The sequence below is a fragment of the Aythya marila genome, assembly GCF_965140915.1.
Source record: "Aythya marila genome assembly, chromosome: 1".
Classification (NCBI taxonomy): domain Eukaryota; kingdom Metazoa; phylum Chordata; class Aves; order Anseriformes; family Anatidae; genus Aythya; species Aythya marila.
The window spans coordinates 133,615,277-133,669,478 of record NC_139042.1 but is presented as its reverse complement, the minus strand read 5'-3'; the positions used below and the strand labels follow the sequence as shown (position 1 = coordinate 133,669,478).

Below are 54,202 nucleotides of genomic sequence, written 5' to 3'. Positions count from 1 at the left end.
AATATATATATATATAGTAGCTTTTGGTGAACTCTTCCTACCTGTTCCAACTACAGTTTTAATGCCTGTAGTTTAGTAGTGGACCAAGAACAAGTAAACTACAGTAAAGATACTGATTTCTACTAAATAACAGATAGAACTGTAAAGGCTCAAAGTTGTTACTGCTCTGAGCTGTTTGTATTGTTGTTTTCCTTGAGGTTGCTGAGGTTGTAGTAGGGACAGTTTGACAACTTCCATCTGGTCGTTCTTCACAATTTAATACATTAACCTGAAGTTAGCTATATTTTACTCCCTCAGAACTGCATTTGTTTATGCAATTGCCCCCTCCTCCCCAAATTTCCTGTTTATGTGTTGTTGTTTTTTTTTTTTTTTTTGAAGTTTATATTTATTGTAGACACCTTGTATTTGAAACTTTCAAAGAATGTTATACTTTAATATCACTTTAGAAGCATACACACAGCCAAACAACCATTAAAAGAAGCAAATAAAAATTCTTTTCTAACCTTCCTGGAACTAACAGAGGCCTAAGTGTATTGAACTGCTGGCTTTTCATCTATAACAGACGAAACAGCTAAAATTATCCTGATTTCTTTAATATAGAGTTTAACCGATGGGTAGACCTTTCATACTTTTCTGTCAGGTGCCAGCAGGCCTTAAATACCCTGAACAGCAGCGCCTGGGTGCTCACCCACAGGCGTTTGGCGGCTGTTGGCGGCGCCGCGCATGACATCACCGCGCGCGCTCCCTCTTCGCCGGGCGGGCGCGCGGGCGGAGGCGTGTTGGGGGTCCGAGGCTGATCCTCGCTTCACCCGCTGCAACCGGGCGCTCCCGCACCTCCCCCCTCCCCCCCCTCCGGTCTCTTCCCTCTCCGTCGGCTAGGCCGAGGATGGCGGAGAGTGAGGCCGAGACCCCCAGCACGCCGGGGGAGTTCGAGAGCAAGTACTTCGAATACAATGGGGTGCGGCTGCCGCCCTTCTGCCGGGGGAAGATGGAGGAGATCGCTAACTTCCCGGTGAGGGACAGCGACGTCTGGATCGTCACCTATCCTAAGTCAGGTAGGCGGGCGGCAGTCCCCCGGGGACGTGTGCCCGGGCACTCTGCGCTGCCGCCGGCACGGCCTTACGCCGCCGGGGTGTCTGCTGCCAGCTCCGGGATTCCTGTGCAGAAACGCCTAAAAGTGGCGCGGGGGGATGCGGTGCTGACCGCACGGAGACGGCAGTATGGTAGCTCGGCGAGGCGGCCAAGCAAACCAGCAGCAAACACAAAGGATTCTTGCGGAAGCCCTTTCTGGAGTGAGGTTCTTTCCAGGTAACAGGATGATCGCTTTCTAGAAAATTCAAAGTCCAGTGGAGATCACAGATATTAGCTCTGTAATTGCCCTTGTGAAATGTTTCAGTATCACAGCTTACTGACTAGCTCTTATTTCGCTGTATTAAGGGTTCTTTGCTCTTTCTCCTCAGTCTGCACAAATACATTTTCAAAAAAGCAGCATCTGTTGTGACGCCATTTCTCAAGGAGTTTTAAATATATATATATATATATATATATATATATTTTAACATTTAGTTAAAAATTATGCTATTAAAGACAACCTAGAGCTTGACAAATGCATGTATTAGGGAGGATAGGGCTAGTTTGTAAGCTGGCAAATGGCCCCGAGAATGCTAGGATTAGGACCAGGCAGCTGCATTCTTATTGTTCTTGTAAAGACTTATATAGCATACAGGAAGCACACAATTTAATTATTTCAGTTTTAAGGTTTTATTTTTGTGAATCTGGGCACCTCTGTTAGTACAGCACCCCAGCCTTGCACTGACAGATTGCTAAATATCCTCACCTAACCTTAGTTTCTAGCAGCCAGGCACAAAATAGCTGTTAATACGTCACCTGGGAATAGTTTAGTTTTGGTGGCTATACAGTTGGCCATGGAAAGCCAACTTGCATAATCATATGTAATTTGCTATTATTTTGTGAATATAGGTCTCTCATAGCCCCAGCTAAGGTCAGTGACAAGTAACTGCTCACTTAACAAAGCTAGTGGTGGTGCTTTACTATAGGAGGGTTTACTAACAGTGTGAAAGCTGACAAAAAGGGAGATGCAGAACTGGACCACCAAAGCTGGAGGTACAGGGTTGTGTGGAGGAACTGGAGGGGCAGCCTCACCTCACAATAAAATAGGTGCCGTAGTATTTTACTTGCTAGGACAGATTATATTTAGGATGGGTCTTGAGTCTGTTCTTGTCACGGCAATAGACTTTAAAACACAGTCATAATGTCTGCAAGCTCCAGGAGACAACAGACCACCTTTGGGTGGCCTGAGGTCTTCTGAAACCCTTGGAACTTGCTTTGTCCACTGATCCTACCTGGCTTATGGCTTGGTGCCTTATTTAGGGTTTCTGAATCAACTGTGAAAGGGTCTGCTAACTAGGGACAGGCCTTTCACTAGAAATTAGACAACCTGAATATGGTTTCCATTGATTTACCCAAGGTCACAGAGGAAGTCTACATCAAAGCCAGAAATTGAATCCAGAACCACATGCTCTTCTCCATTACCTTAACTACAGCTTCATCCTCCTGTCTCTCAGCAGCATTGACAGATTTTTCTGTTAACTGGAGCTGATCAGAATTCTCATAATGGAAAAAAGTAGTTTTACAAAACGTGTTTTGTGCACAAAATGTAGTTAACAGGGATGAAATACCTTGGCATTCTTGGGGAATCTTCAGATGTAAAACATGCTTGGGACCTAGTTTCCTAGTTTCTGTTAATAAACTACATTTGAACAAAATTTCAAGAGTATTTTCAACAACAGAAATTTAGGAAGAGAAAAATACACTAATTTCAGATAGGTCTAATGGAAAACTTTTATGAAAGGAAATCATGTTCATTGTTTCACCACCTTTCCATCTGTACAAATTGTGGAAGAAATATACAAACAAGCCCTTCTGCTAGATGTGAGAGGCAAGTGTTTCTAGCTCCTACTGAGACCTGTACCATATTTTAGTATCAGAAGGCTCCATCAGTAGCTTTTGACCATGTGTTGGTTTATCTGGCAAAGAAAATACACAAGTGGCTTACGGTCTGTGTTTCCGGGAGGTGGGGGTATCACAACTGCTTCAGTATTCCTAGTGACTGATGTAGAAGTATGTATGCCATTTTGAAGACATGCTCTGCACTAGGTGATGCTTCTTCTCTAAACATGAGATGGAGACATTGCTTGGAAATAGTTATGGATATTTACAAATTGGGAGCGATCCAGGAAAAGGCTGGTCCATTAATGGTTGAAAACTGAATGTACCAGTGGCCTTACTGGGAGTAAAGCCTAATGGAAGATGACTCTGCTTTAATGTGATTTCCACTGATAGATGCTTAAATAATGATACTCCTTACATCTTTAATCCTAACTCCTGCATCCAATCAATGGTAACAACTTTGGTAGCTGCTGGACTAGGATGAGTTTGTGCCTAAAACCCAGAGACTCATTTAAACAGATATGTAAATATGTCAGTGTGCATGTATGCTTTTATGTATGTATATTATTAGGACTAATTACAGAAACCCTTTTTGTCATGGTACATAATTTAAAATCAGGTGGGCTTCTGCTCTGTTGAAAAGATCAAGTCATTGATCAAGTCAAAGACCAAGATCATTTCATCTTTCATGCAAGTTTGTAGTGTAAAATGGGCAGGCTGAGCAGAATCACAGAATTGTCTAGGTTGGAAGAGACCTCAAGATCATCGAGTACAACCTCTGACTTAATACTAACAAGTCCTCCACTAAACCATATTGTTAAGGTCAACATCTAAACGTCTTTTAAAGACCTGCAGGGATGGTGACTCCACCATTTCCCTGGGCAGCCCATTCCAATGCCTCACAACCCTCTCAGTAAAGTTCTTCCTAATATCCAAACTTTAGCCTGTTCCCCCTCATCCTGTTGCTAGGCACGTGGGAGAACAGACCAACCCCCACCTCACTACAGCCTCCTTTAATGTACTTATAAAGAGCGATAAGGTCACCCCTGAGCCTCCTTTTCTCCAGGCTGAACAATCCCAGCTCCCTCAGCCGCTCCTTGTAGGACTTGTTCTCCAGACCCCTCACCAGCTTCTTGCCCTTCTCTGGACTCGCTTGAGCACCTCCATGTCCTTCTTGTAGCGAGGGGCCCAAAACTGAACACAGTACCCGAGGTGCAGCCTCACCAGAGCCAAGTACAGAGGGACAATCACTTCCCTAGCCCTACTGGCCACACTGTTTCTTATGCAAGCCAGGATGCTGTTGGCCTTCTTGGCCACCTGAGCACACTGCTGGCTCATTTTCAGCTGACTATCCACCATTACTCCTAGGTCCTTCTCCGCCTGGCAGCTTTCCAACCACTCATGTCCCAGCCTGTAGTGCTGCTTGGGGTTATTTTGCCCCAGGTGCAGGACCCGACACTTGGCCTTGTTGAACTTCATACAGTTGGCCTCAACCCATCGGTCCAGCCTATCCAGATCCTCCTGCAGAGCCTTCCTAACCTCGAGCAGATTGACACACGCACCTAACTTGGTGTCATCTGCAAACTTACTGAGGGTGCACTTGATCCCCTCATCCAGATCATCGATAAAGATATTAAAGAGGACTGAGCCCTGGGGAACGTCACTAGTGACTGGCCTCCAACTGGATTTGACTCCATTCACCATGACTCTTTGGGCCTGGCTACCCAGCCAGTTTTTAACCCAATGAAGCATACGCCAGTATGCTTAAGACCCCTCAATGAGCCCCACCAGCTCTTGGCCTAGGATGCGTTTTTCCCTTAGAGATAGGGACCCATCTGTGGCCATCAGGCTGGGTGCTGAGTAAAGCGCCCCATGGTCGAAATAACCAAAATTTCTGTGTTGGCACCAGCCTCTGAGCCATGTGTTTATCAGGTGGACTTTCCGTGTCCTCTCTGTACCCCTCCCTGCCACCATAGGGATTGACGAAAACACCACCTGTACTCCCGCTCCATCCACTAGCTGTCCCAGTCCCCTAAAGTCCCGTTTGATGATCTTCAGGCTTCTCTCTTCAATGTCATCACTGCTAGCCTGGACTATTAAAAGAGGATAATAGCCAGAGGGGCAAACCAGGTTGGGAAGCTTTCTGGCAATGCCCCTGACCCTGGCCCCAGGGAGGCAGCAGACTTCCCTATGGGTAGGGTCAGGCTGACAAATAGGTTCCTCTGTTCCCCTGAGAAGGGAGTTGCCCACAACAATAACCCTTCTGCCTTTCTTGGTGGAGGCAGTCCTGAGGTGTGGAGTCAACTTCCTCACCCTAGGCATCCTCCTGGGTAGACTTTGTACCTCTTCCTCAGCTACTGGTCTCTCAAGCTCCAGGGCCTCAAACCTGTTGTGTAAGGGCACCTGGGAAGGTAGGGCCAGTGTGGGGGGGTGCATCGCCTGCGATGTCGAGCAGGGACCTGTTTCCAGTCCTCCTCAACTCCTAGGTCCCCTCCCTCTGCCCAACAGCAACAGGGCAGGGGGTCAACCCCCATTTGGGGTGTCTCAGCCTGGCACCTGTCCTTCAGGCCATGCAGGGAGTTGCTCCACTCCTGCTCACACTCCCTGGTATCCCTCAACCTCTTGACCTCCTCCTTGAGTTCTGCCACGAGGCGAACCAGGTCGTCCACCTGCTCGCACCTCACGCACACAGTCTCTCTGCCCTCCGCAGGTGGTAGCAACAGGCTCAGGCACTTCCTGCACCGGGAGACCTGAACTGCTGCATTTTTGAGCGGGCAGTCAGTCTGGGTGTGTACAGACTTGAAGAGAGCGCTGTGCCTGGTGTACACCATTGCAGCTGAGCTAGTGGTAGACCACTGTTAGAGGAGGTGTTCGTATGGGCAGGGGGGAACGGTCTGCCCTTCCTGCGCGAAGTGCCGCGCTAGCTGCTGTGCCGCTCCCTTCTGACGTGCCACGCCCTGTTTGCCCGTCCTGGTCGCCGCACTGCCTAGGGGCAGCTTTTGAACAGCCGGGGAGGGGGCGCTGCTGGCTCCGCCTACGCCCCATTCTCGCCTCATTCACCTCCCTCGCGAGGGCTGCCGGGTCCTGGTGGCTCTCTCGAGCGGGCTCGGTGCCGGATAAATTAGCCCTGCCTGTCCGATCTCCCGCTCTACTGCAGAATGCTTCTGCCCCGGAGCCGTTCGCCTCGGCAAGCAGGGTGCAATGAGATTTATGGTAACTACAAGTGTATAGTAATACTATTCCATATAGCATTAAGTAATTGGAGCCCACACAACAGTTTGGTTCACAGGTAAGATGCAGTGTTAGGGAAGAAGCACGTTCTACCTCTGTAATAACTTTCCTGGAACCCTCTCATACTGTGGGGGTTTTGTACCCTAGTTGGAAATTGGAATTCTTTATGAACGTAATAAACTGCAGAATTAATGAACAAGCAAATTCTTCCATGCTATTTCCCCAGTCACCATGCCAAGAGTTAGACTATCTGTCTGCTAAGGTCAACGATTTCAGTGGAATTAATTCAGCACCTAAAGTATAGTACTGACTCCAGGTTCACTTACGTATTTTGCTGTGGCTTATGATGCTAACCCTTGGCTGTAGATCTTTCTGTTTGCTTTAATCATAACTGATGTGCAGTGGCAAGCTTTCTTAATACCCTCTTGTACCTGTTCTGCATCAGTGTGCATTTAATATTCCTGGGTCAAAGCCCACAAATTAATACCTTTTTGCAAAACTGTTAATTTGTTAAAGTGAGCTATTTACATTAATAGCAGAGCTGTCTCTCCAATTTCAATTATTTTGCCAAATAATGTTCTGGACTTCTGTGTGGGAAAATGTCAGTTGCTGGGCAAATATCAGCTTTAAGTCCAGTCAGTTTATGAGAACTCTTGCTCTCTGACCTGTTGTTCACTGTGAAATGGAGTGCTGGATATGGCCTTCAGCTGTCTGTAGGCCTGTCTTTTTATAGACAACATTTTGGATTTTTCTTGCAGCATCGGATTTCAGTAACTACCCAATAGCTTGTAGGGAATATGATGGCTGACTTTAGGCCTTAGGCTTAATGAAGTACCAACAGTAAATTTGCACATCAGTTCAAGGACAGTTTTCCTGTGTGTACATTCATTGAGTTCTCATCTTTCAAATTCTTTCTTAACACTTCAGTCTTGTATGAAATGAACTGGAGAAGGTTTGTTTGAGCTTGCCATTATTTTATTTGCATAAAAGATTCTGTACGTACAGAAAAAAGTCTTGCTTCCTGTTGTGCCTGCTGATAAAAGCGCATTGCATGCATCATGGGTTTTGTGCCTCCTCCTGTTGTGTATACCTCTCCCACTGCAAGCATGCCAGTCTCTTATCTTCTTCTATTTCCAGTGCTCCTGAATCTAACACCTCTTGCTGGGACAGTGGTATCCCTCCCATCCTCCCTCCCTGGCTGGAAGGAGCTTTGTTTATTGTTCTGTCCGTCCCCTTTCCCTGCCATGTCCTGGGGCTCTGTCTACATTCTTCCATTTCCCTTGTACTGTAATCTGTTATTCCTTGCATGTACCTCGTGTTTCTTCTTTTGTTGTAAGGAAAACAGTTCTTTGATCCTTAGACAGTTAGAGCAGTGGAAGAAGCTTCTGGGTTGTGAACCAGACATAGAAGTTTCAGTGTAATCCTCACTTTCCTTTGCTTGTCTGATTATCCTCTTAAAATCAACAGACTTCTGTTCATCAACATCTAGAATATTATTTGTATCAGACTCAGCACTCACGCAAAGGGAGTGCTTCAGGCAAAAGGAGGCTTGAGCCACTGGGGATTGAGATGCATGTGCTTTTCTTTGACTGTGAAATTTATTCAAGGACTTCTTATTTCTAGGCAGTTGTTTCTTCCCCTTCACCTTCTGATCAGTTTCAATTGTCTGTGGGACTGTATTATAAAATACAGGGGAAAAATGTCTGTAGTAAATATACTGTAAAAGTTATACCAAATGACTGTGGAAATTGTGCATTGTCTTCTCCAATCCCATCCTTCTTGTTGTCCTCAGATTATGTGATTTCTTGGCAGGGACGTTACACTTAACTAGCAAGGCTGGTTTCTGTTTCAGGCCTTTGAACGTTACTGTACTGCATAATAATACCCTTCAATATAAAGAGCATTATCGCTTGGCTAAGTTTACATAGCTGCACGTGAGCTGTGCTTGTAGGGGTGTCCTGCACTCTGTGGACATCTAGCTCACTAGCTAATGTATCTGCACTGACCTGACATAGCAATCAGTGAGTAGGTGGCAGGTCTGCACAAAGCTGCAGTGATTGTATTATGTCAGGGAATCAGCGTGTTTGTGTCCTCTTAGCATATCCCATTAGCATATCCCAGATGTGGCTTGGTAAGCTGTACTTTTTTGAGGTACCTGTGAGGTATGCGTTCCAGTTGCCCCTGCATGGTGTGGCAGACTGATAAGCATGGGCACAAGGAATCAGATTCTTCACACTGACCCAGACATACACAGGGCCAACACTGCTGACAGTCCTGATTTGTGCAGACAAAAACAAGACGAGAATCAGGCTGAAAGGATATGCCCAGTCTGTGGGAGTTTCTGGGCTGAGAGCTGTCAGACAGCGATGTGTCAGCTGCAGTGGGTAGCAGAGGTTTACCCTGGTTAATAGCAGGTTTAAGAAAGCCTTATGCTGTTGGAGTAGGGCTCCTCAGGGAACAAGGGCATCCACATGGATGTTTTGTGTGTTAAGTTGATTGATTTGGCTTAATTTCCAGTGTTCTCATAAGGAACTCTTGGGAAGAGTTTTGTTGTTACATTTTTTTGACAACAGTTTCTTATCTTGCAGAATAGCCATATTCTGCTATTCTGGATTTATAGTCCTATTCTCTATGCAGGATTTTGGTCACTTGAGTTTAATCAATTTGTTTTTAATTGGTTTATCTTTTAAGAGTGAATTCAAGTGTTACTGGCCCAGAGACATGCCTTGAGAAATCATGAGGTTGGCTTAAAAATTGAGAGATTTTTTACACAAAATACATTTGGGATTTTTTTTTTCCTTTGTCCTCTGTTTTGTGAGGCAATATTATGCATGCTTACAAGCTCTTCCCTGTGATTTACAACGATACCATACCTGTTAGTTTCATGAACAAGTTAATATTTTGGAAGTAAGAATGGTGGTACTTAACTTTTTCTCTTTTCCAATCCTGTCATTTTTTCAGTTTCTCCCTATCTTAAGTAATTTGTAAAACTCAGATATCCAACCTTTTTAATGTGGTATGAGTGTGCTTCAGTTCTACTTCAGCTAGTCAGAAAGAATGGACTTCTTGCACAAACAAAAAGGAGTCAGCAAACTGCACTGTGTGATGGAGAAGTGTTCTGTGAGCTGTCATAGGGACTGATATATAGGGTACATTTGAATTTGATTTCATGCTCTTGGTTTTTGGTGACTGAAGCCTTATTCTTTCCAACAATTAAAAGAGTAAATACACTGCTTCTTAAGTGCACTCCATTGAGGACCACCCAGGTACAGGAAAGCAAGACCTATAAACAATTATTTGTAGGGGTCAGGGCCATTGGGTTCCTGTGCTTTGAAAACCCTTTTGAAATGGGATTATCTTTTGTTTTATTTATGTATAGCTCAAAATATCATCTGGTATTGACTCAATCCTAACTATTACTAGGCAAAGAAATGATAAATAAAAATGTCAAATAACAAGGAATTGAAGACAATGAGATGTTTGCCACTGATGCGTTTGACTTGATTTCAGTGGGAGTAGAATTGAATATGTCCTTACATGCATAAAGCAGGAACTAAAGGTGGTGAGGAAAGATCTGTCATTAGGAAAACTTGTTTTTGTTATCTAGCTAGCAGTGTTTTTCTCATTTTTCTCTCATGAGTCATTTATCAAGACAGTGAAGAGGTCTTACTAGAGAAAGAACAAGTGGTTCAGAAGAGGAAGAATTCTCTAGTTACCTAATACCTGTTAGGTATTTCTGGGTCTCTAGCATAATTGCTTCCCTACTGTGAAGTAGTGCAAAACTCAAGTGACTTGCTTTGTGAAAGAAGACTCAGGGAAGAGGAAGAAAACTTGCATGCATCCAGCTGGAGCAGCAGATCCTGCACAAGATTGGGGCTCGTTGGGAGTTTATCATTCCTGCAATCGTGGTCCTACTGTTATAAGTTGCCCCCTTAATTAATTTTCAGAGAGCATTGCATTAATAATAGAAAGGAATTTATTGAGTAAGCAACAGCAAGCAAAACAGCGCTGGGCGGCCGGGGAGTCTCGGCTCCACCAACGGTGCGCACCTCACCCCCGCCAGGGTCCTTTTTTATATCTTGGTAATTCTGGGATTACGCAGCACATCCTGGTATATTCTGCGACTGCGCGCACTGTTGCTAGGGGGTCGTCTCTGTCCCTCTGGTGGTCGTGAAGATGAAGGCCGTAGTCTTCCTCCGCGTTGTGGCTCAACTTCTTTATTTGGTCATGTTGGCCCAGCGTGAGACAGGAAGGCAAGATGTTGATACACTAGTTTAACAACTTATCAGGAGATGGTTACATGAACTTTGCAGCAGTGTTTTTTTAACAAAAGAGGCTACTGAGATGCAGAAGGAGAGAAGGGGAGGGGGTTCTCTATTTTGTTACATTAAGCAAAAGAATTTTCATAGTGTCTAGCAAAGCATTATACAGCTGCTTACTTCAGCAGGGAGTTTTCACAACTCCCGTTCCTCAAACAGAACTCCTTGTTTTTATAATACAAAAGACAATGAACAAACATTTATTGTGTATTACACTACCATCATTGGTACCGGAGACAGAAGTGAAGAAGACATTAAATGTCTCTGCCTTGTCTATGTCCCTGTTTGTGAGGTGACCATTTTTATCAAGTAATAGACCAATGTTATCTCTGCTCCTCCTTTTACTGTTAACATATTTTAAAAAGCTCTTTTTATTGTCCTCCACGATACTGGCCAACTTCAACTCTGAGCTTTGGCTGTGTGAATTTTTTCTCTACAATGCAAGCAGCATCCCTGTAGTCCTCCCATGTCTCCTGACCTTGTTTCCAGTGGCCATACACTTTCTTTTTCTGCCTAAGCTCTAGAAAAAGATCCCTGCTAGGCCAAGCCAGTCTTGTGCCCCACCTACTTGACTTTGATATTTTGGAATTGTCTGTTCCTGTGCTCTCAAGGAGTTGTACTTAGAAAGTGACCATCATTGGTGGATCTCAATAGTTTCAAAAGCAGTTGCCTGTGGGATGTTACTAACTAGTTCCATGCAGAGCCTGAAGTCTGCTCTTCCCATGTCCAGGGTTCAAGTTTTCATGGCAGTTTTCTTCCTATCACCAAAGATTTTAAACTCAACTACTTCATGGTCACTACAGCCAAGACAGCCTCTTCACCCATGAGACCCTCTCTTTTTATAAGCAACAAATCAAGGAGGACACCTTTCCTGGTTGGCTCCCTTAGTACCTGTGCCAAGAAGTTATCATCAGGGTGTTTTAGGAATCTCCTGGATGTTTGTATCAGCTGTGCAGTATTCCCAGCTAATATCTGCCAAGTTAAAGTCACTCATAAGGACAAGGGTGGCTGATCTAGAGGTGTCATTAAAGAATAATTCATCAGTGTTGTCATCCTGGCAGGGTGGTCTGTAGTAGACTTCCACAGTGACATCTGCCTTACTTTTTTGTCCCTTAATTCTTACCCTGAGGCTCTCAACTATGTTGTCATCACCAATGGCAAGCTCTGTACAGCCCAGCCCTCCATTACATATAGTGCCAGCCCCCTGCCTCTTCTGCCCTGCCTGTCCTGTCTGAAGAGCCTGTAACTGTCTGTTGTAACACACCAGTCACATGACTTCCCACCAGGTTTGGGACAGAGCCAAGGCTTCTATCTGCGTGCATTTGTGTAGAATTATTTCAAATGTGCTTCACTGTACCCCACACTTTGTTTTGTTTAAGCTGTACTGTAGTTTATCACCAGAAGCCTGTTTTTGTCCATTTCCCCTTTCAAAACTAGTTTAAGCTCAGCCCTGCTGACTGTTGAGTAAACATCCTTTTCACCCTCTTAGCAGGGTGTGTCCTGTCAGGCACCAGCAGGCCTGGTGTTATGCAGACTATCACATGATCAAAAACTCCCCAAATTCTGATGGTGACACCAGCCGTGGATCTACATATTAGGTCTGCCTAATCCTTTTAATCTTGCTCTCTGGTACTGGAGGGATAGAAGAAAACACTAGCTGTGTGCCTGATCCTTTAACTAATTGCCTCAAGGCCCTAAGTCCCTTATGATTGTCCTTGGTCTTCTTTTTGCTACATGAAAAAACTTCTCGTTGCTGACATGAAAAAAACTATAATGGATAGTAATCAGAGGGCCATACCAGCCTAGCATTTTCCAGTAATGTCTCTTACGCAGGCCCTGGGGAGGCAGCAGACTTCCCTATGGGTCGGGTCCAGTTGGCATATGGGGCCGTCTGTTCCCCTCATAAGGGGGTTGTTGTCACCTATGACAACAACCTTTCTTTTTCTTGTGACAGAGGTGGTCATGATACTGGGGGTAGGCTGACTTGCCCTAGGTGATCCCTCTAACCTGGATTGACCTTCATCCACATCATCATTTGCCTGTCCTAATACCTTGTAGAGTAAAAGCACCTGGGAAGGTGAGGTAGCGGAGAGGGGTTCACCAGCCACCCAGAACAGAAACCTGCTTCCATTTCCCCATCTCATAAGTCCCCTTCTACTGCATGGTGGTCAGAGAGTAGGAGATCCTTAATTTCTTTTGCTGTCACTTCTGTCTCAGGGATGGTAAGAGAGTGATCCCACCAGCTGACCTCCTTCTCCGAATCCCTAATGCTCCTCAGCCTGCTCACCTTCTCCCCATATGTGAAATCAGTATTGACTGGGTTAGATAGATGATATGACCTCAAAGACTAAAGAATTAGAAAATTATGTAAATCAGCTAAACCCAACTCATTCTCATTTCATGTTAATGTTCATCTTTCATAGTGAAGATGTTAATGCAGTAAAGCAAAATGCTTGAACATTAGACTGAATTAGATTAAGCACATGTGATTCTTCATTCTTATTATGCAGTCTTTTATTAAACGACTTATTTCTTCTTTAAATTCCTACTAAACTGAACACCCTATATCGGAGAGAAGAAACTACTGCCTGCATTGTCCCATCAGTGCTGCTTCAGAAGTGATGCAAGTTTTTGTACGCTGGACATTTGGTATGATTTCTTTGCTACAGATACTCTGATCTTGGACAAGTTATTTAAGCATTTTGTCTGCATTTTCCATTGAAGGCATATGGATGTATTTCATCTCTGACAGAATTTGTTTAATGTATAATGACTAGAAATTCTCTTAGAGAAAAGGTATCATCTACCATCTATATTTTTGTAGATAAACTAGCAAATTATAGCTCTAAATTTGAATCAAGCATCTAGGAATTAGAGCTGAGCACATAATAATACCTTTATATGGGAATGTTTTTGTTTTTTAGCTTGGTGGAAGGGAGCAGCAAACAAAGGATTAATAACATGAAGCACCCAGCATCTAATCACTTTCAGCCCATGCAAAATTTCAGTAACACTTTGGAGAATCTGGAGAGATGTGGCTTAAGAGCTGAAATAATTAGGGTTCTCTATACCAAAGTCCTTTACAAACTGATACAGACCAAATAAACCATTTATGTTATATGTTAATCCTGTAACACATTGCAGATTCAGTAGCAAGAAGAATGTTTTGCTCTATATGTGCACAGACACACATGGCATGTCAGAGGAAACATTTGGAAACATTCATTTATAACATTTTGGTCAGATGAGACTATAGGCTTATGAGACCCATTGCGAGGAAAATGCATGGTACTGAGAAATGGCAGAAAGGAAGCATATCAGAGGCAGAAAGTGTGTAAGAAATGTTTAGCTAGCTAAGTCTGAGGCAGTGGCTGAGATAGCAGAGGATATAAAGTGAAAGGAGGAGCAGTGGAGAACCAACTACCGAGAGGTTTTTATTACTAAATGCCAAAGTACATCTATAATTTAAAAAAATGCAAGCTAATTTCATGTGCTTTTACCCACCCACCATTTATAGTGCAGGATGTGAAGGCCATCATCCTATATAAGGCTGCAAGTTCTGTATGATGTGTAATAACATTAGATCACCATATGGGATACAGACAAGGGTGCGGAATTAGCCCTTCACTGTGTCCAAATATGTGAGTAATAAATTCATCCAAGCCAACAAAATGAGACAAATGTGAAGCAGGTGAGATGAGACACATGTTCAGAAGATACACACAGCAGTACAGATTTGCTAGTACAGTGGCTGCTTTTGCAATGTCCTGCTGATGCAAGGCAATCATAAACCCAGGTTAACTATCCAGTTAAAAGCCTATTTACTGCTGATCAGGGTTGCCAGAGTAGCACAGAACTGCTACAGGCATTGCTAAAATTGGATTGCTTTATGCATATGTAGTTGAAGTGCACATTAATAATGATCAATGTGAGTGCTTCTGTTGGATCAGCAGCACTTCCTATCAGAAATAGTGTGCTCTCTTCAAGGATTTTGCAGCAATACTGAGAAAACCCATGGTGATAGATTGGAAGATCCCCTTTTGTACTCCCGATTAGATCTTTATCCTTCTTGTGATTTAACCACCTAATATATGCAAATATACATTAATGTGTAGACAAGCTTTGTCCAACAATTTTCCTGGAAGGGATTGAAACCGAGGCATAGAATTGCATTTCTGTTCACAACTGTCCTGGTTTCAGTTAAGAGAGAGTTAATTTTTTCCTAGTAGCTGGTAGAATGCTATGTTTTGGCTGAAGATGAGAAGAGTGCTGATAACACTCCGATGTTTTAATTGTTTACACCAAGCCAAGGACGTCTCAGCTTCTTGCTCTGTCCTGCCAATGGACAGGCTGGGGGTGCAGCAGGATCTGGGAGGGGACAGACCCAGGACAGGTGACCCAAACTAGCCAAAGGGGTATTCCATACCATCTGACGTCATGCTAAACAATATATAGGGGTGGCTAGCCGGGGGAGGGGGCCGGACTGCTCGGGGTTGGGCTGGGCATCGGTCAGCAGGTGGTGAGCAATTGCATTGTGCATCACTTGTTTGTACACATTGTTGTTATTATTATTATTATTATTATTATTATTATTATTATTATTATTATTATTATTATTATTATTATTATTATTATTTTCCTCTTAATAAACTATCTTTATCTCAACTCACGGGCTTCGCTTTCCTGTTTCTCTCCCCCATCCCAGAGAGGGAGGGGGGAGAGTGAGCGAACAGCTCTGTGGTGTTTAGCTGCCGGCGGGGTTAAACCATGACAACAACACAAGTCTGAATGCCAACCAAAGCACTTCAAGTGGTGACAGGCATCCTCCACGATATGTTTACCATAGGGGAAGTGAAACAGGTTCACCACTAATGGTATGAGAACAACCTCAACACAAGTTTCTGATACAGAAGCCCTGTTGTCTCCTGCCTTCACTGCATTTAGCTGCAGTCTGTATTACAACATTGTAGTACAAGACAAAGTGATATAGTTGTCCTAGAAAACAGTGGCGCTAAGGGTAATTAAAGACTTCCCATTAACATGATGAAGTCCTTCAGGGTGATTTAAAAAACAAACAAACAATGACTTGTCGTTACAGCAGTGTTCTTTTCTGCCTTATCCTTGGTACAGTGTTGTGTCACCTGTGTAAAAATGGAGGTGAATTCGATGCCATGGGGGAACTTTTTGCTGGAGATTAAGTTGAGCTCTTGCTGGGGTAATGAGTGCTGCAGTTCGGTCATCTTTTTCATGTAGGCCTTAAAAGACTGTGGGAGTGGGACTGCAGAGAAAGCAGGGGTTGGGATACAGTTGAGGTTAGACTGAGGTAACTGCATGTATCTTATGTATGCTCCAGGGATAAAGTAGGATTTGAAAGTCTAGTAGTACACCATTGGCACATCATTGTGAAGAATTATCATTGATAGTTTATATGGACAAAGTTTGCCAGATAATTTCCAGATGTTTGAGACAGAATCTGCCCAGTAGCATAAAATTAAAGCAATAAAAGCAGTCTTTCCTCCATGAATTACTTTCCTGGTGGCCTACCCTTTGTCATGACTGCATGATCCTGTGCTCACATTGCAGTTACGAAAGGGCTCTTTTCTCTGAATTGTGTCATGAGGATGCCCAAAGTAGGATGTTCAGAGAGAAGTCCAGGGAAAGAAGGTGACAACTGAATGGACTAGGTTTACTTCAGGCCTAGTCAACCTTGAATAAGTGTGGAAAGGGCAAAGAGGGATGTAATTCTGTCTGTCAGATAGTAAGGCACCAAGCAAGACCGCAGCTTTAATTGATCTAGATGTTATTTCCATGTTCCCAACATGTAATATTCCTTCCAGAGATGTTATACCATAATTTTTTTTTTTCTTTTTGTTTTAACGAGGTGGGTGTTGTGCTATCTTATGCCATGGCAGCATATTTTATTTGGTGAGTGGAAACAGGAAGAGAGGATTAATTAAGGATATGGGTAGACAACCTCTTTTAAAAGCATCTGCAGTAGTGCAGGGTTTTAGTGTCCTTAGGCTGCTGTTTGTCTTAAAGAACTGTCTGCAGAGCATTTTGTGTGAATGCATTCTCATTTGTCATTTGTCTCAAGGAGAATTAGGTTGGTGAGTTTATGCCAAAAAGATAAACTCCTTAAGTTAATTTAGCTGATGTGGTTTCACGTGAATTGGAACAACTTCACACAAGCTACTCCATTGGTGATGTCATCTGGTACTGACATCAGGAGCATCCATGGACAGGGACATATTTTACCAGACCAGCTAAGGCCTAAAGAGAACGGCCATGAGTAAAGTCCTTCGCCCCTCTCAGCTACCAACCAGTATCAGCTGTCAGTAAAGAACCTGTAACAAATTCTGGAACACCTAGGTACGATAAAATCATGGATGTGGGAACAAGCTACAGAGCATAAATCCTGACTCATCATTCAAAAGGCAAAGAGACAAACCAGTGTTGTCTTGTTACTCAAAATCTAGGGATAAAAAACAATCTGTGGATCTGGACCTGTCTCTTGGTTTGTAGTGCTGGTAGTATGCACCTACTCCGTGCTGTAGTTCAGAGGCTGAGAGGATATTATGGCTTGTTTGAGAGGGATAGAGAAATATTTTTTTGCCCCAACTGTCCCCAGCAAGAGGCCTTTGCCTTGTGGTCTACAGCCTGTTAGAGTGGATTGGCATAACCATGGTTTGTGTTATATATGGAGTGGTAATTCGTGTTGAGAAAATGGTTAGTATTAATAAAGAAGGGGGAGGTTTGGGAGTGTGGCCATGGGGGTCGGAAAGCCCCGTGGTTGATGGTAACATCAGACTCTTAACGATGAGGCCATCAGGAATGTAAAAGAGTTTAGAGGGAACAAAGAAGGGTGATTCAGGAGACTCCATGCAGTCTCGGGTTGCTTATTCTCCAGCCGTTAAGGCATGGAAGTTTCTGGGTGTTTGCTGTTGCTGTTATTTGCAAAGTTGTTTGACCAATGAAAAGTTGTTTTTTGAAAAGGACTGCTGTGGGGAGAAGGGTATAAAAGGGTATAAGAGGGGAGCCTGCCCTCAAGATAAAAAAAAAAAGAAAAAAGGAAACTTGATGAAGTTATGTCATCAATTATGAAATAGAAAGAAGGAATGAAGGAATGAAAATGAACAAGCAAGCAGGACAGAGACCAGGACGGGAACAGGCACACTGATCACCTCATGAAGATGGGTTCGGCCAGTCAGCAAACCGCTCAACGAAGCTCGTACTGAAAGTTGCTGGAAATTAGGTGCACCAGAGCTGGAAAGAAGCTCAAGCTGAGAGAAGCGGACCCGCGCACACAACTGCCCCTCGCTGGTAAGCAGTTGCGCATTATGGGGAAATACATCCTTAGGAACAAAGACTGTCCTGGTAACCTTTCAGCTTATTGTCCTTATTAACAATCAGACAGTTTATGCTCCTGAAATATGGGACCAAACTGAGGTCAAGGTGTGGGACTCTGCAACTAAAAGCGACAAGGTTGCAGTGGGATTGCTCAGCACCTGTCGAGCAATCTCTGAGGCCTTGAAGAGCTATGTGGGGCCACAATCACAAACGTGTGGTTTACCAGACAGTGAGGGAGCTGCGGGCTCCTTTACTGATCCGACTGCTACGCCATCGGCCCCTCTGCTGCTACAGCCATCGAAGGCTTTTGCTGTTATGCCCCCTGTTGACCTGAACGTGCCTTTTGACCCAGGCCCTATTGGCCTCGAAAAGGAGACTGATACGTTTTTTGTCGATCCAGGAAGAATAGGATACATAAGGCCCGAAGACCGAGTTGCTTGACAACTTAAAGCAAGACTTATTGTTCAAAAGGAATGGAAAATGGAGACTGTTAAGTCATGGAATTTAAAGGATTGTTTGTTACCTTTTCTTATTGTATAGGCATATTCGGGTTTAGTAAGTAAAATCAATGTTCTATATATTTAGAATGTTTGATGCTCCTGTGTGCGTGTTGGTGGAGCGTAGACTCCCTGCATACCCAGCGCTGTTTACTTGCCTTTTATACTTTTTATAAATATTTCTTTTATAAATATTACTAAATTCAGATTAGTTGAGACTTCATTTATAACAGGTTGGATAGAGATTTTAGGGAGCTTGTGACCCAAGCTGTTTTTCTTCTGGTTTTATGAAGTCTAAAGTAGTGAACATAGACAATCTAGTTTTCTGCTCTCCATGTCTACACTGGTAAACTGAAGACAGGGTCCACCAGGGGCAGGCTGTCATCAACATAGCTTTGTTGCTAGCCTGTTCCCTGGTGCAGTTTGCCCTTTCCCAGACTGCAGGCTCCCTAGCATGGGGTGGGAAGTAGCTGGAGCCGGGGAACGGTTCCAGGAAGCTACGGATGGGGCTGTCTTGTTTTGGGAAATTCATCTCTATGAATGCGAGTTTGGCTGCCCAGCATGTCCTCCCAGAGAACAGGCCCTGGCATGTTTCAGTTACTAGTGTAAGGAAGCCTTTTTCTGAGCTGTTCCTGTTGCTGTTGTTAGGAGTGGAACACACTGCATCATCTGCCTTGCTTTTGGCAATGGTGAAGCCTTTACAGTTGGTGCCTGGTCTGGGATGCACCTTGATTCATTCTGCATTTCTCATCCCACACTTGCTTGAGTAGTTAGTGCCCTAACGTAAGGGAGCATTAGGACTTGGGCCATCTTTTAAAAATAGTGCTACTGCATGAACTGAAAATAACACTGTTTTGTAACTGTTTATTGTTATTTTAGGATATGGTCTTATACATGGTAGTGTGAGAAACACTCCGTAGCCAGTAACTTAGGCTCAGGCGAGGATCTCAGTGAAGTAGTAATTTATTCGCGATTGCAATGGCGGGCACCCCACAAGCAGGAGAGAGCGCATCTACTAGTTCCAAAACACAGTTTATATACCTTTTGATGGCAGGACCCTCCCCTGTTTCCCCACTGAGTGGGTAATCCAGATTCACAATCTATCTGATGCTTCACAAACAATGCATGGCCTTCAGTCGCCGGCCTGTTAAATTTCAAATTTCTTTTGACATTTTTACTGCTTGAAGTGGTAATGTTTCTTCACTTATCTGACTTGACTTGACACCATGATTTTCACCTAATTGTCCTAAGGAGTCTGATTGTCTGCATTTTACAAGGTCGCCTGCTAAACTTTCTTATCACTGTAAGCATATCTCAGTACAACATTCCCTCCTTCTAAACAATGTAACTCTGCAAAAACAACATTTCTATTCCCACAGTAGTAATGCTTCTAAGGATAATAGATGTGTGTAAACAGTTCAGCAATAGCTTTTTTTTTAACCAAACAAAAGTACCTCTTAGCTCCAAATAGAATACACTTTTTATAGAATACAGTTTACAGCCTCTGGTGCTGTATATTCAAAATACAGCTCAGACCTTATGGACCCAGTTCTGTATTTTCTGATATAAGTCTAGCGAAAGACAAGTAGAGTTTAGCCTATTAGTTCTGTTTTTAAAAGCCATTAGCTTAAATGAAAACTAAACTGATTAATAAGTCCAAAAAGCTAAGACCCTACTTACTGAATGTTATTGGAAATCATACAGTTAACATTTGTTTTAAATCCAAATATGTTTAAGCTGTTGCTATCAGTTTCGGGATCTGGATTCAGTTTCCTCATGTTCCACAGATTCCTTGGACAAGTGAATACTGAATTTAGAGTCATTTAGGCCAAGTAAAGGGGACATTAATCTCAGCATAAGTATTCAGTTCCTTCTGAAAATCAGCACCATAATGAGGCAGTCAAAAATATTGGCAATATAAACATCATAATTTCAGCCTTCATTCTGAATCATGAGTCTCATCTAGGAACAGAAGAATTGGAATATCAAGGTCTACATATAATTTTTATTATTAAAACCTTAAGTGATAAAAATAAAAATCCGTGTTCTTAGGACAGTTGGAATTCCAAGGTGTAGGAGAACAAGGACATATGGACTTGAAGAAGAGAGATTTTTATGGTTTGTTTTTATGGTTTTTATTCATTTTCCTCTAATGGAAAAATTTGATTTTCCCTCCCCTGCTATAGGACAAAGATGAATTTGCCATACTTACCTGCAGATGTACACTGAAATTAGTGAAAGGGGAATGAGCTTGCAGGCAATTATAATTGTGTGGGAGAATTGTTTTACAGCACTTGCTAGACCAATCTGTAACAGCTTTGCAGCCCTCATTTTTAATGAGCACTCTATGTCTACCAATGCTATAAAAAAATCCACATATGAGTCATAATGGGTCTGTTACATTGTATTTGTTGAAACTTGATCAAGCACTGGTAGATCAAATGAGGTGCAACCAATTGGGAGTACTACAAAATTGTTAATATTAGCATTAGTATTTATTATGTTTTTCAGTATGACTTTCCTTACAAGGGATGAATAGAAAGAATATACAAAAGACCTTCACATCTTTGAGTTGCAGGCTTGTCCCATGTTAGTGGGGGGGAGAAAACTAAAATAAACTACAATAGAAACAATGGAGGGAAGGAAAATTTCACTGGAGGCATCCGTCTTTGTGTCTGCCACTTCACTTGGAAGAAATCTGTGAGGTGCAATAGCTGCATGTGAGTGTGCCAGTGACCAGAAGGTACTTAGAGGAGCCAGAGAACATCTGTGCAAAAAAATAATGCTCTTTCTTACAGAGGCTGTATTTGATGTTGAAAATAACATATAGAAACAGAAAGGAATAACTGGGAGGTGTTTCAAAGTCCTGGTTATCTTGCTATGCTGTCTGGTTGCTGCTGGAGCAGTTAGACTTACTGATAAGCAGAGACATTATGGTTGTGAACTAACCTTGCTAGTGTTGCTGAGGCACTGGCCTTGCAAGAGGGTTCCCATTCATTGCAGGGGTTTCTGTAGGGGTGTTTGTGGGGTGGAAGGATTCTTAGTGAGTCCTGATTCTGTATATCATTAGGCTGCAAAGGACAGCACAGCCCAACTAGCACAGTTTCAAACTGGTGTGATGTACAGTTTCTTTTGTACATGCCCTTATACAGAGTAGAAATGTAGTTTCATAGGTAACTTAAAAGGATCTCTTAAAAACCTGCAGGTTCTGGCAGTAGCTTATTATTGCTGTTTTCCCATCCCATCTCTTTCCAGATATTATATGATAAATTGGAACACTGCTTCTCCTGTGGCATTGTATAGACATAACGAAAAAGCTTGTCAGGGAAGAGTGTTTCTTGGGTACAGCACTTTGAAGTTCCTCTGCTGATTAGGTTCATTTTAGTTGAAATTGGATAGGCATTAATGAGTTCTGTTTTGGCAATATGACCTTGGAGTTAGCAGGGACAGTATTCTTCTTCTAGGATGAAATGTGGATTTGCAACAGTTAGAAGAAGGCAGGATAGAATCACTGGGTACTTATGAATGTTGCATCTGGTGCCTCAAGCCCAAAGGCTGACAGATTTATCCTGTTTGTCTGTGACTGTTCACTCTTTCTGTACCATGCCAGGTGAGGCATGCAAGTACAAGTGCATGCATTCATAAACACAAGGAGAAGGTGATGAAAAATACTAGAGAATTCACAAGATCCCCTGATTGGCTCCAAGAAAAAACTTTGGCTTTATATACATCAATGATAGCTTTTCCACTTAGTGACCTGCTCCTTTAATTTCACTTAAAAAGTGAGGAGCCCTCAAGTGACAATGCATCATGGTTGGCAGCCAGGCCAGAAATCTGGAGAGTATAAAGGTAAGCTCTGCACTTTTTTTTTTTTTCTCTTTAGCTTCCTTTATTTTATTTTCTTTAATTTTCTTTAGCTTTCCTCTTCTCTCCAACAAGTGTCATTATTGCCCCTTTTACTAAGAAATTTTCTGTAACATTTCAATCTGCCCAGGTTTTGTGATAAACAGGGATTATCAGAGGGATTAAATCAGCTTTAATACCCAATTCACATAATTTCTTTTGAAAACCTAATTTTCAGCAATTTACTCTAGGTCCAACCCCATAAAATGGCAGTTCTCATACTTCACAGACATCAGTTTATGTCAGTTGGTTTAAACAGACAATTTCTATATACTTTATACCCAGATGGGAAGTCAGGGGCAACAACAGAAGACTCACATTCACCTTCCACAGTGGCAAATTTAATAAACTTTGCTAGCCCCAGTGTAGGCTCGGGCATCTAGAAAATGGAGTAGAAAATCCTGCCCTAGGATTTAGGTCTGGAATTTGGGCTGCCATTTGTCTCTTGCTAGGCTAAGCCAACATTTCTAAAGCAAACGAATGTTCAGCTTTGTTGGTATCTGTAATTGCGATCTGAGTTGTTCTTAATCCTAATAGAGATGTGAAGAGGTTGTATATATATAATTTTATATAAATGTTTCTAGTTATTTTTTCTTTTTAAACAAGTTTTTTTTTTTTTTTTTTACATGGAGGAAATCAGGTTGATAATTTTGTACATGAGGCTTGTGTATGTGGTGAGGATAAATGAAAAGGAGGACAAGTACAAAAAAATCAGAGTTCTCAAAAGTTAAATCACTGCTTTTGATTGGCATTAAGACATGATATAAAATGATTTTTATGGTATAAAAATCATAAGCAGGATAAATTGAGTACTAATGTGGAAGAAAATCAGGCTAATATATTTGGTGTCAAAAGCGAAAACTAGCACAGAGTTCATGGGTGGGAGAATTCAGGATCAGAGATCATAATGCATCTGTAGGGAGGAGAAACTAACCTGCTGGCTGGCCAGAAGCCAAGTATCTATGCTATCAGTTTACAGTCCTCCCTGTTGTAGAAGAGTTTGCAGAAATATTTATCACTATATGAATTAGAATAGGATACTAGAGTATGTGCAGCATCCTACTGAATCATAGAATCATGCGTAGCTATAGTAGTTTATGTGTATGTGTGTATGAATACTTATTATTAGCACTGAGGTTCATAGATTCAAAGTACTGTCTTAAGATCAAGATTATTTTGTCTGCCATGTGCCCAGCATTACTCTTAATGAATAATTATTTTTGATGGAAGCACATTTAGATGAAAACAGTGAAGACTTCTGAGCTTCCAGAGGCTCATTTTCCTCCAAATCAGAAACCTTCTTCCCCATTCCTCCTACAAACTATGTGGATTATAAGACATTTAGTAGGTCTTTTCCTATCTCTCCAGTGCTTCGTGGATCTTGCTGGCAAACAAGGCAAGTCTAGTACATGGCCACAGGTCTGAGCAGAACTAGGTAAGGCCATGGGGAATGTTCTTCTCAGCCTTTACCTCCTAGTTACCTGGTTGACTTGGTGAAGAGCTGTGAGGGAACATGCTGCTTTCCTGAATTTTTCAGCATAGTCCTGCCTCAACCCAGCATCCATCCTGTATTCAGAGGCACAGTGGAAATGGTGTCTTTTTGTCTAGAGAGCAGCTAAGAGGAGATAGATTGAGACTTAGAAAGTCCTGGTGTTGGAGTTTATCCCTACACAGTTATTCCTTTTCCTTTCATGGAACGAGGTTGCTGTAATAGCTTTTTTTTTTTTTCAAGCAGAATTAGAAATACAGAAATAAATTACAGAGAACCAGGATGTCTTCTGTCAGAATAAATATTTAATGAGAACAAGGGTTGTGCTTATTCAGAGTCACAAGGACTGATACTGAAGTACCCTATGTATCTTAATTTTAATACATAAAATATGTGCTTGGACTTAAAAATGCAGAGTGGACAGCCTCAAAGGCAAGTGTGTATTAAGTCTGTGACAGCTGTCTCTGGGTGATGATAATGTAAAAGTTTATTTTTTTTCAAGCAATTTTAATTTACTCACCAATCAGTCAGGAAACAGAAGTCTTGAAGTACTTATTTTCCAAAGCAATTTTTAGAGAGGTGTGTGCTTTCATATTTCATCCAGACTGTGTTCACTCTAACCAGCCTCTACAGTATGTGAAACTTTTTTTTCTTACTCCTAGCACAGATTTAAAAAAAAATAATAATATGAATAATGATACAACAATTTTCTTTTTGTTGGAAGAACATACAGGAATTTGTGCTTTGTTCATGTATCTTTGTTCATGTGTACAGTCATAATATCTAACATGAATTACTTAATGAATTTACAAATTACTTGCAACTTGCAAATTATTTTCAACATAAATGGGACCAAAAGGCATGATTTCTAAATTTGCAGCTAGTTTTTCCAAGGTCATGAAGCAGATAGGTTTGGGTTATTTGGTCCTTTAGGTAACAAGAGAATAAATCCTGGTTTAGTTTTCCTTACTACTCAAAATTGTTAAAGAATTGGTAAGTCTGTCACAGTATCCAGGATTTCCCACATCCACATGACTTGTCTTTTTAAACCATGGGGTCCCTTGACTGTTAGATCAACTTGATCTTGTCTCATTCTGTTTCTCCATCTCACCAAAAGCCCATGCTTTTCTCTTTTTAAGGCCCTGGTGAATATCTCTGAATTCTGTTAGTCTGTTTAGAGTGTTTCCGGCTTTCCAGTCGTACCTGCCTGAAGGTGAAATCAGTTGAAATAGTTTCCCTGTTCAAACTTACGTTTGGAATACCTTTTAACTTTCCAATGTGCAGTCATTAAGGCTATATTATTTATTGGTTGCTTTTTAAGTGTCTTCAGACTGGAGAAAGGTACATAATTAGGGCTTCTAAAGCTTATGACTAACTCACTACACATTGATGTGGTCAGTGGTTTATCCAATCCATAAAATGGAAGTATAAATAGACTCAAATAAGTATGTAACAGTAGAACTGCCTACAGTTTAGAATAGAGGACACTGTGGCTGTTTCCCGGTATGGTCACTATAATGCAACTTGGTCACTATAATGAACTTGGATGACCTCTGTCAGCTTCATTTTTTTTTAATTTCTAAAAGTGAGATAGTAGTATTTACATAACTAACATTCATAGGGTAAGACTCAGTATATATAAAATGCTTTCCAGTTCAGGAAAAATACTTTTCCAAGTCAGGTAAAAGGACCGGGAAACAAAAACATAGTCATATTTAAGTTACTACCAAAGATAAACCTCAGATATTCTATGTGAAAGGAGATATTCACGTGTTAAAAGAACAAAACAAAGGGAGCAGACATACTACATGAAAACAGTAGCTATACACTGAGTTCAGAGCAGACTTGTAAGGACAAAAGTTATCATTATTTGTATGTCTAGGTCTCCCTTCATATGCTTCTGTTTAGATAAGAACTGTAATGCAATCTGTTCTCTTTCATTGTTTGGTTTATGCAGGCACAGGCTTGCTACAGGAAGTGGTTTATCTAGTGAGTCAGGGAGCTGATCCAGATGAGATTGGACTAATGAATATAGATGAACAACTTCCAGTCCTAGAGTATCCTCAGCCTGGTCTGGACATCATCAAGGTACAATGTATTGCAAAGAAAGTCTTTCAGCATTTGGATATCTTTTTTTTGTAGAATCCATATTTATCACTTCATCTCATCCTGTGTCCTTGTCCTTTTCATCACTGGACTTGCTCAGTTTGTTGAAATGATTCAGAATATTACTGGGTTATTTTGAAGTTGCTTTTATTAAGCTTGTTTATACTCTATGTAAAGTCTTAAAACATGTTTCTCAACATCCTAAATATCTTGAGAATGGATTTCTTGAATAAGAGAGTTCTAAGCCTCCTTTCCTTGGAAGCTCCCCAAATAAGACTGATTTGCTTTGATCCCTTTCTTGAATTTGCAAAAGAACTATACAGAGATCTGTGGATCTATAGACCCTGTACTTTGGATTTGCATGTCTAGATCCTTAGAGACCTAGAGTCTGTGAATCTGTAGACTCTGTAATGTACCTAGAGGAGTTTGGAATATTCTGCCTGTAATGATTTCCATGTTATTAAGAATCACTCAGACTAGTGGCATGGCATGTGTGATTTTATTATTGCTGTAACTACTTTAAATACAGTCATACCTTGGAATGATTGGCCAAAATACTAGGCTCCATTCTAGAACTTCTACAGTGCTTAATGAATTGCGCTAGCTAAGGCTGGCATGGATAGATCTAAGCTAGTTCTGGTCACTGACAACTGCAGCATCAGTCTGCTTTTAAGCTGAGAGCATTTAGAGGTCAGAGGTTGCTTTTCTTTTTCACTGTGTGACCCTATTCCAGTGAAACCTCAGTGCTACTTCAGTGCAAATATGTGGTGGCAGTAGTGAGAGGTTTAGTTTGAGGCTACACTCAAACTAAACTCAAGTTGGTATATGCTACCAACTTGATCTAATACTAGTTTATGCAGCTTTCAACTCCTGACAGATTGTGTCATAAGACATTTTTTTCTGAAATTATGACAGAAAAATGCTTTCTGTTTTGAAAAGTGTTATTATACTCAAGATAAACCTCTCGATTGTCTAGGCCTATTTTTGAGGAAAAAATAAATTGCAGGGTTATAATTTATAAGTTAAGAAGTTAAGGATTTTCTGAAGCTCCTCATTTAGAGCTTCTTTTTTTTTTTTTTTTTTTTTTTTTTTCCCACAGAATTTTAGTGGAAGTATTGGAGGAAACAAAGTTAGTGTTACAACAATAATGCTATCGTTACACTTTTCTTGAGAAGGTCCTACAAATGGAAGTAGTTTCAAAACAAAACAAAAACCACACACAACAATTTCTACAATTTCTGCATATACACATTATCCATCCTTTTGATTTAAAAAACAGATGCAATTCCCTGACCTAATATCTAGTTGCAGACCCCTATTAATTTAATAAGTGACTTAGTGAATGTAACTCAGGACAGTAAAGGACATCAAGTGTGACGGCTCAGGACAGCTCAGGATGTACCAAAACTAATACACAATAAGAAACATTTCTTTGCTTTATTTTAGGAACTAACATCTCCTCGCCTCATAAAAAGCCACCTACCATATCGTTTTTTGCCTTCAGACCTCCATAATGGCAATTCAAAGGTAAAAATTAATTCATGTTTATTTAACTGAACTAGCAGCAGTTGTTTACATGCTTTCGGAAATGGGGGGGAGGGGGGGGAAACTTTCATTAAGATGATTTTCGCTCACTGTTGTAGGTAATATACATGGCTCGCAACCCCAAAGACCTGGTGGTGTCCTATTACCAGTTTCACCGCTCCCTAAGAACCATGAGCTACAGAGGAACATTTCAAGAGTTCTGCAGAAGGTTTATGAATGACAAGTGTAAGGAGCATGTGCACATGCTGTTACACATGTATTTTCATCTCTGCATTCCCTCTGCAAGTACAGAAATGAAGTGAATAAAGGTGCAGTTGTTTTGTTTATAGAGCAGGGAGGTTGCTACAGATACAGTACTGCATGGACTTAAATTTGTCTATGTGAACTGTGGCGATGCCTTCTTAATAATTGCCTTACAATTACTCACGCCATGGGCTTGATACCATTTTACTTCACTCAGGCAAATTCTGGTCTACTCTATTTTTTAAAATTCAGTTTGCAAGGCAGTGGGTACCCTGTGAAAAGTGGTGAATGTGCCTGGCACCGGTTGCTTTCAGTTCTCTATGCTTACCTACTTCTGAGTAGTCTTTCTGCTCCTCAAGAAACATTTGCTATGGTAATTCCTTTAGTATTCTTATTTAATTCTGGAACTTGAAATTTGTTGCTAGCAAGATATCTGTTATGCACAAATATTTCTAGTTTGCATGAGACTGAGCTCATGGAGTACATCTGTAGAAATATATCAGTAAGCTGAAGTGAGCCCCTGTAAGAAAGCAGCTGTAGGCTGCTACTGTCTGAATATATACCACTGAAATGAGAATACAGTAACCTGCATTACAGCAGCTCAGTAGATGGATACCAAGTAACTACTTTGAGCAAGGGCTATATTGCAACACACCCACCAACTGTTCCCATTCCAATTGCACTACCGTAAGTAGTTCTGTTGCACCAAATCAGTAAACTTAGGGGAGAGGGCAAGCCCTATATTCTCATGTAACTGGCTATCATTGGGCTTTTTGCTAGCGGATTGCTACATGTTGTAGCTAGTGAGATTAAAAAATAAATTATTAGCAATTTTTTTACTGCTTTATTTGTCTACAAAATCTTCTCTGTGATACCCTAATGTGATGCTAAGAAGCCACCCGACACCTTGTGATCTGCTCTGAGACCAGGATCTCTTCTAGATCCAAACTTCCTTAAAATTGGTGTATGGAGGGCTTGATGCTAAAGAATCAATATAATACTAAAGGGAATTAAAAAGTAAAAGCCTGCCAGTGGAGGTTAGTTAACAGGCTTTATAACCTTTGTCATTTTCTTTTGTGCAGGCAGGGTGAATGATCTCCTTCTGTTCTAATTCTGTTCTGTTCAGTTTTTTCTTCTACATTCCCCAGGAATGGGAATCTTGTCTGTAGCCTGTGAGCATGAACTACTAGACTGGAAACATATGAAACATATATTAAAAGACCTAATATAGAAGGGAAGTTCTGTATTCTTTTTCATATGAAACTGACTTCTGTGCATTGAAAACTTTTCATATACTGAAATGATATTGTTCTTTTTCAAAGGGAAAAGGTGGCTTCAAAATACAAAGCTAAAATGTTAAATGTTTTCTAGTGCTGTTTACTATAAACGTGACTAAAAATACTGAGAAAATGTGTAAAACTGCTCACCATATTTGCTTGGCTCCTGCCTTGATTATATGACATACTTTTCGGGAATTTATCACTGGTAAGAAAGGAATATCCAGAATGCATTTCTCCTCCAGTTTTCATTTTGGTAATATTAGCAGTAAAAGATACTCTTTGGGTAATAAATGCTAGTGTCTGTAACTCTGCTACACACATGTAGACGGACTGAAATCAGCACAAATATGGACTTTATCAGAGAACTGGAAAATAAAGAAAGAATGTGTGTGTGTGTGTGTGTGTGTGTTAGAATTTCTAGTAACCACTGCTGGAGCAGAACTAGGAACGTAGGCCTTCCCAGTGTAGCACCTTGGCTACTTGGAATACTTCCTGAGACCATGTTCTGGCGTAACTGTGTCAGTTGCATGGAAGTACTAAGAAAGTTATAACAGAAGAGAATAGGCCTTAAATTTTAGAGGGTACAAAAGATGTAATGATAAATAGAATACTCTGTCAGTATATCTTCAGTTTTCTGAGAATGACAGTGGAGAAAACATATAGGTCTCTTTCCTCAATACTTATCTAATTAAGAAATGATGATAGCTGTTAGCAGGTTTTTTGTCCATCATAAAAGATGCTCTATGGAACTTTCCACTAGTGAATATCTAGCTTCAAAATGATGGAAGGTGCAGTGTGATAATGCTAATTGCAGAAATTAACACAGGTTAAAGCCACTGAAAATTTGCCTTCTGCAAAACTATCTATATAATTTATGTTTATGTTGGCTCCACTTCTGTGCAGTAGTCAGGCATTACTAATACTGAGCTCTAGAGTGGTTCATAGTGAAATATAGTTACATTTTCTGTTGAACATTTTTTCTTTGACAGATTAGCTCTTTTGAGTATTCCAAACTGATAGCAACACTCTTTTTCAATTAAATTCATTGATGTGCATGGCAGTGGGTCAAAACTAGGTGGTTCTCTTGTGAGCTATGAACCTCTCCAATTATTTTATTTCTTTCCTTTTTTTGAAGAGGAATTAATAACTTTTTTTTTTTTATATGCCTATCATAATATCTTCTGTACCTGTAGTAGGATATGGTTCTTGGTTTGAACATGTCCAAGAGTTTTGGGAACATCACATGGATGCCAACGTGCTTTTCCTCAAGTATGAAGATATGCACAAGGTAGGTTACATGTAGCAAAGAGGTATTTTAATTGGTTTTAGCATTGCAGCATTTAAAACATATGAAGGGAAAAAAATGGTTCATGTTTCCATAGTTGGGCTTCCTAATGTCTGATAGCATTTTTAAAGTGCTGGCATTCAATTCATTTCATGGACTGTCAGCACTTTTGTAAAAGCAGTAATTTACTCAGGAATACACCTGCATGTTTAGGTGCTCCATTGCTCACACAGAAGGCAGAGAGGTGTAACTGCTCAATGCTTGCTACCCTCAACATTTGGTGTTCACTTAAAATGTCTTACAGTGTGTGTTGTATCAATGAGGTATCACTCTCTCATCAGGGGGTTTATCCTATGTATTCAGCATTTATTCTGATTATTGGGTTGTTCTTACTATCATATAGTGAGCTATCTGAATAACGATTGGGGATGATCATGTAGCATAAGGTGAACATAATTCTAACGTCCTTACAGTGTGTTGGATAACAAATCCACTGTATTTTAAATCAGAAATGTAATGGAAATACTACATAGAACATCAATTTCCATTTCCTATTGCAATAATATATTTTTGAGAATTAGTGAAAATATTTCAAAATGCACATCTATATAATTTCAGCTTGTATTTTTTCTTAAACCTTCTCATGGAGTTGGATGCTAAAAGTTGTAATATAATCAGAATAATGTTAATAATTCAGTAATGATGATTTCAAACCCATTATTTTGAATAACAGTATATTCCTAACCCCTCATTGAGGGATGCTGCTGAAAGCTGGTAGCATCACAGCATCACTCTGTTTCCTATCTCTTCTCCCCTATTTACTTGGAATATGTGGGTTTACTTTCAGCAAATAGGAAGATGGGAAAATTTTTATGGTAATGTTTCTGCAACTTTTTCATTGATATTTTTTGCACTCATCAGGATGTAATTCACTTTGAAGTATTTACACTCATACAAAAAAATCATTTAAAATACTGTAAAATAAACTCATCTTTAAATGCTCTCTTACAGGACCTAGCAACAATGGTTGAACAACTCGTGAGGTTCTTGGGAGTTTCTTATGACAAAGCACAGCTGGAATCCATGGTGGAACACTGCCATCAACTCATCGATCAGTGCTGTAATGCAGAAGCCCTTCCTGTTGGCAGGGGTATGTTTAAAACCCACAGTAAAACTTAAGAGTGGAAGTTGAAAGAAGCATTTGACAGCTTAGTAACATCCAAGATATGCTAAGATGTTTGCAAAATATTGCTCTATAAATGATGTGAGGAAACTGGTACAATTTTGAGGTTTGTTTCGGAATAAAGTCAGGTGGAAGTGATTTAAAAGAATGGAAACATTCAAGATCAACAGTGCATATTGAGCATCATCCAAACTGCTCTGTTGGAGAAGACAAGATGTCTTTGGCTTACTTCAGCTGATTGAGCTGTTGATGCTGGGAAGATTGCTTGGCTCCTTCTGACATTTGGCACTCCAAAGCCCATACAATTCCATTTGTCCTGGCCTAAACCCTTGTGTTTTGTTTTATCAGATTTTCTAGAATAGCAAATCATTCTAGTTTCAAGGCATCAAATGACAAGAACTTCTAGTTTTCCTTATGTCCTTTTTTCATTGTCTGTCTCAGCTGTTTAAAATGTGTGTAGCTTATAGACGTTTATTCTTTTGAGGTCTTTCTCTAGGAACCCGAAGTGTCCTTTGATCTGTTTATACATCTGTATTTCAACAATGCCAAGAGATCAAGTCCTTTCTCAGTCTTCTTTCTTATAAGCATAGGAAAGTGGACTCAGGAAGTCTCCCTCTACATATTTTCTGTGGGCTGCTTTACAACACTTAAAGACAAGAGCATAAAGAATGAGACGGATTTCCTATGTCATTGTCACAAGTGCCTTGTTCAGGATAAAAATCACTTTATGCACTAATTTAATTCATTTTTAAGTTTAACTTTGTTTCCCTCTCCCTTTTTTGTCTATCTGTGGCCACATTAGCACATTTTGCTACAGCATCAAACATGAAGCTCATGCTTATTGTGACCACACAGTCTTTTCAGAGGAACTGATTAAAAGGTTATTGTCCCTTATTCAGGGAGCATGACCTGAATGTTTTGTTCTTAAGTTTCTGTGTAGGAGTCCCTTCCATATTACTTCTCTCAGCCAATCTTGTTATGTGCAAATTTTATTAGCTGTAATTTTTATAATTCTCAAATCTCTGATAATCGCTATCAAATCTCTATCAAATATCATTTGACTGCTAATTTTGAGTAAGCCAATTGTTTACTCATTTATCATGCATTTTACTGACTGTGGGGGGGCAGTGTTAACCTTGGCTGGCTGCCAGATACCTGCCAAGCTGCTCTCTCACTCCCCTTTCTCAGCGATACAGGAGGAGAAAAAAGGATGAAAAAACTGAGTCAAGATAAAGTTGGGGAGTTTGCTCACCAGTTACCATCATGGGCAAAACAGACTTGGCCTGGAGAAGATACAGTCCTTCACAAATTGGTCCAACATGGTTCCTTCCAGTGGGCTGCAGTTCTTCAAGAACTGCTCAAGCATGGGTCCTATCCATTGGGTACAGTCCTTTAGGAAGAGCCTGGGTGCCAGTGGGCTGCAGCGTGGATTTCTGTTCCGACATGGTCCTCCCGTGGCTGTGGGGGAACAACCTGTTTCACCACAGTATTCTACATGGCCTGCAAGGGAATCTCTGCTCTGGCATGTGGAGCATCTCCACCCCCTTCTTTTTCACTGACTTTGTTGTGTGCAGGGGTGGTTCTCTCGCATTTTTTTTCTAACTTTTTTTCACAGCTGCTTCACAGCAGTTTTTTGTCCCTTTTAAAATATGTTAGCACAAGAGGTACCACCAGCTAATGGTGCTCAGCTTTGGCCAACAGTGCTTTGGAGACAACTGGAACTGACTCTGTCCAACATGGGCAGCTCCTTATCTCTTCTCACAGAGGCCACCCTTGCAGTCCCCCTTCACCCTCCCCAAACCTTTCCACGTAAATCCAATACAATGTTATGTAATTGCATTAAAAAACACTAACATCACGTGCCTTACAGAAGTCCATTGTATCTTTGCGTTTACCTTTACTCAGTCAGACTGTAATCTTATGAACATGCAGTCAGGTTTGTTTGAGAGGATCTGTTTCCCATGGAAGCAGCTCTCTGCTATTCTATATGACCTTTATTGTCTTGGCAGGCCTTATGCCAGTTTTCATTTCCCTGCACAGACTCTGGTCAGGGTAACTGCCCCTCAGTAACTTACGCTGTTTGTATGTTGGCACAAACGTTTCAGAGTGTCACACTTTACAAAAGCTATTGCTCAGACTTCCTTGCTTTTATCTGTGACTTTGTAAAAATCTATCTAAAGTTTGCTGGCTTGAGGTAAAATTTTGGTAAAGACAAAGAAGTTTGTAGTTTTTCTGGAAAACGTAATCTCTGTAGTCTTTGGTAGTCTCCAGTGCATAGTGTGTTTTTCTGCTCTTAGATATCTTACTTTCAACTCTCATCCTGCCCTCCTCCTGCTTGTTCAAACTGAAAAATCCAACATGTAATACAGGTTGTATCTTGTGTAAAAAACAGAGACCATCTAATTTGCCATAGAATTTTACAGCAGATAACCAAACTCATATTATCAGCTTACTTCTCTACTGTGAAGGCAAGATCAAAAAATGAGTCTGGTAAGACATCTTGAATGCCTCAGAGAAAGTGTTGGATGTAAGTTTAAGATCTTACAAACAACAGAGCCACGTTTTCTTCAGTTCAATTGTATGAAGTAACACAAAAACTTAGATTTGTATCTAACCTCTGTTACCTGGAGATCTGTGGAGCAGCAGCACAGCCAAAATCCCTCCTTTTTTCCCAGTGAAAGTCAGCAAGGCAGTTGTGAGAGAGAGGTGAAGCTGTAATATCAGAGAAAACAGAGAGAAGGGAACACAGCTGCTGTTGAGTCCTTCAACAGGCAGAAAGGTCAACAACTGCCCCTGCTGCCCAGGTCATCTCCATTCAGATAAACAGGGTGATGCCCACTTTTGCATGTACCATTCTGTGCATGGTGTTAGTATTCATTGTTCTGTAGTGGAGCCTGCAAGCCCCAGTCAAGGGTCAGAGCCTCTTACTGCTCTCTTCTAACAAACCTTTCAAAAAGATGTTTCTGTTTTGTAATAAAGAAGGGAGCTACAACAGCTGATTTAATATTTTGTCATTTGTTCACTGTGTGCTTTTTAGAAAATAAATCCTTATTTTGAATTTATTTTGTTCACTTGTGTCTGACTTTTACAATATTTTGTTGCTTTAGAATGTAGCTTCATTGACAGTGCTTTGTTCTTCTGTTCATTTCTGTGACAGAATTGTGGCAGTTACATGACAGCTTATTGTAATTTGTTTCAAATATTTTTAATTTGTCATTAGTTACATTTACATTATTTTGCTTTATTTTAGTTCTTCATTTTTTTTCTTTTAGCACATTCATCTATACTCTGAAGATAACCCTGAGCTGCTGTGAAAGCAGAGCAATGATTAGATATATTATTTACATTTGACTCATATCACATCATAACTTACACAGTTGCATGATTCAAATCATAAACCAGGTGGGTGACTTTTTTTGACAACCTATAAATTCATGTGGTTAAAAAAATATATTTCAAATAATCCACTGCATATGTGTTTTGTAAAAGTTGTTATTTGTTCATATGTGCGGTTAGGGAGATTCAGAAAAAAAATATTTATCTTTCTGAAGTAGAGGAAGGAAATACTTCTTAACATTATTGAAAGATAAATACAGGCTTTTATGTTTTATACTGCACTTCATGCAATTAGAGTTACCAGAATAAAACTGATTATCAGATGTTTCTGATTGCAAGAAATTTCTTCATGTTTGATACAGGACAAACTTGGCAAAAACAAAATGATACATTTTTAGTCAGTTTCAGGTTCTTTAGACTCTTTTGATCCTAAAGCAAACTGCAACACTATCATACCTTCAGGAGTTATAGGAAAATCCTGATTTCATTAAATGGCCCTTGTCACACATACTGTATCATCATGTTAATGCGTAATTTATAGAAGTTTCAAACAGTTTTATCTTTGGATTCAATTATAGAGTTGCCGCATAAAAACAATGGTAATTAAATACGTACTCTTCATATGCATCAGATGCTTAATTAAGTTACCTGCACGTAGTTTTGTTCTTGCTGTTATGATTAAACTCTGTGGTAGCATAGTCTTAGTTTTCCTTTCATTTATTCCAGCTGAACTAGCCTGGATTTTGTCTTTATTTACACCCAGTATAAATGAGAAGATAATTGTTTATCTCATTCTGGTTACTCCATGGGGCTTATTCATCAATAAGTAACCCAACAAGAATACAAGTTAAAATTTGTTGCAGAGTAACTGTTGATAAGGGGACTGTAGCCTTTGACTGGTGACTTCAGCAGTGTCATCAGGTTGTATCACTAGTTGGGTTCAGTAAAATAGAAGAATACTCCATACAAGGTAGAAGTGTTCAGTGTTCATACTGTATCCACCAAAAGATTTGTCTTCCTCGTGTATAAAATTAAACTTAAATGTCATAAGCTGGTTGCATGGCACACGTTCTTGTCAATATCTTGTCAATAGATACAATCTGGGCATTCACTGGTGTTTTACAAATCGTTTCTTTCCATTCTAAGAAACATAAATTCATCTGTTGAACTTATCTTTAAACGTAAAATACTAGAAATCAGCTATGCTAAAATCTCAGTGATCAAAATTCAACAATCAGCTTAATGCTCTGTGTTTCATGTTTCTGAATTGTTTTCCAATGAGTATATGGTAAAGGCACGGTCATTTTGAAATGTATTGTTGTTATCTGACGGCATTATTAAGCATCCATACTTTGAACTGACACCAGAAATTAACTTGTAAGTTAATATCCAAAACAAAATCTGTATTTATAGTTAATTAAAGCTGGAGCAGTATCTCATAAAAATCTGAATTTTTCTTTTATAATACTCTTCCAGTGCAGATGACAAGGCGATTGGGGAAGATAATGAATAGTATCAGGTCTCATTGGGGTTTCAGTGAAAGTTAAGATCGATCAGCTTCTTACAAATTATTCTTGGTGCCCTGTACAATTAGACTGTAAAAATTTGGTGTTCTCTCCACTGTCTGACTGTTCCCTCTCTGTGTTTCAGGTCGAGTTGGGCTATGGAAAGACATCTTCACTGTTTCTATGAATGAGAAATTTGATTTAGTCTATAAACAGAAGATGGGAAAATGTGACCTCACATTTGATTTTTATTTATAAAAATGCATGCTTATGATATCCAAATATAGAAGTGCTTTATGCATTCATTTATTACCTGCTGGACAAACTACTGTAGCTATTATGTGTAACCAGATTTAAAGAAAGAAAAACAATCGAAGTAAACCATAGATCAAGTAAGCAATCTAAGAAAACCTTAAACAATTTAAGTGTAAACCAGATACGATTATCTTTGATCCTAAACAGCTGTTCATTTTCTGGTATTTTGATTATTTGTCCACATGCAAGAACTTCCTAGACAATACTAGAACATTCAGTTGTTAAGGAATTGTATTATATACGTATAAGGTATGTATCAAATGTGCAACTAGAATGTACACCTTTTCAGGCCCATCTTGCTTATTTAATGTTTTATAATGCTTTTCACTAGGACCTAAATAAATGTCCATGAACCAAATAAATTATTTCAGAGGGGAACAAGTAACAGGCCAAAACTGTATGCTAGAATGATCTCAGGGGTTAATCATCACATTTATTTTTATAACTGGTAAATCAAGTATAAATCAATCCCATTCCAAAATAAATTATCAAAGTGGGATTCACATTAAGTTCTGCACACCCTTATCTCTGTAATTTCTGAGTAGATTCTGTGTACTGGCACACTCTGCAAGACAGGCCTTGTTATGAAATATAGCTGTGATTGTCACTAATCCCCAAACCCATGCATGCTTTCATGGATGACTGCACACAGCAGTCTTCTTGATGGAAGAAGTTCAGCTCCATGCAGAAGGTCAGCAAACAAGCTTTCAGCCTGCAGCTCTAGCTTAGTCCCTCAAAATGGGGACCAAGACATCTGGTGCAGAGGTCTTTCTTCAGGAATTAGTCTCTAACTCATGTTGGTTTACTGTGCAGATCTGAATTTCACCTATTAGATACAATCAGAGAAGATAGGGTGCTGGATATCCTCCTGTTCCATCAAAACTTAAGGACACTCAGCACTGTTCTCTGTGCTGCTGGACTCCCTCAGATCTAAGATAAAGTGGATATGTGTGGCAATGTTAGCAGGCAGAGGAAGTGGCTGCAATGAAGGAAGAGAGTTTAAAAATACACCACCAGGTGAGAGTATTGTACAAATATTCATGCAGAACGGTTTCAGTAATTGTTAGTCATGGCTAGTTGGTCTGGATTATGATCAGGATGCAAGTTGATTTTTTTTTTATTTTCTATGACAGGTACACAAACAGCCTGAAGCAGGCTCCTATCACTGTAAAACTCTCCAGAATTATTTCATTCTGTTAGGTAATTACATCAATGCCTTTTAGGTTCTCAGCTGCAGGAGGGTCATTTTTGCTAGTTAAATATTCAGTCTCACCAAAAGCCATGAGGAAAGACTAGCAGATTTTGGGTGTTTCAGTTCTGTTGGAAAACAAACTGTCAGTTTAACTGGCAAATGGTGTAGCATGATGTGGCTTGACAGCACTTTTCCTTGTATATTTGTGGGTGAAAATGCTTTCAGTGAAATTTTATTTCTATTTTTATATTTTTAGTAATGTATGAATATTAAGCAGTACACATTATACTTCTGTGCTTGCTTGCTTATTGAATAAAAGATGTGTTCCATGCATTATGGTTTGCTCATTTTGGAGACCTCCAATTCAAGCCTTGTAGTCTTCAGATACAGATCTGCTTCACTACCCACACCTCCTAATTTAGGACAGAACTGCAGCTAGATGGCATTAAATCAAACCACTGTCTGACCCAGTGAGCTGTTTCTGACAGCAGCCTATAACAAATCACAGATTCACACAGAATCACAGAATTGTAGGGGTTGGAAAGGACCTCAAGAGATCATCGGGTCCAACCCCCCCTGCCAAAGCAGCTTCCTTAGAGCAGGCTGCCCAGGTAGGCGTCCAGACAGGCCTTGAATATCTCCAGAGAAGGAGACTCCACAAACACACTGGCCAGCCTGTTCCAGGCCTTTTCTCACCGTGAAGAAGTTCTTTTGCATGTAGGTGCAGAACTTCCTGTGCTCCATTTTGTGGCCATTACCCCTTGTTCTGTCCCCACAAACCACTGAAAAGAGGTTGGCCAAATCCTTCTGTCTCCCATACCTCAGGTATTTATAAACATTGATAAGATCCCCTCTCAGTCTTCTTTTCTCCAGGGTGAACAGATCCAGGTCTCACTCTTTCGTCATAGGGAAGATGCTCCAGGCCCTGTATCAACTTTGTTGCCCTCCGCTGGACTCTTTCCAGGAGATCCCTGTCTTTTTTGTACCGGGGAGCCCAGAACTGGACCCAGTACTCCAGGTGAGGCCTGACCAGGGCAGAGTAGAGGGGGAATAGTAGAAATGCTTGTGCAAGAATACAATTGAGAGTACAGGACTATGTATCTTGTTGTTTAGTAGTACGTTTTTTTTTTTTTTTATTCCCCTGTGCTGGTATTGACACCATCCTATGACCATAAGTTCATCATCTAAATACCCACTGTGTGACAAAGGACTCTTTTTGTCTTAGAGACTGCCAACAGATAGTGTAATGTGATGTTCCTTTGTTCTCGCATTGCAACAGATGATACAGTCACTCTTCCATCCACTGTTCACTTGGAATTTTGTAGACTTGTATCTTACAGGTCTCAGCAGCTCCATGCTGAGGAGTCCTAGTCTGTCATACAGAAAACTACAACCTACAAAATGTGATGAGCCACAAGAAGACACAACTAAAGAGAGTAGACGTCTGCAGTGGAAGTTTTGCAGAGGAAGACAAAATTTTCCCACCATTCCTGTGAATGTGAGTCAGAAGAAAACATCATTGGCACCAAAAATCCACTGAAGTTGTTTAATCCTGAGGGCATAAGAGCAATACATCCTTACCACCTGCTCAAAAGGCTTCTAAAGTTTCAAAAGACAGCAGTGAATCCTACTCGCATTCCTAGACACAGTCTGTCTCCTTTGCTTCATGAGAAAACAATTGCCAGCCCCCAAAGGCAAACCTGTTGGGTTCTAAGGCCATTTTTTTTAACATCGAAGTGTATACACATGCCAATGCTGAATCTAGCTGAATGAGAGCAAGCAGTTACCAACCTGGAGGAGGAACAACTAGTACAAACCAAAAAACTTTACTTAATATAACAGGAATAACCTCTGTGATAATCTATTGTGTATCTACAGCTATGCTGGAGCTCCTTATTTTAGACTTGTTGCTGTGTGCTAGGAATCTGCTTTCTAGACCTGGAAGGATTGCCTTCACCTAGAGTTAATCTTTCCTATCCCTTGATCACATTGCTTTTGGCTGTTATGTGGAGGAGTCAAATGCCTGGTCAAAGCCCATTCCTACAGACACCATGCTGAAATTCTGACTTTGGCTATCTGATCTTTGCAAACATTTTATTCCAATACAACATGACACCAATAGTTCTGGCAATAATAATGATTCATAGGCTTGAGTCACCATTATCATGCTATTCAGTCTTTCCTTGGTTATACACAATGCCACTGAGCAGTTATAAGCACAGGTTTAGAGGGAGCATGAAATAACAGAGACTTAGCTAAATCAAATAATATTAACAAAACATCCCAAACCCAAGGACCACACCCATGGAAAGGACACAGTACAGAAATTATTATGTGTAATCTCAATACATCCTGTCACATCCTGTCAGTGTGATCACTAAATAACGCATTCTTCTTTACCACAGGATCTGCAGACTGGTGTTCCCTAGTGTCTGAATTACGAAACATGCAGATGAGTATTTCTGCTACATGTGGTGTTGTATATGTGTATCAAATAGATAAGACAAATAATTGCAACCAATTATGTGCTTTATTGTGATGATGGAAAGGGTGTCTGCAAAAATGAATGCCTTCATTGAAAAACAGAACTTGGACAGATATCAGCGTAATGTGGTTTAGACCTCAAATGCTGAGTCGTACTTCAGTGAAAATTGCTGTTCTCTCTTCAGGGAGTGGCTAGGACGTCAACAACTCCAATTCCACTCTGTTCTAGTTTATCTGTATATAAATTATCCTTAGCAAAGATGGAAGAATGATGGCAGATTCTGTAGGCAGACTGGAACAAAGCCTCTTTTCAGATATCAGGCTCAACTTATACACAGGTGTGTATAATATCCAGTGTCTTGATAACATCTGAGCTGTGTGGACTTGCAAGAATACATGAATGCAAGAAAAGTGTATGAAAATGCAGGGTGATTCTCTGTACTTTATGACTCCAGTGTGTGGGAATTACTGTTTTTTAGTAGCTTAGGACTCTATACTATAAACTGACTTCAGAAACAGTGAAGCTGTTTAAACCAGTGGAGTAGAGAAAAGGGAGGAGAAGCCTCTGTACTCCCTGCTAATGCAGGGACCTAGATGAGATTCTTGTAACAAACTGCCAGAGTTGTTTTTCTGGATTTTGCCACTTGATCAGTGAGTAGAATTGTTATGCCATGCAACAACTTTTGCTGGAGTTCTCCCTGTGCACAGATGACAAACCCTGGCAATGCACATAGAGCAATTTTAGAAGCCACAACCTCCAGCTGCCCTCTGCCTCCCTGCTAGAAATGGCCACCATAGAGGAGTGACAGCAGACACAAATGTGTGCTGCCTCCTCAGCTGCTATGATGTACAGGTTGACATATTAACAGAGACTGATAAGGATGGTGGTTTTGACTTGTGGAAAACACACTCCACAAACAGTAAGATTGTAAAGTAGGTTTGTTTATTCAGTGCTGGGCAACATGGGCGGTAGTCCCACCAAAGTCATGCACACCTGATGTGGCAACTTACCATGGTTATATGCAGTAAAGTGTTACATATGTATGAAGTTTCACAATGTGCCTATACATAGGCATAACCTATCCCCACTTCATATTAAAATCAGTTCAAGAAGTCATTTCCATAAGCTCCTCCCCTCTGCAGTTGCACATTGTCTCCTGGTGGTGGTTGCTGGCGGTCGTGGGGATGAAGGTTGGTGACTCTTCCTCGTCACCGCTAGTTGACCTCTTGTTTTTGCGCAGACTCAGTTGCTTCTTGGCTCTTGTCCATCCGTAGGACCAGTTTCTGACAGTTTCTTAAGATAGGCTCACACTCTTATCAAGAGACTAACCTTGGTAAGGGGCCCAAGGCTTCTTGCTTTAATTAATTTGCAGAATGCACACTAGTTGGCAAAGACACTAAGTAGCATCCACTAGTTTGATACCGTCAGCGCTCTATCTCTATTTGCTAAGATTCTCCTAACTCCCTCTCTCAGTCAGACATGGTATGTGACATCAGGTTACAGGTTAATTTGAAAATGTCCAAATATAATAAGATCATGACACTGATGGACAGGTTTTTGTGACTCAGTTTGTGGAATAAATAAGTCTAGGTTTTCCATAGTCATACCTCTACATCTTCCCCAATTAAAAAAAGTATTTTGATGCTGTTCCACCCTATCTGATTTTTAAGGAGCCTGAGCTCTCAGGTGGATGAATAATTTTAAGAGTACAAAATGGTTAAAATACTATGCTTGTGATGTGACTGAATGTTTTATACCAGCCTTGCAAAGAGCTAAATGATTTCAGGAATTGTACTGGTGTGGAGAATCTAGTTTCTTGTATAAAACAAGCATTGTTACTCAAGCCACAAGCATCTAGTAACGAAGAAATAGAATCACGGTAGGACTATGCCAGTCCTATGCCAGAGATTTGTTATGAGACTGCTTGAAAGAGAAGAGTACTTAGCTTTTTGATGCTAAAAAGGGATTCATAGCATAGATTAGAGAGAGGAGACTTAAAACACTTCGTACTTTAGCATGATAATAACAAAAACAACACTTTAAGCATACCTATATGACAAGATCTTTATAATGCAACAACAGGGTAACATCCATTTATGCACATTACTAAATTGATAGCAATAGATCAAGAGCACCATCTACTTATTATCTGAAGTGACCTACGATACCAGCACGTGGTTTGTGCTATCACCTTGGTCAACATACTTTCTCCTTGAGCAGTAATTCCAGCTGCCTTAATGTCGTTGTCTGGCAACCTTGGCTGTTTGATCTGAAAACACAGAAAAAGTATAGATGAACATGAACCACAATAGTACTGTTGAAGACCACTGTAGGGACACGAATGGGGGAGCTTTGGCTTGGCATGCAAAGAACTACAAATGCAAGAAAGTGGCTTGATCCTACCTTCGTTCTAGCTGTTCCTCACAACTTTGCACTGCTCGTAAACAAAATCACTACTTTGGATCCCTGAGCAGAACAGAGATGTGGCAGCTGTCCCTCTTCTACCAGTGTGATGACTTAGTGTAGAATATTTTTTGTTCAAGGATATATCTATACGTATATGCTGCTGTATTTGGCCCTTGGAATGATACAGAGTCCCAAGGTCAAGAAAGCTATAGTGCTAGTTCTCCCTTCTACTTATAGTGCTAGTTCTCCCTTCTACTTATAGTGCTAATTCTCTCTCATCAAGTGTCCCTCAGAACTATAAACATGCCTCCTCCCCTTCTCTCCAAGCACAAATGAAATCTATTTGTACCTGTTGGTCACCAGTAACTTTGAAAATTTGAAAAAATCTTTTTGAAAATAAATAAATAATAATAATAATAAAAAGATGTATTACCTTGCTTTAATTCCATTTCCTCATCCCATTGACTTGCAACAGGCCAGCCAAGTCTACTTTCTACAGCTGGCTCTACATGTGCAAAATTCTAATGTCTGCATATTTGTCTTCGGTTTCAGCCTTAAGTAACTGGTTCTGAAAAGCTTTGCACAATGTTATTCATATCTGGTTTTGTGGCATGGAGTCCTGAAAGCTAACTTTTGCCATATTTTCAGCCTCTGAATTCAGTGGAATTGCTCGAGTTTTAAACAGGAAAAGTATCTCATAATTCATCCCATCATAACTTCTGGAAAACAGCACCTGTACTGCCCTCCAGTGGTGGAAGTATAGATATGTTTCTGATAGCTTTCACAATCCTACCGTTATGTTTACTTCTCTACACTGCACACAGTTTCAGAAAAGATCTCTAGGTGGCCAAAAAAACAAATCTTTAATGATCTGTTCCAAATGTTAGTGAGTTTAAAAGGAAATCAAGAGTAACATCTTATTCTCCTTGAATGTTAGAGGAAAATCCAACCCTAAGTGTATAAAAAGATTTACCAATTTACTATGTCCCATGTAATAAAGAAAAGATTAAACTTTTATTCCAGAAAAGACCCCACATTTGTATTTTAATTAGTTTTCACTAATTAATTAGGATTTTTAAGCTCCTCTGTCTCTCTAGGAAGAAGTCCCTCCTTTTTTTTCTACTTTTCTTTTGCTGCTCCTCTTCTTCCTCCTGCCTCCTTTCAAAGTCTTAATCCTATTTTTGTATCCCTGGTATTACACGCCTTCATTCTTTCTTTGTCTGAGAGTTTTCTTAGCTTTGCACTTGCTGGGAATAAAGTTGGACTGGAATTTACAAAAATTTTTTTGGAGGAAGAACAATTTCCTTGCAGATCCCTTTTCAAAATTACATTCTTTATATTTCACTGGGGGGGAGTAGCAAGGGGTGGTGGTGAAAAAACATTAGTGCTCCACTAATAAAGCTGCTGTGAGAGCACCTTTCTTTTTTATAATATTTTTATTATTATTTTTATGTAGAATATGGATCTACCTTTCATTTTTGAATCCTTATGAAACTGCATTGACTATGATTTCTTTAATACACAATAATTTACAATGTTAATTTAGTTAACAGGCTGATTAGTGCCAAAGACTCATATTTTCCCAGTAGCAGATCAGTGGCTTAGAAGACCATTCCTTTCCCTTTAGCAATTAGTCAACATTCCTATGGCAACTATGGCAATTACATATACAAGAAAAACATTTCTAGAAAAGAACTAATTGTATGTCTACCTTACTAGATGCTCACATCAGCAGCTAGACCCTGCTTTGAGAGCTAGAAAACTCACAAGTGATTTGTGACTAGAAGTCAGGAGCAATTTGACTGCATAATATGGAACACTTACCTTTTTAGCACGCTGCAACTTTCTGCAACTTTAGTGAACAGGAAGTCAAGATAGGGCACAGTAACTTTGCCAATACTTGGAATCTATATTTCAAAATACATAGATCAGTACATGCATAAATACATGAGTAAGTGCTATAGTGATACCAGATATTTTTAAATACTTCATTTGCATTACTAATTTATTCTTTTCCTTAAGAAAAATAAGTATCTTATAATTGTGCTTTTGTTCTGTATATTTTGCATGACTGCTTCTCAGCAAGTTGTCTACAATTAAGCAGAGCTTGGTAACCCTCTCCCCCCAACATGAAAGTCCGCAAGTTTTTTCATAGTATGAAATAGAGATTTCTCAAGTCTCTAGCTCTTATCTTCCATGTGCGTATATGAAAGCATATTCATTCTCATCAGCACCTTCTCTTGATCCAAAATAGTATTTAAAGTGTTTCAGGTGCATATGTCATCCTAATGGCTTTTTAGGGACTATATCATCAAAGAATTTAACATCAAGCTTAGCCGAAATGTGCTTAGCCTTTTACAGACTGATTGGTTTAATGTGGGTGAGGTGAGCTGTTATGTTTACATTTTAAACTACAAAAAACAAAGGAGACAGACTGGGGGTGGGGAAGATTACAGTTTCCTACATTTTCAATACAAAAATGTAGGTGTGCAATAACACTGGTGCAGATTGTGCATGAGAATCCTCCCCATTTTTCAATGTGTCAGTTACATTACCATATAAATGCCCAACACTCCTTCAAGTCCTACCTCTGCCTATGGCTTATAAATTCACAAGTGTGAGAAGTGTGCTGAGAACCCCTCCCCCCACCACCATTGAGACAAAAAGCAGCTGGTACATCTCGGAGTTCACAACTTAATCTATGCACACTCATAACACTGCATGTTTGTGACTAAGCTTTGAGTAGTGTCCTTGTTTTTAATTGCAAAATCTGGTAGTAAATGGCAACTTTTTCAACTAGAGTGACAAGCCACAGATAAAGAACAAAATTTTAGAATTTAGTTCATATTACTTTTGCAAGTTCTCTATTACTTTCACTTCAGCTACTCATATAAGATTTCAACCATATCTAACATCTTTTAAATAATATTTGTCTTGAATCTGCTCCCATTGAAACATAGGGAAATTTTGCACCTAAGAAGTAGGAAGTGTCCCTAAATTATTATAAACAGCAATGACTTAGCATACCTCTGCCAGCTCAGCATCAAATTGCGCTTCTGTTAGACAGATTAGAAAGATTTCAATCACACTCCTGAATTCATCCTTTCTGACTGTTAGGGTCTGAGCAACATCAAGCATTTAAAATGGTTTTTTTCACTTCATCTTCTTTTACGTCTTCTTGCACGTCTTTTGAAGTAAGATCTGCCCAAAGTCCCAGGAGAATAATGTAGGATCTGGGACAGAACTCACAGACATAGCTGTAAAATATATTAGGTAATCATATTCTCCTAAGCCTGGCAAAGTCACACCTTTTTTCTGAGAATTCAACACAATCAGTTTATTTGCAGATACATAAGCAAATCAGCTGCTGCTTGTCCACTTATCTGAAGGCAGTAAATAAACAAACACAATTGTAATGGCTTACTAAGAGATCTTTCATCCCTGAAAGTACAGTCTTCTGGTTTTGTTTGTTTTCCAACAGAATAAAAATGTTTCTGGACATTTCTATTATAAAATCATCATATTCTAAGAAAATCATCAGATTCCATGGTCTGTCTTTCTGCAGCTACAACCAAAATAGTAAGGGTTTAAAACTTAAGTTTTAAAAGTTAAAAATCTATAAAGTACAACACATAGGTGTGTCCTGCCATCTCAGACATGATCGCTTTGCCCTGTATTTTATTTGGTTACTGAGATTTGGGTACACCTATCACATACTAGTGGGTTTAGCATTTGTTGTTCATATGTGGAGCCTACAGTCAACATGTATATTAGTGCACATCAGCCTCTTTCCTTCAAAAAACAGGCCAAGCAACAGAATGAGTAGATGTACAGTGCAGCACAGCTTACAGAGATACCTTGTGTTACACCTCCCATTCTTGCTGGGCCCGAATGAGAACTACACAAGGCCCAGAAGGTTTTGCCTGTTTCTTTTGGATTCATGAGCCAAGTTCAGCCACAGCTGTGAGCATTTAATTACCTCCCAGTTGAATCAATGGAGGTTCTGTGCACAAATCTAAACCTAGAGGCCAGCTCATATGCATTTATGGTTTTTTTCCAAAGTTTAATCTAGGATCTGCCATCAAACAAAACATAACTGCCTTCAAAAGAAGATTTGTTTACAAGAAGCAAGATGGCAAAATACAGCTTCTTGTTATTTACAGCTTTGATGCAGTTTTATGGGATTTTTTTTAATGCTCATCCCTTTCTTGCACAGAAAGGATACAGTCTTGTACATTTCGACTCCAAGACTTTTTGACACAAGAAGGTATTCAAATGCACACCGGATACAGCTTTGGTGAATTCAACAGAGCTGTCACAGCTTACCCCTGCTGTGACTAACCCTAAATCTTAAGCTGTATGGCAAGGAGAAGAAGAAAAGTGACATGAGCCATGAAGCTTTGAATGATAATAATTAAAAATTACTTGCAAGAGGAATGTCCACTTTGGGATTAACAGCAAATTCATACTTGATTGGCACAAACTATAAATCTTAGTACTCCAGAAAATGAATTTTCAGTGGTAAGTGTACAGTCATTAAAAATGAGTTCCCAAACAACAAGACGTATCGAGTATGGTAATATGATTTAACTGGCAACAGCGAACTTGCAGTGATTTCAGAATATAAATGAGACAATAGTCCAAGGAACCAATGAACTTCAGAGAAGGGAATAAAATTAAGACCCTCTCCCTACAAACAGGTGGAATAAGTGTGGGGTGGGGTGAGAAGAGACAATGCTTCCTCTTCCACCCTCAGTTAAAAAAAAAAAAAAAAAAAAAAAAAATCTGGATCTAATGTCTACAGGATCCAGCAAATATGGCATACTTGTGTGGGGTGACTTCTTTCAAAGTGCTGAAGGAACTGTGTCCCAAATGCCAAATGGCACAAGTGTTCCTTGGCTATTGCAGCTTGCTACACTAAAATGCACCACTGACTCTGATGCAAATACGGCAGAAAGCACTGAGTGAACAAGGCTACCTATGAGTTACAAAGATTTTGTCCTCTAAATCAAAATCCTTTTGTTGTTCAGAGTCCCAGGACTATGAAAATTTAGATTTCAGTAGAAATCTGCAGCTGATTTAATTGAATGCTGCTTGCTGCCACACACCAATGCTCTGTTTTGCGTAGACTGAGGTCCTGAGGTAACTGTGATTCCTTGACAGGAAGAGCGTAAGTTACTGAAGTCTTCTGCATTTGTCACTCTGGCCATGACTTGGTTTAAAACAGAATCATCAGAATAAAACAGAATATAGGACATGAAAGGAAGCAGCGTGGCTGGCAACAACAATGATAGGAAAACACATATATATATACACACACACATTACGTACATATAAATATATTCTTGACACAAGACCTAATTCACTGATGTTTTGACTGAGGCAGTATCTGGTACCACTGCAGAGGTTTTGGACACTTTTCATCTGGTTGCTACTAGTCAGCAAGATCTCTCTCCTACACTACCACTTACAAATATGCAGTTTAGTCTATCACTCTAGTGAGCTATTCTAGTGTCCAAATAACAGAGAATTTTATCAGTAAGTCTTTTTAGCCCTCATCTTGAAGTGCATATTAATGCATATTACAGCATTCTCAAAGTCTTAAAAAGCAAACAAAACACAATAACCTTTTAGTTAAAGCCTGCTATTCTATTAAACAGTTCAGTTGCTTAGATGTTTAGACTTTTAGGCTTTTGCATGTCAAAAATGCATGTACCAGACACCAGTTCATTACACAAATTACTCTGTCTTATGAAAAGCTATTATGAATTTTCCACACCAGAAAATCTGAGGCAAACTATACTGTAAGTATAAACAGAAAAGCTAACCCGGAATATAACAATCAGAGAGTGCAGCATGGCATATTCAACAGTTTCATAAGCGTGGCTCACTGGTGACCTGCTAGGCAATGTTAAGTAGTCTGTATCTGCTCTGTGCAACCACACAGCTCAAACAGTATTTGCAGTTACAACAGTATTTGCAGTTGCAAGCTCTGTTATGTGAGCTCCTGTCAGAAGTTCTGAGAACTGACGATGTTCTAATGCTCAAAGTTTTGAGAGCTGTTGCTCTGTGGCACATTCTGACATGAAGAATCTGTCTTTGCCTGTTTCTGATGTATTTTACATGCTACTGCGTCCAGTTTTGGCATCTACAGCGGCTAGTTACAGGCCCCACTGTACAAGACAGATAGTGAAGAGTCCAACACAGAGCCACAAAGATGACTGAGGAACTGAAGCATCTCTCCTATGAAGAAAGGCTTATAAGAGCTAGGACTGTTCAGCCTAGAAGAGAGAAGGCTCGGCGGAATCTCAGTGTGTACAAATACCTGAAGGAAGGTTGCAAAGAGGACAGAGCCAGACTCTTTTCTGTGGTGCCCAGTGCCAGGACAAGAGGCAGTGGGCACAAACTGGAAGACAGGAGGGTCCCTCTGAATATCAGCAACCCCTCTGTGCTGTGTGGGTGACAGAGCACTGGCGCAGGTTGCCCAGAGAAGTCATGCAGTCTCCTCCGTGAAGATCTTCAGAAGCCACCACGTGGTCCTGGGCAGCCTGTTCTGGGTGGCCCTGCTGGAGCAGGGGATTGGGCCAGGTGATCTCCAGAGGTCTCTTCCACCCTCAACTGTTCTGTGGTTCATCTGCTTAACAGTCTTTAAATCACACATACTATCAAGTACAGCCTGTCTCATGCAGCAGACCACAGGGTGATTCTACTTACATAGTTCTCCCAATTCGACACTTCAAAGGAAGTGTTTTAGAAGTCTGAGGTCACGTTTTCCTTTTGGCACATATAAGTTAGAAGTGTGCTTTCTTCCCAAATAGAATGACAGAGTACAATATATTTCTTCCTCTTTCTGTCATGCACCAATCAACCAATTGCACCTTGCTCCTGCCATTCAGTTAACACAGTATAGAAATCAAATATTAGCAATGGGAATTCTGTGACTTCTGTAGCTTCTCAAAAACTTAGGATGCTATGTACAAAGTAAGACACAATGTACGGATTCTCCGTAAAATTAAAAAAAAATAGAGCAGACATTACAAGGCAAAGTGGAAATGCACTTGGTTTTCCTCTTGTCCTGCTAAGCCCTCTAGCAAAAATGCAGAGCTAAACAGCATTTCACACAGGTATAAGAGCCCTTAGTACCCAAAAAAAGAATAAACAAACGAAACCACTGCAGTCCCAAAGCGTGATTCTATTTCTAAATTTTTCCATTATGTAGCTCAGTGTTTCAGAAAATTAGGGAGAATGGTAAAGTAGACAGGCAAGGAGACAGACAGTGAAGGACAGAAGAAAGGGAAAGAAAAAAAGATGTGAGAAGAGATAAAAGAGAAGATCAGGGAGGAGAACAGAAGGTTGGAGAAAAGTCAGAAAACACAAGGAAAAAGGTCAAAAGAGAAGTCAGAGAAGCCCAGTGGAAGTGAAAGATGAAAAAACAAGTTAGAGACAAAGTTTGAGGAGACAGAGGAGAAGGGCAATGAAGGTCAACATTAAAGGAAAAAGGTCTTAGAGAAGGATCAAAATAGAAAGGAAGGGAAGATGAGAGAGGAGGAATACAGGAATGGAGTCGGTCACAGAAAATAAGGTTAAAAAGAAGTAAGCAAGCAAAGGGAAATAAAAGAAGATCAGACAACCTGTGGAAAAAAGCTCACACAAGATTAGAGGGAAGATGGTCTGAGAAAAGGTCAGGCAACTGAGGTGATATGGGTGACCCATTCGGCGATAGACTAGAGCTGATTGATACGGCAGTGCACTAAAGGTAACCAGGCTAGAATAAGAGGAAGTGGGAACCAATCGGAAGAAGTTGTTAGGCTCGGACAGGCCTATAGAGAGCTACATGTGATCAACAGGAATGCACCAATCAGAAGCCTGTAACTATGCCTGCTAGCCACATGCAGCGTGTGTAGCTGGCTCAGAAGAGACATAATGTCTTGCATTGGAAAAATAAAGGGTCTCCAGTTCTCGACAATCCTGGAATTCGTGTTGTCATTCCCTTCAAATGATGGCCCCGGTGTGAAAAGGGGTAGAGCAACGCTGCACAAGCGTCCAGAGGGAACCTTGCTGAACGAATCAAGCTTGCAGCTGGACTGCAGTTTTAACTGCAGGACATCACCTGAAGGACAGGTGAGCAGCTGGGCATTAACAATGGGAGCAAATCTTTCAGCAGCAGCAGAAGCTATAGTAAAATGATTAACACAACTATGAATGAAAGCCAGGGATCCCGGGCTCAGAAGATAGCTGTGCTAATTTTAACGCCAACACAAAAATTACTCTGGGAGCAAAAATGTAAAGAAGTGTGTGAATTAGCTGCCCTGGGTAACACAGAATGGCAGCCTGGCGACCCCCTCTGGGTAGTCGGGATGCCACAGTTGATGGGGACTGAGCCATTACTTGAACGCAGGGTCCAGTGCCACCTGCACCCCCGCTGTCACCTAAAAGCACCCGTCCTTCCACCCGCCCTGCCACTGGCTGCTGCGTTTCTCAGGTTTGAGCGCCCGCCCGCACGCCCCAGTCGCTGCCATGTTCCGCCTGCTGCTGCGCCCAGGCTCAGGCCCCCCCCCGGGCCCCCACTCGCCGCCGACTGCCGCCGCTCACCCCCCTTCTCCTCCCCCCCCCCGGCGGTCCTCTGAAAAGGGCAGCCACAGATCTCAGCAGTGCAAACAAGAAACTCAATAAATCCCAGCAGCTGAAAAAAACTTTTCAAAGGATGTGGTGATGTAGGGGTTTCATTCCACATTGGAATTTCATCAGTATCTCTACCTGTCTGTGTCAAGTGGTGTGGATATGACTGCGGTTCTCTGCAAACTTGGTTTCAGTGAATCCTCACTGCAATCTAAAAGGGCTGCTGGTACACGAACATTTCTGTTGGCATATGCTATTCACAAATTGTTTGCTCCAGAACGAATAATTTGTGTGGCAGCGACACAGATGGCAATGTTTAACAAAAGGGAAACATTACATTGTTCCTTACCCAGCTAAATTAGCCAGCTAAGTACCTAAACATGCAACTGGTATGGTTGGATTGCCTACTTACTGATAGCCGTGTTAGAGCCTCAGGAGCTAGACATCTTACGGAGTATTAAAGCACTTGCCTGCCTAAAATTCAATTATACTGAGAAAAATATCACAAGAATCAACACAATGGCTAACATTCACATTTTAAAGAAAATGGACGGCATTGGAGAGGCTTTTAGGGTAGGGCATAGCTGCATTACCTGAGCGTTCCCTAGGCTTCCAACCTTAGAGGCTATCGTTCTGGGAAAACCTGGTGTGCCAGCTCTAAGGAACAGTACGGAGCGTAGAGTGGAGTGGAGACACCACGGCGAGGCTCTGTAACCAGGTGGGGACTCAATTGTTCTTGCGCACACCCTTCTTGCGCTCTGCCCTTCCTGCTCGCCCTGCCTGCGCGAACTGCCGCGCCACTCCCTTCTGACGCGCCACGCCCTGTTTGCCCGCCCTGTTCACCGCGCTCCTGATCGCTCAGGGGAGATACCATCCTGAGAGAATACATCCTTAGGACCTCCTGACTCCTGGGACCAGTCGACGGGCTGAGCCTCTCTTGTCCCCCATGGGACGCCTTTGGGTGAGATTTGAACATTTGGTTATAAATCCTTCTAGAGTCTTTGATCCTTTCAACGTGTTAATTACCAGGCTGCGCACCTGTAACACCTGTGTATTTCGTCCATGCTAGCTTGCTTTTGCAGACAGTCACTGTCGTCGGCAACCCAAAGAACCTATGTACCTGTTGCTGTAATAAATCACACTTGATTGCATTGTCATTGCTCTCATTAAGTGCAACTAGGGTAAGGATGGGTATACATTATTGGTGAATCCGGGACCGTGATAGTTCAGTGTTCTGAATCCAACCAGACCCCTAACGGTTAATGCGTTATTGGTGAATATCCGACTGGACCCCTAACGGTTGATGAAATCAAATTGGTGAAATCTGTGATTGTGATAGTTCAGTACCCTGAATCCGACCGGGCCCAAAAAGATTAATCAGCTACACCCTTTAACGTGACACCACATTGAAATGTTTGCGGCCTTAATTAAGAAAGGCAGAGAACGAACTGTAGAGATAGCCGGAGAGGAACCAAAAAGCGTTGTTATTCCGATAGTTAAGGACTACCTTGACTGATGCCGCCAGAATAGCCTTGAGCTACAGGCAGCCCTGTCGGGCTTTGATGGTCAACCAGATATACACCTCCCAGCTCATAAAATGTTCACCTTTTATAATAGTGTGCTACTCGAGGTTAATACCGTATAGAGATGCCACCCTGTCCAAGGACAAACTGATTGTTCAGGGCAAACAGGATAAGCTGTTGTTCCATGGGAACAAGAAGGCCAGTGCCATCATACACTACAGAGCATTCTAGGTTCCCCCAGATAGTGGAATTACATGCCATAATAATGGCATTTAAATAATGGCATCAGGTCCCAGTTAATTTTGTGTTAGATTCACTTTATGCGGTGGGATTGGTACAACGAATTGAACGATCTCAAATCAGGCACATTCAGAATGAGACACTATTCGCAAAATTCAAGCGTCGAGCCATCCATACTGCATAATTCCTATTAGGAGGCATATCACCTTACAGGGTTCTTTTGTGGAAGGGAATGCCCGAGCTGACCAGCTAGCTAACATAGCATTGCAAGTCCCAGTAACAAATACACTATCTCAGGCTCGTTTGTCCCACCAATTCTTTCACCAGGAAGCGAACGTATTATCCAGACAATTTGTCCTCCCTATAACGGAGGCAAAACTTATATTTCAAACCTGTCCTGATTGTCAACAGCAGTCAGGCCCGCTGACTACCGTCAATCCCGGGGACCTCTCCTCCGTCCGGATTTTGCAAACCGACATTACTAACATTCCCCAATTTGGAAGGTTAAAATATGTTCACGAATCCTTTTCACATGCAATCTAGGCCACGGCAATGGCAGGCGAGACTAGCCACCATGTCCAAGCACACTTTCAGGCAGCTGTTGCAACCCCTGATATGCCAAAAGAAAGAAAAACAGATAACGGCCCTGCATATGTCAGCCACTCTACAACGTCATTTTTTCACACTCTGGGTATCACGCACAAGACAGGCATGCCACACTCACCCACAGTACAAGCCGCAGTAGAACAAGTCCTTCGCACAGCAAAGAACCTGCTAGCAAAAAAAAAGGGGGGGACTCAAGAGACACCATAGGATAGACTAGCTAATCTATGTTAGGAATCTCATATAACACTACCTTTTCAACGCGAAGATGTACCACCCATTATTAAGCATCTTATGACAATGGAGTCAGGAGTAACGTCAGTTAAAACAGGAAAAGCAAGGGTGATGCTGCGAAACTTGGATACTGGGGGATGGGGTGAGGCACAGGAGGTGTGGTGGGAAGGACCGTACCAGCTGCTAACATGAGGGCAAGGGCGTGCTTGTATTTCCACTGAACACGGACCATGAGGAGCAGCAGCCTGTGGTGTGCAGCCTTGGTTGGGACCACCACCCTCCTCCACCTCTGCACTTCCAGCGCCGCATGGGTCGCAATACAGCCCAGACGAAACGTTTGGGTCAC

The 54,202-nt window shown here is 40.8% G+C and overlaps 1 protein-coding gene across 2 annotated transcripts; it reads left to right on the top strand.

Annotated features, from left to right (window-relative positions):
- Positions 1-798: 798 nt before the first annotated feature.
- On the top strand, positions 799-38,184 carry SULT4A1 (sulfotransferase family 4A member 1). Of its 2 annotated transcripts, XR_014318614.1 has the most exons (8): positions 799-1,055; positions 25,714-25,844; positions 27,309-27,389; positions 27,506-27,632; positions 30,124-30,218; positions 31,227-31,365; positions 34,671-34,800; positions 36,385-38,184. XR_014318614.1 is itself a non-coding variant. In XM_082773271.1 (7 exons), the coding sequence occupies exons 1-7, from the start codon at positions 887-889 to the stop codon at positions 36,495-36,497; spliced, it is 855 nt and encodes a 284-aa protein (XP_082629397.1). In that variant the 5' UTR covers positions 799-886; the 3' UTR covers positions 36,498-38,184. The 2 variants fall into 2 exon arrangements, 1 of the variants encoding a protein (XP_082629397.1); XM_082773271.1 differs by lacking the exon at positions 34,671-34,800.
- The last annotated feature ends 16,018 nt before the right edge of the window (positions 38,185-54,202 follow it).

Excerpts from the sequence above, each read along its gene's own strand:
- SULT4A1 (XM_082773271.1), top strand. The coding sequence starts at position 887 with ATGGCGGAGAGTGAGGCCGAGACCCCCAGCACGCCGGGGGAGTTCGAG. Across the intron at positions 25,845-27,308 it reads CTGGTCTGGACATCATCAAG|GAACTAACATCTCCTCGCCT; the intron begins GTACAATGTATT and ends GCTTTATTTTAG. Across the intron at positions 27,633-30,123 it reads AAGGTTTATGAATGACAAGT|TAGGATATGGTTCTTGGTTT; the intron begins GTAAGGAGCATG and ends CTGTACCTGTAG.